Genomic DNA, 72,089 nt, shown 5'->3' on the forward strand with positions numbered 1-72,089 from the left:
AAGATTTTGTAATTGAATTTGAATTACTTTTATTTATTTATCTATCCCCATACATACCCAGTTGTTGACCAGTTAATAATAAGCGACCGCCTTGCGTCGTCTACAGGAACAAATGTTTAATACGGTAGAGTCAAAAAACTACTTGATCACTATCTAATTCAACACAATATATTGTCGGGCAGCCAGATTAAAAATATAACACTTCCAATCTGTGGTACCAACGGAACGGTAGACATTAAGTAGTTGATGTAATTTCCAATACTGTGATAAATATTTCATCTTTGCCCCACCTCATGCCATTTGAAAAAGGATTGTTGCACAGTAAATCTATTTAATTCACTGTGTTGTACGTACGAGGCAAGTGATTGTTATTTTCGTCCAAGGGTATTCCTATCAAGGTAAGAAAAAATTAAAACTCAACTCTTCTTTGATCTCTTTTCCTCAATCTTCCATCATCGTTGGTGTGATGATGAACTTGATGTTGTTTTCATGTCATGCAAGAAATTTTTGACTTCCAGTTGACACTTGACCATTTGTAACTGACATAGGCTCAACTTCCAGGGTAATATTACTGGCCAAAAGGATTAATCCAAACTTCTCTTTGTATTTTGGCATTACTTTCTTCTTACGATCGTCCAATTTTGGATAGAGTGGACACTATTCCTCCTTGTCACAAACACTTTTGTCGCCTCAATGAAGCAAGTTATTGTAGCTCAATTTTTCCATTTAGGCGTAATCGTTTATTACTGCCTAACTTTGGCCTTCCTGCGTAAGTTGATAAAAATGATTTAACTGATCAAGATGGTTCAATGGATAATTAAATTAGATCAGTGGATAGAATTGTCTTTGTTAATTCTAAATTCCTTCATTCCTACCATGACTGCATGATGCATTACATACTCTATTGTACCACCTACTGAATGATGGGGAGCTGGTGGGCCAATAGCCGCAGCACAGTGTTTCCCTTCTTTACTGTATTTTCATGACTATCCATTGAAAGCTATCATTTTTATCTAGGTAGAGTCGGTTCTGTTTCAAGTTTATACACTTGATACTGACTATTTGTGGTGAAATCGATTACTAGTGTCATCGTCGCACATAAAGTAGGCGGCTAATTATGTTGCGGTACTACTACAGTGCATGAGGGCTAGTCCTGACTCACCGTGTTTTATTAATTTGATGGATAGAATTATCACAGGAATGCACTTTTCTATCATCAAGCGCGCGCGGATGACCGACATTAAAATTCTAGTACTGTGAATAAGCGTGCAGTTCTACACTTACGCGGTATTCAACCAGATAATTTAATGCAGCAGATGTAAAAATTGAACATCTTGGCAATGATTAGTGCGTCCTGCTAGTGTAATCGATCGATAAAAGTAAATACTAACTTAACAATGAGGAAACTGAAATTTTGCTACTGTATCAGTAAAATTAATTATTGAACAACCTCGAAGGTAGAAACCGATCGTGATATTGTCCGTAGAAATATTGCTCACTGCGTACGGTGCAATACTGTACTTTGCACTTAGGCTACCTGAGTGGATTTTTTTTGTGCTCATGTATGTTATTGTAACCAGAATTGTAACAAGCTTGCAGTATTAAAAGAACTGTGAAAGTGAGACTTAGGATGGGTATTTGTTTTTACATTAATCGTAACTAAAAATTTTCGATCCTTTACATTCTTCTTCTTTGTTATTTTCACTGTATTAATAGAAATCGTATAGACAGACGTAGTACTGTCTACTATAGTCAAAATATCTGATTTCTGGCATACTGTATTTTACTAACAGTTTAATCAAAGTGATCCACCATAAAACTTCATAGTTAACAGTCATGTGCGTTATTTGGTCAACCAGCATATTCAATACGAGGTAAAAATTAGAATCAAGTCACTTGACAATGTGAGATGAGAACATTTAGGAAGTATTGTGGAGCCGTTTACAGAATCTTCTGTTAACTTGCTTGTCGCCAGCGGAGAATTGACGAAGGACTTATGATAGTTATGATAAGTTATAGTATAGTCGAATGATACAGAAATAGTAAAATTTTTTAAAATGGAGTAATTTACTTAGCCTACTCGCCAACTAAGGCCTTAAGAAGGTCTTGCGTGACTCAAGTTACAGTACACTGGACATATTTAATAATATCTCTTCAGTTAAAAATGTATTCGTATTTGCGATTGCTCCAAGAGCAGGAGCTATTGTTAAAATCATTGACAATTTAAAGTTGCTCAAATATTATATCTAACTTACGAGCTTTAAATTAATGAACCTACTCGAAGATGAACATTCCAGTAAATGTTAAATTATAAATACAATCCACTACTGACGCTAGTAGAGGATAGTACTGTACAATATACTGAGATGGGAGATTGATTTTTGCTACACTCTTTAGTAGTGCTGACTGTGCGTGCAATTATTAACCATGAGTTAAGGTACAGCGCTTATATGGTGCATTCTAATTTCTAAGATACTGCTCACAGATATTGCAGTCACTTATTGAGTATAAGTAATACACCTTTGAACATGCAAATATTATTTTATTTGCTATCCAATATATGCTACACCTAATTTCTACTGAGAATTTGAAATGAAATGCTCTTGTTTGTAAATGCAAAGCACGTCATAACTCGGGAATTATTATTATAAATAAATAAAACTACGTATACTGTATATTATGATACGATCCCGTAATGCTGTAACCGTGTCAATAGTCAGTCAATATTAAAATGCATTTGTTACTTACTTACCTTAGATTGCCAGGCTCAAGAAATGGCTCCACGATTTATTAAGGAATTACCTTCTTCAATGCGTGTAGTTGAAAATTATCATGTAAAGTTGCAATGTGAGGTATCTGGTTCCCCTAAACCGACTTTGGAATGGTATAGGAACCACGTTAAAATTGAAAGATACTGGGATCGATATTCATTTGAAGGCGATTATGTTTTGGTTGTAAATAAAACACAAGTTGGTGATACTGGTATCTATACCTGCATGGCTAAGAATCGCCTTGGCTATATTTTCCATGATTTCGCTGTAAATGTTGTAGGTAAGAAACAGATAATGGTATATATGTAGATACGAGTACTATATATATTGATATACGTATATGCATCTTAGACTGGAGTTTAATAACAAAGTTACAGCAAGCATGGATAGGCTTGTAGAGGATTATACGAGAGATTTCTGTTTGCCCTTATTGTTTTAGAAATGCAATATGTAAGATCTTATAATTTGCATTGCACTTATTTTTGCTTTTGATCTTATTATGAAAGGATTTTCCTCGAAGAGCGATAAAAAAGGTAAGATTACTATCAGGCTGTCTGTAAATCATAGTTTTTTATTAATATTCCTCTTTATACAATTAAATAATGTAAAATGTAATTTTTGCAATAATTCATCAGTACTACAGTATTGCTTGATTAATTAATGGTTGTCCGACACTAAAAGCTGAATATACAGTACTTTGATATTTGTTACATAGTTTGACTACTAGTTACATAACCTTGATAACAATATTGTAAATTGCCTGATATGGTAACCTAATAACAATAGCAACTTATTTTAACGCTATATTACATAACTGAACAAAGCCATTGATCCTTTCAATTGCTCTCCTGCAGGAATTTTATTTTTAATTTTATTTTTGCATATGTGTATAATGAGGAAGGAGAAGTACTTTACAATCGACTTAAGCTAGTTTTGTAAAAATAAGCCTGTGTATTGTATTATGCATGATTACTAACTTGTATCTTTTTGTAACTACGTTTAGTTCCTCCGTCTCTTACGAAAGTCAGCTATAATCATTACACTTTCAAGAGTGGTCAGAAAGTCCGATTGATATGTCCGTTATACGGAATTCCCACACCTACTGTAAAGTGGACATACTATAACGGCAGTCGAATCGTAAACCATAAAGATTTGGATAACCTTAATAGTAACGTTTATAAAACAAGAGCATCCTTGGTTATACGAAGTATTAAACCGAGTGATTCCGGTATCTACGTGTGTAACGCGAAGAATAAAGTTGGTAAATCCAGTTTCAACTTCACCGTCCGTGTTGAAGGTTAGTTTCGTCGTTATAATCCCTCGTTCAATATCGTGCATGTAAACTACTCTACTGCATTAAATATTCCCGTTGAACGCACGGCTATTTACTTTAAAAGCCTGTTCTCGATAGCTTGTACACTGTACAGTTTGATATATGAGATGTTTATGTGTTCTTAATTAAAGATAGTAGCATTTAGTGGGCTTTAAGCGATTAAAACTACGCTTAGCTAACGAAATTGTAAAATTTGTACAGTAAGTTCTCTTGTAGTTACCTCTGATTCTTATAGATGTCGTCTAAGAATTGGTTATTATATTTTTAGTGAGCGATGGCAACCGACCCACTTTCATCGTTAAGCCGCATAATGTTACTGCTACTGTTGGAAATACAGTAAATCTAACGTGCAAAGTTAGACCTAGAAAAGAATGTTTAGTAAAGTGGTTAAAGTCCATTGACGCTAGTAAGGTTAAGCAAGAACAAATTGGTGAAAGTATATTTTACCTTCCAGATCGCCCTGACTTATATTACAAGCTACTTCCGAGAAACAGTAAGTAAAATTTATACATAACCATAAATACGCTGCATTGTAATTTATTAATGCAAACCCAACCATTTGTAGAAATAAATAAGGGTGCGCTATTTTCGATTAAGGATGCGCTTGCTTTCACTGATTGTAAGATAGCGATCATACAAAAAATAGCTAATATTCCCTATTAATAATTACAGATAGTGATCATTTGATCATTAGATCCGTTAGACTTCAAGATCATGGCAAATATTTGTGCGTTGTCACTTGTTCAGGCCATGATAAGATGCTGTCAGCTTTTGTTTATTTAACTGTGAGCTCAAGTAAGTAAAATTGTTCGTATTCTTTTTGTGTTAACGTGGATATTAGATACACTATTTAGCAATTACAGAATTTATACTTCATTGTTTCACTTGCCTTCTAAGATGAAATTTAATAATTAATGATTGCTATCATAGAATTGGTCGGAACTGAATCAGTTCATCAAATGTCATCGATCGATTGGGGCGCTTCTGGGAACGGACAGCCAACTCGATCACAACTACATCAAACTGTAACGAATAATAGCACAAATACCTCTTGCAAAGGTTTAAGTTGCAATCTGCCTGGGCATGTCTATAGTCACTGCATCTTAGGATTGATCATTGGGATTGTGTCTATAGTTTCGGTTATGGTCCTAGTGATAGTTACAGGAACGTGGACTCTTATTAGACACCGCTCTAATAAGATCGAGCGCGATGTGGAAAAGAAATGGGTAAAAGATGTCTGCAAATCGCCTAATAATTCACCTGCGGATGTCTAAGCTATAAATTACTTTGGTTAATAGATAGGCTGTTTATTGGAATACTGGATTTAGATGTAGCATTGGGCATATGGAAAGTTTACGTTATTATGCGATAACTTCCATTACTTATATCTTTACCTCTCTATACTATAAAGACAGTATTGTTATCGATCTATAAATGTATTCAATATTATGCAAAAAGTTACCGTATTATTCGAAGTCATCTTATTTCAAAGAAAATACGCAATGATTCGTTGATGATTTTTTATCTCGCTATCAAGTGGTTTGTATTCGTTGTTTTAATACTACGTACACCCATTCCAGCTCTTTCGTATTAGTGATTTAGTTGGTTTATTACAAGACATTAGCTGAATTACCCATTACTATCAATAACGAATTTATTAGGGTATTTGTTAGAACTCAATCGTTGCTCTCAATATATTTGTAAATATCGCATGTGTACATCATAAATATTGATGTATACGAAAATCTCAAATTTATGTAGATGTATATGAAATATATTCCATTTAACATTTTATAAACGAAAGTTAACAATATACTTTGTCTATACAAAAAGCAAATTACACGCATGTACTACTTTTTTCCAAGCTGTATTGTGGTACTCTAAACTATCTGCAACTTTAAATGACAATGTGTTGGCTTATAAAGATTATTATTATTATTATTATTATGGTACTCATATAAATGAATTAGTCAACTATTGATGCTAACTGGCGGTAGATTTTTAAGGTATTTATGTTTCATGTGCCTACTTCTAAGGAGGCTACTTTGTCGCAGATAAATACAGTATTTTGTTGTCTAAGTACGTACAACAATTGTAATTATCGTGTTATTTTTATTGTATGCAAGTTAGCAATTCTCGGATATTGAGAATGCTATCTCAATGAAGGTTTCAGTGAGCATTTCAATTTGATATATTCTACTCGAGTATGCTGCATTCCAAATCGGCGTTTTGTAGACCAACGTTATTATAAAGTGTATTAGAATTGTATATACCCTGATCTACCGCATCAAACTAGATTGAGCTAATTTAGCCAATTGGCATCGTGTACGTTTTTGACGCACTGCGGTATAAGTAAGAGCGAGCCAGGTCTGATATTTTATCAGGAAAAGTTTGCACACCATTTACTGTACTGTACTTACCATATACTGTAATACAAATACTATAGTTGATAGCAAATTTTGGAAGTTTGTGTTGCCAAGCTACGGCTTTGATAGAGCTATAAGAATTTTACTGAAATGTATCGATCAAGCTAGTGGTTTATTGTTTGCCAATCGTACATAGATAGTAGCAAACAGTTTCATGATTTAATTACATGAACATGTACAACATAGAAAATTTGAATTGATACGACAAATATCGTTCACAGAATAGCATTGTAGTAGTGGTAATAAAAAAGTACAAGTACTGTACTGTATAACCATAATTAATTGACCTCATCAGCCAGCATAAAGTGCATAATATATACTATATAATTATAATTGTTAGAGCGTTATCAGATTTGCACAAGAAATAAATGCATGATGTTGTTGTATTATTGTGGCTCTAAAATGAAGCATAGCACTTTATAGAATACAATTTAGAATGTATTCTTTCAATTTTTATTCTCTATATAAGACATTAGTGATGAGTTTATGCAGTTGTATGGGCAGCAGGCCTACACGTCAATAAATTAATTAATTCATCCACGGGTAGGAGGAATAGCATATCGTAGGAAATCTTTACTCGACATTGAAGGACATTTGCAGTACATCATTAATTCCACAAGTAATATTTTGATTGGCTATAACTGGTCCAATTCCATCTGGAGTACCTGTTAAAATGACATCTCCTGGTTCTAAAGTCATAAATTGACTGATATAACTGATTAATTTGGGAATATTATGGACCATATCGGATGTATTTCCGTCTTGCTTCATAATCCCATCTACTTTGAGCCACAGTCGAGCACTATGAGGATCGCCTAATGCACTTTTAGTAATTAGTTTACTGACTGGGCATGCCGTATCAAATCCTTTACTTATATTCCACGGAAGACCTACTTCAGTTAAATCGCGAGCTGTCATGTCTAAAGCTAGTATATAGCCATACACATAGTCGAGATAATGGTTATAAGGGATATTGCTGCCCCGTTTACCAATGACTATACCTAACTCAACTTCATGAAATAAACGATTGCATCCTGGTGGGATTCGTATAGCCTCTCCTTCTTGAATATACGAGCTTGTCGGTTTAAGAAAGATCATTGGTTCCTCTGGTACAGGATTATTTAATTCAGCAGCATGTTTCCTGTAATTTCTAGCCACAGCAACAATCTTTCTACCTAGTTTAATGAAATTTTCCATGTTGTTGGAAGTCCCCGTTCTTCTCTTTACGTTGTACGGTTGTAGTCTATTCGGTGCTTCAATCGTATGGACATTGAGCACACAACACTGAGCAGAATCCGTCGGACTGTACAGTGTACAGTGCACAATACATCTGGTACATTACACTGTACACTGTACACTGTACGGTACAAGGGTATCAATCCACCCACTCACTACCGTACTGTACTGTACTGTACTCTACGGTATAATGAGTGTACTGGTACAGTACTGTACACTGTACAGTACAGTACTGTATACTGTACATCGGCAGATGACGAGACGAGCTCGACGGGCTGGCCAGCCGCGGTGGTTGACCCGGTTTTAACCTTATGCACCTACAGGAATCATAACAGATGTCTGCCTGCTGCCTGTTACTACAGTACTGGACGTACAGTACTGTACTGCTCGCTACAACAGATGTAGTACTGTAGTCTACAGTAGGCTGAAATCCTGTAATTTATACTACACTGTACCGCAACTTTACCGTGTCATCTCATCTTATTTTCGACCATAGCAAAAATAATGTCGCCTATGGCTTGCCGAGAGTACTGCCTACAGTAGGGCGGTAGAGCTGCCACAGGTGACATCGTCCTTTTTGATATCTCAGCCTATACTGTAGACTGGACAGTGTAGAGGTCTGTACGGACGTACAGACTTTCCTCCACCGACATGAGTCCTGTCCGGCCCGGCACATTGCGCGTGTGTGGGCAAAGGCACAAGAAGCAAGAGGATACGGTGGCAGCAGCAACATGGCTACTCTTCGACTATTGAATAGAGCTGGTAAGCAGTGTTGTGCAAGTAATCTTGCACAGTATGATATTGAAACATGTTCAGAAAATGAAAAAGCGTAATGTTATAAAGAATTGCCTTGATGATACTTTTATCGATACCTCCTACCTTGTTCAATTTATATTGTAGACGGGTAGAACGGAACATACCGTGATGCTGTAGCTAGTATTCCGTATGAGTTACATTGAATTTTTTACTTGACGCTGGTAGAGTAGGAAATTTGATCTTGCTTAACACGTATGGCATCGCGTTTTATCGTTGTTACTGCAATTGGATGATAAAGAGAATTGTAGAACTCTTTAATATCATTACTCTGACTGCTAGTTCTCTATTTCATATCAAATCTTGAGTCTTCATCTGCCTGCTTACTACTGTACAGTACTGTGGAAGAGATGTACACTTGTACAGACGGCGTCGTGAGTAGACGCAACAATATTCATCAGTAATGTATAACACTGTCGAGTTAATAGTAGATTGGGTTATTGAGCGTAAATTACGCCAGAAAATTAACTCTGTTACGAATATAGTCATACTTCATTGTAATCATTGCTCACTGTGTATTTTGAGATCGTAAACCATGACTGCCAACTTCAACATACATAACTGTATAGTACAGTACTAGCTACTTATGATTGATGTAATTGATATGTAATTATTGTAATTAATACAGTTAATTGCAGTTACAGATGACTGTATCTTAGACAGCAAGCTACATGTACTGTACAGATATTTCAACTTACTTTAATAATGGCTACATCCAACCTCAGGAATCTCGGAGTATAGCAAGTACTGTACTGTAGTTGCTTATTATATATATTATTATACAGAAACCATATTCATATTAAAGAATGCATACGATTGCAGGATTGCGAGCATAATATGTATCTAAAACTTAATCATGTAATTTCTTTGCGTTTAGTGCTCCGACGCGTAAGCCAGAACATAAGAAGCCTCAGCACAGAAGCAACAAGAGGCAATATTATGATTGGAAAGGAGACCCGAGTAATTTGTCAAGGTTTCACTGGTCGACAGGTTAGCGATGTAGTCGCATTCTGCTCAGAATGTAATTTGAGTAGGCACTACAACTTCAAGAGAGATCTGGATTAAAAGCCATGCACAATCAAGAAATTACAGTTTTTATGTTCGCGCAATTCACTACCAATTAGTCTCAATTAATTTAAAATACAATTTGCTCAGTCACTTCTACTTCAAGAGAGATAGAGATTAAAAACTTTCCACAATCAAGGAACTACAATTCACTCCTTCTGTTCCATTTACTACTGATAATAGGGTACTTTTCATAGTGAACAAGCAATCGCTTATGGCACCAATATGGTTGGTGGAGTTTCTCCTGGTAAAGGTGGTAAAACCCACTTAGGATTACCTGTTTTTAACTCTGTCCAAGAGGTACGCTATTGACTCCATATATACGTACTTATGATAGTTGTCTATTGCTTATGATAAACGTCAAGATTTCATTCTCTATGATGCTATCTTTGTTCTAAAAGTTATCTAATCATTATAATAAATTATTTATACTCTGTAAAAATTGGATTAGGCGGTGGACTCAACTGGAGCTGAGGCAACGGTGATTTATGTTCCCCCTCAAGGGGCAGCAGCTGCTATCCATGAGGCTGTAGATGCAGGGATAGGTTTAATTGTTTGCATTACTGAAGGAATTCCTCAACAAGACATGGTGAAGGTATAATATTATCTATAGTGTGATACTATTATCTTAGATTCTGGGATAACTTATTATTCATTTTGAGACAACTTCCATTTAATAATCTTAGGTAAAGCATAAGATACTTCGACAAGATAAATCTAGATTGATAGGACCAAATTGCCCTGGTATCATTAGAGTGAGTACATTAATACAAATTTTATGAAATATGCTAAAAATAGTTTATGCCATACCAATATGCTAAGGTCGTTTTACTTGCTAAATCTAACTATTTATTAATCAACCCATAATTAGCCTGGACATTGCAAAATTGGTATTATGCCTGCTCATATACATTTACCTGGTAGAATTGGTAAGCTAAAACGTTGTATTGACGTAATGATATTTGTTGAGACACGAATGAGAAAAACAACTTGTAATGTGTGTATTTATATTTTGTCCTACTTGAGGAATTGTTTCGAGGTCTGGAACTTTAACTTACGAAGCTGTTTTCCAGACCACTAATGTCGGCCTTGGACAGACTTTATGTGTTGGTCAGTATCGATATCATAAGTCATGCAGTTATTATTATTATTGATCTTTCTAATTTAATGTATATAACTTTTATAGGTATTGGTGGAGATCCATTTAATGGTACAGATTTTATTGATTGTCTTGATATATTCTTGAAAGATGACAAGACTGAAGGTGCGTTGTTGACTTACTGACAGTGATTTCTACCTATCATCTCGGTTATCTTTCTTCCTGATAATCCAGAGTATTATATAATAGGTTATATCAATTATATTATTGTTAGGTATTGTCTTAATTGGTGAAATCGGTGGAGAAGCTGAAGAGAAAGCAGCTGAATTTTTAGCCAAACATAACTCTGTTAGTTACCTGTTTGTAGCGCTAAAGCATTTGAGATTTCTATTTTTACTGATTATGTACTGTAATTTCCTACTCTATTTTAAAATAAGGGCCCAAATGCTAAGCCAGTTGTATCATTTATTGCTGGAATTACTGCCCCACCTGGTAGACGTATGGGTAAGCTAACAAAAGAAATTATTTTTTAACCAAACTTTGACCTATCCTAGATATAGCTAGTACTAGACGTATGACCGTAACTGACATTCGTATCATTCTTCAGGGCATGCTGGAGCAATCATCTCAGGAGGCAAAGGTGGCGCCGAAGAAAAGGTTCGATTCTAATTCTCTTTGCCACGAAAATTCAAAATTCGTAATGATATCGTGACTAAGCTTACTTCATGTTTATTTTCTTAAAACTGAAGATTGCAACTCTTGAAGGTGCCGGAGTAGTAGTCACTAAGTCTCCTGCGCGAATTGGTTCAACAATTAAAGAGGTAATTTATATTTAGAAAGTAAAGGTTTTATTAAGAGTTGATTGTATTAAATCAAGGCTCAATTTCTCGGGGCGTTGCTGATGTTTTGTTTTCGTTTTCAACTCCGTTTATAGGCTATGCAAAAAGCTGGGAAGCTGTAGCGGTTTTTTATTATAGTCAATAGTCTGTTTAAATTTGCATTAAGCTCAGGATTGCAATAATTTGGAAGCATTAGTTTGTTTATTGAATTATACCCTCAACAATGAATTAATCTATCAAGCAATAAAGATTATCGCCTTCATGTAAAATTAAATGAAAATACATCGTTATTGCTGATCTTGAAAGTGATAATAGCAGCTCGTACGGTGCTCCACTACTACAGTACTATGATGTAGACAATGTAAAATATTTAATGTAACAGATTAATACTGTACCGTGATCGCAAATGATGCAATTTGTTCGAATAGACCGAGTTAGATTTGACGTGCAATATACAAGATCAACAAATTATATACCATCGTCTGATCATGACAAGATGGATAAGTCACATTTTCTACATAGGACAGTAACTTTTCGCAGGCTTACAGAACTAATCATAGATTTTTCCCCCTTCGCTATTCATAGTAACCGCGATCGAAGACTATGACAATCAGCAATCATACTGATTTACTGCAGCACTTAGAAGCAAATTTATATCTAACTATTTCAATGATTGCATCAGTACTAACAGTGCATCTTGAATAAATTGTATATTTAACAAAAATTGGTAACGATTGGTTCGATTTCTATAATACAGTATACGATTAGCAATTATATTAAGAGAAATTTATAGTACAGTTCCAGAGGATTATTTTACTTTACTTTTTTGTTCTTTTCCAAATATTTTGCCATTGGATCGTCGCTACGTGATTTCATTAACCTATAAGCCTCCATTTCTTCCTCAGTTGGTTCGTGTACACTTATCTCCATCGGATTATATGGTCTCCTACGTTCGTCCAAAGACAGCATCTTTTCGGCATTTTGTTGGTTCTTGATCTCGGCCTCTATAGCACTAGCTAATTTTTCTTTTTTCTTTAGAGTATTATCTGCATCGTCGGCCTCACTCGTTTTACGTTTAATCTTTTTAGTCTTCATGTTTTCTTGATGAATCTAATGTACAATTTACCCCAATGAATAATATATTTTAACGTTACCTTGTAGTAATACTACTATCTCAGTTTTGAACTATAACTAACGATATGTAATAAAGTACATGGCTCTATAGCGGACGTACGCGTGATTTTAAAGTATGGAATTATGTAATTCTTATAGTAGCGAGTTATACCTCTACAAGTGACTTTGGTTGTTCAGCTTCTGTAGGAAGTTCCAACATCTCATTTACAGCCTCCAATCGTGATTGTTGATTAAGTGAGCCCGTGCAATACGACATTTTGATAAAGGAATGGCAGCAAGCATAACCCCATCTTCCATCTTTCCAGTAAGATCCCCAAACAGTCTAAGATTAAGTTATCACAATTAAATAAAAAACTCTTTAATGTATATTTCAATAGCATGCCATCGTATGAATCTAATACTTACTTTGTGATTGTTTATTAAGATATCTTCTTCATACTTTGATCTGATGGTTACTTTTTCTTGTCCTTTAATCATATTACCAAATCGCGAGTATTCAACGTAATTTTCCGTCTGTGATAGAAGCATATCTCTGGGTGGTGCATCCAAGTGTTCTTCACCTCCGTACCTATTAGTAAATGAGTAGTGGTGATAGTCCAATAAGCTACTTGCATAAATTATACAGATCAATTGCTAGAATAAATAGTACTCACTTTTCAAGAATGCGTTTCTGTTTATTATCTTGAAAATCATCTTTGCGAACATTAAATTCTTTTCTCAATAATTCTAATTTAGTTGGTTCAGCTAGAACGTGTACATCTACCCCTTTGTTGTAAGCTTCCCATGCGAATACTAGAATATAATAAAATATTTAAGCACAATCGCTTATGAATACCAATATTAGAATTATATAAAATGCATCAACCAGAGTCAGCACTGGAGATGTTAATCTATCTTACATTGAGATTTTGCCATTGCGACGGTATCGCCAGAATGTCGAATAAAATTATCACCAGCGTATGGCAAGCTATGGTTTATTAGAATTTTCAAAAATGATTTAACAACTTCTATAACGAAATTCAAGCAGAAATAATACTAACACTAACATGGTTTTATTGGGAAGGTTACTTATGTTATGGATATGTTTAATTGAAGAATTCTTACTCTTCAGGATTATCTCCTGTTTGCTTGTAAGGATTATCTCTCATAGAACGAGTTTTCGGATCATAAAAGGCAGAATTTGGATCTAAATTTCGTAAATACTGTAAAAGAGATGGAAGCTGTAGTACATCTGTTTTTGAACTAAAGTCTTTTCACGTCTACGAGTACTTGTATGCTATTTAAGTATCACAGAACTTTGTAAATCATTTCATTTACCTTTGCAGTGTCTTCACGTAAACGTAGATTTCTAACTGTCATACGTCTGTTGGAGAAGGAATATTGATAAAATGATGAATAGATAAGAAGGAGTTGAGTGAGGTAGTTTCATATTTTATACTAACATTTTAGAGTCAAATTTTGTTCCAGGCATATCAGCCTGTTCCGCGTATTTGTCCTCATCTTTATCACTGTCAGCATCGCTGTCACTATCACTCTGGAGTTAATATTTTTCAATTAGTTTAAACCTGTTAGATGTAGTTGACAATAATAGTGTAGCAATTTCACCAAGATCACAAGTAAATTATTTTAATCCTATATTATAACCATAAAGCTTATCCAAATTATGAAAAATATAATATAGCTATGGTCACCTCATCATGTACATTCTTTTCTTGGTTATTTTCTTCATCAGCATTTAATTCTTTACTGAGTTTTTCAGCTTTCATTTGACGTTTTGCCTATTATTGTAAAGAAAATCATGTTATTGTATTAGAATACAAGACTACTTAAGGACAGCTTTAATATCGGTAGATCCGTTTATGATAGTTATTGATCTTTCAAAACTAAACTGACTGATGATACCACTTCGATGATTAATTGGATATAATGCATTTATAAAGATCTTTCCATAACATTTCGTCATACCATGTCAATCTTGGCATATTCTTCAATAACTTGTTTATAATCATCGGGATTGTAACCATTCCATCGATCACGTTTTCCATCATAGTCAAATTGTAGCTTTGGTTGTACGAATTCATCAGGTTTAATATTTTTCTCATTAAATTTTGCACCAATACGGCGTGGTCGCTGTTCAAGAAAGAGATCAGAGAATATTGTTAGGCGATGGAGGCTAGGCAATCATAGGGAATGCATTCCAGTTCAATTTATAGCGTATTAGTATATTTCGGATATGACTTGATAACAACAAGTTTAGAGACATGTTCACTGTCTAAGACTACAAGGGCAATTTTACCTCAGTACATTCTTTTTTAGTGTGTGTTACAGCTCCACAGTTTTCACAGGCTCCTTTACGAAATTTTTTAGCCGCAACCTATGTTAAAGATATGAAATCGAAGATTAATTACTAGAGATGTGATAGACTATGACGCTATATCTTCCAATTAAGGAAAACACTTCTATTTGTAACGATAAAAATATTGACTTGGTCATTGTATCAAAGTATTTATGATTTACAACAGGCAATTAATGTGCTGTATGTTAGATGATAAGTAGGAGTTTTAAAACCTTTTGTGTGCCACGTCGATACCAATCATTCAAGGGAGAGGAATCCTGCTCGATTTCTCCTTGGATTCTCTGATGTTTTAAAGAAGGTCTAATATACAAGATGAACAACTGTTGACGATATCGTAACAATAATGTATCGTATCATCCAGACGCCTTTAACCTCTACTATCAAGATCTACAGTAGTTTTAATTTGGCACTTGATACCTGTTAATGCCATAATACCAAGGAACATCTTTGATATACTTGGGGATATGAGGATTGATATCTCTGTAATAGAAAGAGTCACATCATTCAATCCTATGTAGCAGTGATAATTTTTTCTATTCATCTCATTTTCATCATGATTAATAGCCATAACAGTTCAATGAATATGTCTGGATGAGGCCAAAAGTGAATTATTACTATCAATCTATGCTGTACAGATTCTTCCATTAACACTCTTCTTGTACTGTGTGATTGTAGGATCTGTACAGTACATGCACGATGCGTCTATTCGCTCTATTGGAGACTGTCGCTATCGAATCAAACTTATGATGGAGACAGTTGGCCATGTTACAACACTAGTCTGTGGGCTAATATTTATACACAACGATCTTATGCATTGGTAATTTACTGTACACATTAGTGATTACCTTATTAGATAAGATTACTGACATTAGTACAATGATTTAAGATAGGGTCTTTGTACTCATATAAATCCTTCTGCACTGATGCTAGTAACTATTCTGATCAATTAATGTTACAAAGAAGCCAAAAAGTGAATTATTACTATCAATCTATGCTGTACAGATTATTCTATCGACGGTCTTCCTGTACAGTGTCGTTGTAGAATCTGTACTTGCACGACACGTCTATTCGCTCTATTAGAGACTGTGGCTATCGAATCAAGTTTACGATGGAGACACAGTTGGGCATATTACAACACTAGTCTGTGGGCTAATATTGAGCATATACTATAGACTTGTTTAGTCAATTAACTTTCTACATCCTGGATGGATCTATTCCAATGGATTATTTGGATATGAAATTGAAGGCTGACTTGACTAATACTATCATTCATGCTTACCTTCCTTCTTCATCTACCTCAGCTGGAGCTGTACCCGCTTTTCTAGCTTCTTCTAATTCTTTTTGTTTTTTCCAATTTTCCCTTGTAACACGATTATTATTATTAGCAGTTTCTGCGGCAGCGGCTGTTAAAGACATTTTCCTGCTTTCTTCCTTTATTTCTCCTTTTTCTGGATTAAATTAGCATCAAAGTATGAAAGTTGTGAAAGCAATTCCTCTCCCACAATTCACGTCGAAACGTTTGAAGGACGTGAGTGACTGTCCCGTTTAGTACACATCTGTAGTTGTACGATAGTATAATGTATCGTACCTACTGCTACCTACTGTATGGTACGTAATACTATGGTACTGAAACGAGCAGAATGTTGCGGTATTGAAAAAGGAACGGTAGAGTACAGTATACAATACTGTAAAGTACAGTACTGTGTACTGTACTCTTCTTGAGTAGTACTGTACGGTATGGTACCGTACAGTACGGTGCAGTATCCACAATACACAGCTACAGTACATAGTACCGTACTCCTTGACTGTAGCAGTACAGTACTGGACTGGACTGGACTGGACCGTACAGTGTACTGTACAGTACAGTACACTGTATAGTACTACTTACAGAACAGTACTGTACACTGTACAGTGTACACTGATCACGACAGTCAGCTGAAGTGCGCATCCGCGTTCCGTTCCATTCCGTAGTTTACTCGCCACCGTACTGTACAGTACAGTACTGTACTGTACACTGTAGCGTACTCCGCGACTGTAGCAGTACGGGACAGTACTGGACTGTACCGTACCGTACAGTGTACAGTGTACAGTACTACTGTACTGTACTGTACAGTACACAGTACTGTACACTGGTCACGACAGTCCGAGATTAATCAACTTTTTTTCATAGTTTCATACTCAATGTGGCCCAAATTCTTTCTCCAGTGGCAGTTTTTTCCTTCTCTTCACCAATATAGTAACAAGATGGACAGTTCAATTTTAACATACAGTATAGACATGTTTTATTAGTAAGAAAAATAGAGGGAAAATAGACTAAAGACTCGGGTAAATACTTCTATTAAATACACATACAGTACTGTATGTACTTATTTAGAACGAAAATGAAAGGGAATCGAAATGATCCTTCACTTTTCTGGTCATTTCAAGTGTATTGTATATCTGCATGGTACACTATCCTGTCGACGATTGACAGTTAAATAACAAAATGCGCTGCTCTCGTGTGACATGCGCAGTAATACGCATAGGTTACGTACCGGTTCGATCCTGTAGGGCGTGTTTGCAATAAAATCTTTAAAATCTTCCATCTTCAATCCTGAAACATCTACATATCGTGTTTGATAGTCTTAGATCTACTATAGGACCACGCACACTACATACTAAACAAGTGCATATTACACAATTTACATCATAAGCCTCGATCTTATACGGCCATGTTATAAAAAAAGTAAAGGATCTTGACTATTTATCCAGTAAAGTAGTGGGCGACCAGCTGATGGAAGTCTGCAGATACGAAGAGTGATTGATTGCGACTTCTTGAAGGCCACAAGTGCAATCAAAACAGAATAGGTAAATTGTTTTAAAAGTATTGATCATGGCATCGAATCTTCCTATTCGAGAAAAGCTTACCAGCAAGATGCAAAGTGCCATTTTAGAGACTGGAAAGTTAGCTAGACATGTACAGCCAGGATGGAAAACTAACGAAGTTAGTATAAAAATGGATGATTATCCATTTATTAAACCTAAAGAATGATGAATGGAGGATACTAACAACTAATAAAATCAATACACTCATGTTAATGTTATATAAGTAAATGCAAAATAACATGTGCTCGCTTACCAGATTACCTAGTCAACAGGATCTATTGCATACCAGATTGACATTTGACATGCAATGATAGCGACCACAATGTCTACCATTACTATCCATATCTTACGGAGCCAGTCATTATATTAATTATTATACGCAATTTCTAATAGATGCGTACTGATGTGATAAGCTCGGACCTAAGATGATTTCCACGGCATAGTGTTATGCTACTGTAATTGCATGATACTGTTAGTAAATGTAGTAATAAAAAATAAGACAACTGATTGTGAATGTGGTAAAATATACGTCATCATAACGATGACCACTTATCATAACACGTTATAACATGGTGAAATTATAATCTACGATCTCAAGGGCATCACTCAAGCTGTTAAATATACTTGTATGCAAGAAATACATTTGAAAAATGCAGTGGATGTGAGTATTCAATAGGCCTTAAACGATTCAACTTTTAGCAATTGTAATAGCATAACAAATTAGGGGAAGAAGTGATAGAACGTAGAAATTGATCATACGCGTATTATGCTTTCTCAACTACGATGTATAATGTTATACACGATTACTGAAATATTATCTAGAATTCCCAAAAATTAAAAGATCAAATTGAAAAGATGAGAATACAGTAAGTATTAACTCACAAATGAAGACTAACTTATATCACTGTACTTGTACAGAATCCATCATTTGCTACAATTTTTGAATCTAATCAGTGGTATCATTCCTATTCTAGGTCCAATGACATTGAATGCAAGTACGACTTAGGATCGATAGAATAATAATAAATTATACTTTTTAACTCTTTCATCAATTGCTGCTATTATTGTAACACAAAGTGCCAATACTGTACTCGTCTATTAGCTATTAGCTAACGTACATGAAGTGATCTAGTATAGACATCAACGAAGCAGTCTTTAAATTGCATCAACATTATTTCAATAGAATTTATTGAAATTTGTATCTTTATAATTTTAAGGTAGTTCTACTAATCTGCTCAATTACATTTAATATTTCAGTTTGGAACGCTTAAACGCCATCACAGACTGCCTAGCGACTATCCCTCATATCGCTGATGATACCTCTATCAATAATTAATAGTTAATGAATTACTGATTAAAAAATATTTAAGACATTAGCAAATACCAATTTACTTCGTACCTTCCTCAGTCATATTCAAACTGGAAAAATTAAGACAACATTTACATAAATACGTACGAATACTATATCAATTGATTGTCATAGATGCCTACAAAGATTCTCGAAAAAAATCGTTGCAGTACAGTATATAAAATAATAAAACTTTAACGGATCTTTATTCTCACTATAAAAATAGAACGGCAATGTAAAAAACAAACTGAACATTTTACGTATTACCTATTAAATTGTATAAATATTAGCGATATAGATATAGCTAAAAAAGTAATTAATTTCTTATAATCTCTGTTTATCTCTTGATGATGCCTAACAAATTATTAGCCTGTGTCTTGTATCAAATTGTACATTTTAAAATTCGTAATTCTTAAATGTTATCGCAATCTTATAAATACTGTAGTGGCGATTTTTTATATTTACAATTGTCTTACTACACCTGATATCACGCAAGTCTTATTCACAGCTTATTTTAAAGCGCTTACAATATGTATTGACAGTAAACGTGTCACATGCAAGTAAATATTTCAATCACTTGTGATTTCATATAAAGCGACACAGTATTCTGGAGAATAAAGCATCTATCTTGAAGTTTCGAGTTACAGGTTTAATATTGTCCACTATAAGTGAAAGAAGTCTAAACCTTCAGTATACAGTATATACGCGTATAGGTTAAGATAACTAATCTTGAATATGCTGACGTCGAATAATAGATTATGACTATTTTTAAAATTCGCTCTGAAGCACTTTATTAATTAATGGATTAATTAATTACATTTAGCAACACTGTTCGCTTATATTGGAATGTTACGTACAGTATACTCATGAAAGGAAAAGCTGCTGTCTCATGAAAGCATAATACATCTATAATTCTTATACACTTTATAGATTCCAATCAATAAACAGGGTATCTGAATAAAAAATAATATTTACGAGTAAACAAACAAATTTCAAGAGAGGTTTTGACATATAAATACGCACTAGAAATTTGTAATAACGTTTACATATATATATCCTCATTTATCTTGTAGTAGTTTAATACTACTATTTAAATTCGTAAAAATCTGTCTCTAAATCCACAGGTATAAAAATCTACTATAAAATGAAATACATGACATATATAGGATAATTAAATTTTAACCGAAATATCTTTATTGATCAAAACATACCGCGTAAAATTCATCAGATCATGATTCTCAGTATTATTATATTAATCTTAATCTAAATATACCATTTAGGTATCTAATTTATTGAGCAAAAAATTTTTATGCTATATAATTGACAAAAGTATTACCGTATAAATTCACGAACTTTATAGAGTATTCCGTTTGATAGCGCAGAAATATATTATATGGATCCAATTAGCATAAACATCTACTAAGGCTAGGTGAAGAGTTTTATCGATTTTAAGTCTCCTCGACCTCATTTTCAGAGATAGTAGTAATCAACTTTTGGTAATATTCCGCTGCTGCTTCGTTACCAACTTGCCTACAATGTCTGGCATATTCTTCGTACATTACGTCAACCATTTTTGCTAAAAGATAGAATTAATTGCAAGGGCAAATTTTCTTAAACTGAGTTGAAAACATTATAGATAGCCAACTATTGGAAGATTGTAATCTATATAAACAGGTGACTAATTTAAAATTTTTTCATATCTAGATACCAAGAGGTTTGTATTCCATGTCTAAAACTTTAAATTCTGTACAGGCTTCTAGGAATAATATCGCCCTGTCGAAAAGGCGTAGACTGGAAAAGGAAAAACAAAGATTTTATACACTATATCAAAATCCTAAATTAAAAAAAATGATAGGACAATACTCCTTACCTATAAAGTAATTCCAAAACTTTAGTAAAATCGCATAAAGAAAGTGCTACTAAGATTGCTTGATCCTAAAATAAATGAAAAATAAATTTTTATGATGAAACACTTTCCATTCTATCAAATCAATGTAGCAATTGAGTTTTTCTGACCTCTTGCGTAGAATTTAGTAAACTATCTATCCATTGTCTATACATATCAAAACATTCATTGGAGCTTAATGTAGCCTACATGATGAAAAAATGTACAGATATAGGTTTACGTATGAGATTTTATATTTTTATAGTAATATTATATAGATTCGTAGTATAAACCAAAGACATTCCATATACCTTGGCTAACCAAGCTGCTTTATCCCATTCACCATAAGTTTGCAAATAACGACATGCATCTACATTTTTTCCAATAAGACATAGTAGCTGTACTCCCTCATATAGCCGACCGTTTGCTATTAAATTCGTGGCAACTAACTTAACAGTACTTTGAGCAGCACCCGATGTACATATTGTAGCTGTAAGACATGCTCTATGATTTAAAGCATAAAAATTAATAAGTATCGGTCAAGAGTTGCAAACAAACTTAAAATGTGTACAACACCGTAAAGTATAAATTGTAGCTGACCGTAAAGAATCGGCGTAATAATTTTCATCACTGGGATTAGTTTCAAGCAATAGCTTAATCGCACGATCCACCTTTACAAGTGCGTACAAAAAAAGATAGAGTTAGTTATCACTTATCTGTCAGTAATTAACTGCATCGAAATCAACATTCACTTTGATAATTTGAAAGTACATCTGTTCAAAGAATTTATAGATTCATGAATTACAGTATATAATATACCTGCCCAAGTAGAATAAGGTTACATTCACATTTGTTTGTTTGCGCATAAGAAGTACGTTTGGCATCATGTAAAAATGCTCTTTCCAATTGATCTTTCTAAAATAAAAGACGTAAAAAATTTAATTAACTTCGTTAGATTTCACCAAGCCAACTTGATATAACCTCTCTCAATATTTCGTTTAATTACGTATCAAACAGATTATAAACTTATCTGCTTCATAAACAATTACTGTTATTTTACCCGAAAGATTTTACGATTGCGCAGTAAATCGTAACAGGTATCCAGCGAAGCATCTATTTACAGCAAAGTACATTTATAGATTGATTTCTAATAAAAAATTTTACAATTTTTCAAAAACTTAGCTTACCTAGACTGCAATTGGATGAATCACTTAATTTAGCACTAGTGTCGACATCATCATTTACGTGCGCTTTTCGTAGATAATGTAGAGCTAGCGTCCAAAATTCAATTTCGCTTTGATCTCCAAAAAGTCTAATTATTACACATGATTACAGCAAATAACATTAAGTTGTGATATTAGAAGCTGCATACTTAATTATTTTAAGAATGTACTGCAGCCGTATATTTATTTCTTGACTAACTTGGCAGTAATTAAGCATCTTTGAGCGGTGCCAAAAGGTGCATTTTCTACATAGTCTGTCAATCCACTGAAAGTAAAAAATGAAAAATATATTTGTTTTAATTTCAGTTAAAGTTTCACATATGTGCAATAATTTTCGGTTAATGAATGTTGTGTATCATTGTAAACCTTACTTTGGTAATAGCGACAGTTGTTGCATTACTACATCGGCTAAGTCATTATCATTCGTTTCAATAGCCCTAGAAAATATAAATTTCATCGTATCTAAATAAAACTTTAATAGTATGTAATTACTGTGTTTCTTAACTCACTCAATTGGAGATTTAAATCCGTAAGTTTTATTCCAAGGCTGATGTTGAAGTAGTTGTTTAATTAAAAAGGAAACTTTCGGCGCTATGAGGTACGCATTGAATGATGTATCTAATAAAATTTAGCAGATATAAATGAAACATGATCGAATCGGAATAGACATGAATTACTGTAATCTAATTAGATATTTTACAGGGTAAGATTTCATTTGATGGTATCGGAGAAGTGGCCGTATTTAATGTAGCATCTAGAATTCTTAAACATCCGTCTTCATACAGAGCGACAACTTTGTCTGATGCAGCCCAATCAACATCAATAATCTGCAGTCCACCTTTACTAATCTTTAAACTGTGCAGACATTCTCTCTAAAATTATTACAAAATAGCTAGATGTAATTGTTGATAATATACTAACAGATGTAAAATAAGAGTAAAATTCTAATGATTTTTCGTACACGTAATGCATCCCATATATCTACACCATCGTTAAATAAGAGAACCACTTTAAGATTGCCCTTTCCGGGAGATATTCGTAGTCGACGAATGCTGCCACGATGTGATTGGACTACCCTATAATATTTCAATTAAGTTGTTTATAGCCATATGTTTACTATCAATAATTTATAATTTACGTATTATTAGCTAATAGTAGAAAAACCTTGACAATCTTGCTTTAAGATCCCAAACAATTAAGGAGCCATCAGTATCTCCCATAATTATCAAATCGTTCTTCCATACCATATCGTTAACTGTACTAACTCCTCCCTATTAGATAATGTACATCAGAAATACAGTATAAATACGATATTACTTCATACCAATATGTTGAGGAAGCGGTAGTGTTACATAAACCGATAACGTTACGTACACCACCGGGGATTTTCGATCCGTCTTTAATTGTATTTCCATTAATCATAAAATGATACAAGACACCCTCTCCACTAATGTAAACGAAATGCTCTACTGTCGATCCTTGCTATAATAAAAGTATTTTTAGAAAAGGTAACGAATTAAATGAAGTCGCTAAATTAATCACTATAATTGAAATCTTATTATCGTACTTGATTAGATGTGTTAGTCTCAATTGTAATAGAACTTTCTGAATCTATTGATGACGAGGTATCGGAACTTTGAGGCTTTTTTTTATTGCTAGATGAGTGCCATACCTTAACATTTACAAATAAAATAATTTAGACATAGAAGTTTATATGCAACATTTAATAATGTTCATTTCTGGCTTACTAGTGACGTAGGATAAGGAAAATTTTTGGGCATATCTCTAATTAGACTTCCATTTTGTAAGTCCCAAATTTCAAGCGGGCGATCTTTAAAAGAAACGATGAAGTATTGCCTGCAAGTATGATGCTATTAACTAGTGCATTGTAAACGCATTAATCAATTTTATTATAATTGCACTTTATGTTTCGCAACGAATAATACCTCAAATGAGATACTCTAACTGATTCTAGAGACGATGAGTCATTAGCATAGTTTCGAATTTTATTAATATAACCTTAGAATAACGTAAAAAATTCGAAACATTAATATCTAATAATGGTTGTACAATCTTAAAAATGTAGTATATTTAAAAGTTATAGCTAACGGAATCGATTTTTAGTGAATAACACATCTACAATACTAACCATTTCTTAAGTCGAGAATAACTATTTCGTTTCTGTAAGTATTTGAATTCAAGGAAGTGTTACTATGACCATAAAGCAGTAGTCTACACTCACCAATCCACTCAATTCCCCTAGGGTCATACAACATAATTAACGTTATGCTACATCAAATTGACGTTTAAATTGTAACTATCCCTACATAAAATTAACTTTGCTAAAATAAATATCATACTTTATAGACACGGTTAAAACAGAGAATTCTTTAGTAAGGAATCCATTAGATAAGTCAAAAATATGTACATAGCCTGAATTGTTACCTGAATGAGGTTAAGATGGATTTTAAAAAATACAATTTTCCCGTGCTAGCAGGCTACACGTTAGTAACCAAATAGAAAAATACTAGTCTTACCAACAGCTAATAGCGGCTTATAATATGATAGGTTTTTCGTTGTTAGCGGAGGGCACATTCGAAGACAGGTGGGTTTAACAGAATTTCCGCAATAAAGAGCAGTCATAATCATTTTTACATCGATAACATATTGCTGGATTTTTTCTATATCGTCAGAGGCATAATGCTGATGGAATAGTAGATCAAAGAGAGTTGTCATATTTTCTCATATAGCCAATTAATTCTAGTATAAAATGATAACTTACACGAATGGGAAAATGGGGTGCAATCATGTCCGATAAGCAACACCACAGGGTATCTTTGATGTTGACCATTTCATTAGTTACTCCTAAACGGAAAACAAATCTGTTAGCAACTTCTAATAAAAACTAATTCCAATTACAATGCAGGATTATACAAGTCTAACCATTAATTTTTGGCAACGCTAGGTTGTACATTGATTTGTCGTTGGCGAATATCGCACTCTCAACAATGGAAGCGTCAAATAGATTCGATTTAGTGGATGTTTCAGAGGTTATCATTAGCCTCCATTTCAGCAGGCGTCCATCGCTTAAGAGTAATATGACATCATTTTCAGTGATGGGAGAACAGCCGAATCCAACTACTCGACAGCTTTTAGTAATGCGAATAGAATCCGTCTGATAGTGTGAATCGTATATGATATCTTCTGGGCTAGCCCATGAATTTACACTTTCATCTGGGTTTGCGCTAACATTATCGGCAAGACCAGAATTGCTATAATCAGCACTTAAGCGAGGAGATAATGAAACTGAATCTAAAAAGTGAAATTTCGAATCTTGAGAGTTGCAACTAATCCATGATGAAACTCGACGTATCCTTGTAGATATACTTCCGTTTTCATGGAGGCAAAATAAGACATTCCTCTGACGGCATGAATATATCTACATAATTAGAGATTTTAGTCACTAACTGGAATAAAATTAAACTAATACAAATGAAATAAATTTCATAAAATATCAGTTCAATGAGTTTGCATACCTGCATAAAAGGGGAAAGATTTCTTTCTAGATTTATTTGTCCAATTACCAGTTTCATTTCGAGATCAAATACTAATATCAAACGGGCAAATACGATGAAAACATGATGACGGCAAGCAGAAGTAAATTGCATTTGTATACAATCCAATAGTGACGGTTCATCTTGCCTAATGAATAATCAAGAGAGGCAATATGTATTTACGAAAAAAAGTTATATCCGAACTTTAATACCAGTTTGAAGAGTACATACTTCGATGTGGGGTCAGGAAGAGAAGGACGCTTTGTATTATCAGATCTGTTGGAATTTTTGTTTTTGCCAGAAACATTCGATACCTTCATTAAGAATCTTCGAGACTTGGTAGTTGTAGTTGTTTCTGAGGTATTAACATTATCCGGTAGAGGATCTTCTATAGTATAAACGGTATCATTTGTTTGAATTCCAAATGCTATTAAAGGATTAACTTGACCAGGAGAATGTGTTGTGTTAAAGTCAGTAATGTGGATGAAATGATCCGGTGCTAGAACTATTGAATACATGAATAGTCAAAATTAAAAATTGCATCATGTTTATAGTACATCATAAGAGTCACGAAGTTTAAATTGAGCATTGTACAGATATTACGTCTTGCCATATCAAAGAGTAAAATTGAATGTAAGTAATTAATTCAACTATATCCCAATCAGTTAAGCAAGTTGTTATACAAATTTTGAAAGGTATAAACTATTACCTAATACGTTGGATAGATTAAACGGATCGAAAGCAAAGTATTTTAGTGTTTCATGAAATGTTTTTTGCCATAGCGACGTGCCAGTGTTCCCATTCCACAAAATAATAGTTGACGGTAAATGCAAAACAGCTAACAGATCACGTGAAGCTTGCTGAGAAGGAAACCATTCCAAATGACCAACGGCGGATGTCCCCGGTTTAAAAAAACGTGCAATTACGCTACCGTCATGCACATTCCACACAATAACATTTCCAGCTTGATCTGCTGACGCTAAACGCAAGGTATACGGTGATCCAAGACTATGATGATAATTTTCTAATGACCATTTAACCTATGAAATATCCATTATAAAATTAGGTATTACAGGAGATGAAGTAGAATCATAGTTAGTGTATTATAACAAATTGTGTTGCATGTAGAATTAAAACAATCAATAGGAATATTGATAGATACTGTGGCTTAATTTAATAATAGTTTATGTTGATATCTAATGATGGCACTATAATGTTAATGATCCTATAAACAGAAATGGGAAGCGATGGCTAGTGATAAGATTACAAGCTAAGATTTCTTATTTTTGTAGTATCGAATAGAGTATCTATTTCAAGATTTGTAACTTTTCAAAAAAAGTGTTGATCGCCTCTATCGCTACGACTAACTAAATACAAGTACAAGTTGCATCATACACAGGCCAACAATTTTACCTTGACTACACAAGCCGGATGTCCTACAAGTGTTTGAAGAGCCTGCAGGATTAGAGAGAAGAATACTTAGAATTGCGCAATATAGTATACTTACATCGCAGTTTATGTATTGATATTGTCATCCAATCATCAAAGAATTGACTTTTATATGCTACATGATGGAATGCGGTGTAGGTACAGAAAGAAAATATTACTTAAATACTGGGTATAGTAGTGTCTTGAAGGGTGATGTTAGTAAATATGTAATAATACGCTGAGTATGAATAACCAACATGTCTATTTTCGCATCTATAAAATATCTACGATCCATGTATAATCGGATAGTAATAATTGCCTCATTAGTATAAATGTTATCATTCAATTGCTTGACACATATATCTTGTCATTGTACACAAAATTATTGGGTTTATTTCTTCCTTCCAATTCATCATGATTTTGAATAGTAAGTCATTTCATTCATAACAAGATGATTCGATATGTATCGTACCATATGTTGGAGATATTCTGCTCGTCAAATTACGCTAAGAGATTTCTTCATTACCTCTATGATGTAGTTCAATCACTAAAGTATAAATTGATACAAAGTCTATTTTGCGTCTAAATTACGGGTACACTACATCTAGACATGTACATATATAAGTCTATATTGCAACTCAAATTGAGACTAGCAGTTTGTGAGAGTTTCCTTTCAATTGATCAAGAGTTCAAACGAACATCTACTTTATGGTATCAAGGTTAGGCTATAAAAATATAATCAAGCAAGATTAAAGTGATCCGCTGCAACTTACCCTAAATGAGACAATATCGATGACAATTACGTTCTTATCACATCCGTAGGCGAAGAGAGACTGCCATCCCCTGTCAATTCATTAAAAATTGATGAGATTGTAGAAAACTAGAAGCAGATTTATTTATTTACGCTAACTCGTGACTGTCATTCCTTATCCATTATTTAAAGACGTGAATGTCTACTGGGTAGAACATTTTGCATTGGTATGACTTGTCAATTGAGCCCTACTGGAAAAGATGATTCTGTCATATCATGATCGACCCTCAAATGAACCCTAATAATTACTGTAAGTCATTGAGTCGCTTGGATCTATTTTTCATACCCTATCCGTGATTAAAATGATGATGAAACAGTCAGTCATTTATCATTGATGTGTGTCTATTATAACTATAGAAATGGGAGAGAATTTTACTATCAAAGCGTCCGCTCTTACGATAGCTGGCGTACAGTATGATATGTTACAGCCCTGATGGCGACTTTGAAAAATAACAACATCTGATATGTCCAAGTTTACTTTGGTATTTTTCATCTTGGACAGATGAGCTTTTAATGACTACTGCGGCAACTCTAGACTATTGAACGATATGATTATCCTAGCATGAATAGCTCGATTGACAAGACAATCATGACGAAGAATTGAATACTAATAGCATGGACAGTGAAAGAGAGAGAGAGAGTGGATTGCATAAGCATTTACCAATCGCAAGCTCCACGATTGCCTTCATTGATAGCACCGGGTAGAGTTCTTGGAGGCACTTTGATGACTGTATTCCAAGTTTCATTGGCCACAGGAGTAGCTTTACCTTTATCGGACATTGCACTGGATTGATACCAATCTATGCTATATCAACTAATTTTAATGGAATTTCCTGTAGAAAGATTTCTTGAGCGAAATGAGCTTTCAATTGGCTTCTTCAATGCTTTCAAAAGTTCAAAACAAGCTTGGCTTTGGCATCCAAGACGTGCTGTTCTCTTGAGCGCTTTAGCGGAGGAATACAGTGTCGTGTCGTACAGTACGACTTTCTACTTTACAGTACAGTATGACGATCTGGTACAGACGACCGATATCAGTACAGTACGGTAGTCCGCCGTATTGTATCGTAAAATACAGTACAGTACGAACTGTCTTGCTACAGTGTACAGTACTGTAGAGTACGGTATACTGTACAGTACAGTAGTACGTACAGTACTGTACTGTACAGTACATCTCTTAGGTAAAGTACTGTACGGTACTGTACTGTACTGTACTGTACTGTACTGTACAGTACTTGATATCAAGGACTAGTTTGCCGTATCGTATCGTACAAGTTCTGTACCGTACTGTACAGTACGAACTGTCTTGCGTCTACAGTACTGTGTACTGTACAAGACGAGTCAAACTACTGTACTGTACTGTACAGTACTGTGACAATACAGGGATCTACCATAGTACAGTACAGTACTGTACAGTACGCGTAGCGTAACTGCGTAAGTACAGTACATTGTACTGCACTTAGCCTACTGTACACTGTATCGGAATTTCAAACGAACGGAGGGAGACTTGAAAATTTTGAAAAGTTGCTCCAGTTTGCTGCGTATCCCAAGTACGAATATTGACTGCCAATGATTCCACTCGCCTACTCTTGATGCTTTTCGTCTGAAAGCCTGCCACAGAACTATCCTCAGCCAAAGCCACAACAATCTCATCCCAGAGGAGCAACTAAGTATTACTGTAAAGCATCGCCTTTCTATCTGGTGTTGATTCAATTTGTACACTACAGTCAGATAGACGTGGAATAGTGAAGCACCAAAGTCGAGCAACGAAAGGCAAATATTTTTCAACCAATGGTTGATAGCAACAGTAAGCGACAAGATGGAGGAAAAATTAACCCAAGCCATAGAATCAATCAGTCTTAGTGAAGCAGACAGCGAAACAAAAGTATTAATAGATATAAGTAATCAAGTCATTAGCCTAAAAATGCAATATGAGAAAGAAATGATTTCCATTCGGAAGCAAATTGAAACGTTGAAGGCTAAAGCAGCTCAAGAGAAACAACAAGCAGAAAATCAAGCGGAGAATGATCACTTTTATTCGAAAGCTATTGAAAATTTACAAAAGAAATATCAGGAATTAGAACAATCATCACGGTCGGCTAACTTGAGAAATGATAATGACGCCACCAAGTTAAATCAACTCATTCAGCAAAAGGAATCGACAAGCAAAGATCGTAAAACTGTTGAAACTCAAGTCATGGAAAAAACCAAATGTAAGCAATTCTTCGATCTGTACACAAACATCTCTGGAATTGAATGGAATTACCATTGTTCCGCAGATCAAATCAAAGGTGTTATAATGTACGAAAATGACTGCAAACCCTTCGCTTTAAATGTATCTGAAAATACTGACTTTGAAATGACCAATAAACTATGGCAATTGTTATGAAGAAGGATCATTCTACGTATCATGACGCTATTTTGTAATAAAGACTTGAACATCGAAATACTGTACGCACAAACTTATCATGACTGTCTATCATAGACTATCATAGTCAGTTCATAGCGTAGATAGCACTGTATAAATGATGATACAGCGAGCGGCTCATTCTTTTCTATCTATGATAATCTTATGACAGACATGTCGATATATGTAGTGTTCTCGTTCCAGTTTTAATTTAGAAGTCAATGTTTATCTTATAAAAATGCAAGTAGAAGTACTGTAGAATTTTTGCCCTCAAGCAGCCATTTACCAGAGCGACCAACTTGCTTACGCGTATTTCTAAAGTGGTCAGCTATTTGCCCACTTGATAGCCTTTTACTATGTTTCCAATACTACAGTATATGTCCTTTTTGTACGTAAATATCGGACAAAATTTTGCATTGATAAAACTTAATGTATTAATAGTACCACGCTACTGTTATTTTTACATTTCAATCCTGCCTCATGTTTGCTAATATTCTATATATCGAATAAAAAAACAATTTTATTCCAGATTATCATGAATCCCTTATTCTGTCATAATGCAGTATACCTTATATTTACGGTACACATCATGCATCATACAGCATCAATGAATTATACATTTGTTAGAAGATACAGAATAAGGGTGTAAAACTTTACTGTCCAGTATTTATTACTCAATCTCAGTATTGTAACGTTAACTGGATGACTGAATCTAGCTATTGGTAAACATCGACATAGAAATAAATTGTAGGAAAAAATAGAGTGCAATCATTAAATTATAAATGCATCAAACTACGACTAAAATATTGTTCTATTTAACATTTTCAATAAAATAATAAAGTACCGTTAATACATAACTCGTAGCAGTTGAATGTATACAAATAAATCATGATACCGTGTATTGCATAATTAAATCAAATTATCTATTGTATAAGAATTTCAAAAGCGTATTATATTATACGGCAAAATTGAACGTTGTAGACATTCCAATGGAAATGTCATGGCGCGATATGTATATCGAAGCAATCGATAATACCATTAATGCGAACACTAACTACACCAAATTGAACTAAATTTAATCTGTTAGACAGCAATTCTACATGCGAGCACAACGCGTGTTTTAGTGATAGTGCATTAATTTTACTACTACAAGTAGCAGTTTCTAACATGTTATCTAATCTTATTCATTCCCGTAAGAGCAATCTTTGCAGATTACTTATCGGGGATAGCTTTGAATAAAAATTGAATTCCTACAGCATAGATACAATCTTTACGGACGACTTCCAAAAATAGCACTTCCTACTCTTACGCTGGTACTACCCATTTCAATCTACAATTTTCGTAGTAAATATCAAGTTATAGCCAATCAGAAATAATGGGATATTTCCCAACTGTACATATCATGCTTTGCTATTTATGCATAGGTATAAAGTTAGAATTGTCTAGCATATGTAACCACATACCGCGTGTTCAAAGTCTTGCGACATCCCCATGCTTAGCTCCAAAGCATCAATGGGGATACCCATTTTATCAGATACAGTCTTCCGACACTCGCTTAATAACTATAAGATTATTAAATTGAAACTATGAATTAGCATGAGGCAACTACTACTGTACCCAAAAATTAATTTGAAATATTAAAGAAGTTTAAGATAGATTGCACCTATACTATTATGTAAACCAAGACTCGTATATAACGGAAAAATAACAGCTATGATCATTTTAATTAGATACGCACTCTGAAGTCCGGGTTGCTATCCGCATCATGACGGCCTAATTGTCCAATAGTCATAAGGCCAACAAAATTTAACTTTTTACATCGTTTCAATACATGATCAACGATTGTTACACAATCATCTGGCGGACATCCACTTTTATCTAGCAAGAGAGAAAACACTAAAGTAAGAATCGTTCATTTTCTAAATTAAGTTCATATTAAACATTCAAATTAACATTAATGCAATTCTAAATAAAAATAAAACTGATGGCTTCCACATTAAGCTCTATGACGTACTTTTAGCGCAAGTACAGTATTGTAAAATGTAACCTTTCGAGAATAAATTTTAAGACTCATTTTCTAATAATGCTAATATAACTTTCAATCAAAACACTAACCAAAAATAACAACTTCTAAAGTAGCCCAGCATAATATCATTTATAAACATTTTTAGTGCACACACATATCTTTTCTATGAGCGTAAGCGAATAATTTATAATAAACGTTTACGTATGTTAAGCCTCAAAAGAATTATGAATACAAGATGTTACTATCGCTACTATACGAATTTGAAGCGTAATTTAATTATGCATGCTATCTCACTATCACTAAACCGATAAAAGAATAATAACTAACATTGACAGTTGCAGTAACAAGAGCAAATAGTATAATGCCACTGATAGCCAGTGTATGATCAGACGCATACGCGTATACAAGCCTTCGACATGGTCAAGCTGCAAAATCAGTGCTCAGGTTAATAGCTCAATAATTACAAATCTATAACATAGATAACTTGAAGCAGTTAATTAATGCCATCAATGCAGTATAGCACAGCATACAGTTTAGGTTATTATATACAAGTTGAACTTTATTATTATACTATCGACGTGATGACTACATATATTGAAATGATCATCAAGATGTTGTACAGTATGCGTGCATAGACTTTCGTTAAAAAACTGATTTACATCGTATTGCCATTCTTTAGATGATTCATTGCTAATAATAGCGGTGGCTAAAGTTCGGTTAAATTTCAAATTTTTTTAATTAAAAGTAATGCAAGTTCGGTAAAATTGCCAGTAACGTACGCACTAAACGTGTTTGTTTTGGCGTCCCTATACTTCTCGTTCATTCTGTACGAAATATGTTTAGGAGCCAATTGCAATAGAATATGGTACATTTACTTTTAGCCATTATCAACATAGAATAGCCGCTGTACGAATAGATAGTATCTTAAATAGCCAAATTATTTATGATACAATCTGATTTTAAGCGCATTGCAAACTAGTGATATAAACTACTTGAACTTGTCTCTGTCGCACGTTTCTTCGCGTACAATCATGTTAAAATTACTAGTAATCTACTGTACTAGAAATATTTGACATCAATGTACTACAGCATATAAGCCTGTTATACCACTTAAAACATAAAACTGCTTTGACTTACTTTCTTCTTGGCTAGTATTTACTTGCACCATGATGTTAAGTTGTTCCAACTTTCCAGCACTTTCCCAAGCCTTATTTAAACAATCTGCCAATTTCTTTGAATCAACTGTTTCTACCGTATCCAGATTCGGAATAGCTATTGGTATCAGACCACAACAAACAACTATTAACAAATCGTAGTCCATTTTTTTAGCAATCGTAAGAATGTAAACGTACCGGCAAGCTTTTTACATTTGTTACTTTGTAAATGGCCGATAAAATGCCACTTGATTTGTCCTTTGGTTGCTTTCAAAAGCTATATGATTGAATAAAATGGATCATCATTAATACTGCAACAATTTTTTCCAACACGGATGAGAGGTGCCATATATGGCCAAATAAGCTTGTTACATGAATCCAAAAGAAGAGACTACTTTATAAATACAAGAGTTCAAAAGAGATAAATGGATGAATTTCTAAATTCATTATTACTGATAAACTCTGTAGTAGCTGGAGTCATAAGATTGTTCAGCATATCACGACTGGTGGTACAAATGCTTATTCTATCGTTCTGAAAACTATGATAAACTACCATACTGTATATACGTACAATGATAAAAGGTGTAACGATTGTTTTATGGGAATGATTAATGATGCAGCAACTGTTATCAATTTGAGAGTTAAAGTATTCAATGGATCTGCTATGTTGTCATCGGAAATAGGAAAAGAATATTAAAGTTTTCTTCGTACAGTAAAGGCTGTATTTATTGAAAATCCAACATAATTTGGGAATCACGACAAGTTGATAATCTATACTGCTGTAAGTTTATCCTAGCTTACCTCTTCGTCGTTCGCTTTACGCTCTAACTCTTGAACCTACGAGCAGTATAGTATTAGAGATAAAAAAAATGTTGTACGATTAGGATAACGAATATTCTAAATGCAATCCATAGTAAAATAACTTCTATATCAGTATATATAGAGAGATACGTAAAATTGTCTTTTGTTATCGAAGCTACCATTAATCTCCAATTCCTATCGCCAAGTTTACAATTTTTAAACGATAAGGAGCAGTCAAGTACAATTATCACAAGGTTTTATGGTGCTGTTTTAAAATGATATTTTCCAAAGGGACAGTATAAAACGACATCACGACATCGTTCAATGCATGCAGTACAAGTAATCCGCACTATCAAAATAAAGGCATCAAATTCTTAACTGTATTCCAACCTTACTATCAACTTCAAAATCAAATGTTTATTTTACGATTATACCTTACTGTCGTGACTTAAGAGCAACGATATTCTACAGACTCTAGTTAAGGATTGATTAATTAATTACTATTTCGATAAGTGGATTTTAGTTATCGTACTAGTAACTTTAGCCTTCTCTAGAATCGACACAATACTACAAATTGATGAGAAATAAAATAATTACTGGAAAAAATTTTGAGCCACTAAGGAGGCAGTGTTACTGTTCAAGTTTTCCTTTTAAGTTCTCAATAGCAAAAATTGCAAATGATACATCTTGTATTTCATAAACTTACATAGTTTTCACCAAAATGAGTTTGACCACTTTCAAATGCATCAATTATAAGATTAACAGGCTTTGTTTTGCTGACGGCAACTAAACGAGGCTCTATATTAGGTAATTCCTATTTGAAATAGCAATAGAGCATATTTGTATCGAGTTTCATTGGAGGGATTATTTATATGTCTATTCTTGAAGATAATTATCGTGTGATTGATATTGGAGTAACAATATCACATCCAATTCGCTTAATTCCGCTTCAACTGATACGTAGTGCATCTGGTAGATTAGCATGATTCAAGCAAGAATTATAGGTCATAAAAAATAAATAAATAATTATAATGCTGTAAAAAACAGTTTATGATTGTAATGTATATTGAAAATTTTCAAAGTCGATGGACATTTTCTCTCCAGCGCTTAGTGTCAAGTTTATTTACAGTATTTCTACATGTTTTACAGCTGCAGACTGATCATTTCTCATATTACTGTACAACATAGTATGATTGTCATTCACTTGAAATTCATTTTTAAAACTACAGTACAGTAATATTACGATGAAGAGCTTCAACAAGTGCTGAGGTCAAATAAGACGGCCTTTCCAAGGGCAGGAACAAGAGATTTTTGCTTTTTGGATATTGCCATCGTATAGTATCTTAAGCTATCAGGGTCAATCTTATTTAAAAGAATAATATTCATGTTGTAGTGCAACCGCTGAAAGTATAAATCAAGTAGAACAGAATGAGGCACAGTTACACGATGAGAAGAACAAAGTGTTGAGCTTGTAAAGTGGAATAAAACTACCGTGGTTTTAATTTCTTTATAAAAGCATAGTTAGTGACTCTTTGATGTAATTATTACTGTATATTTTGGATAGCAATAATCATCCTTGTAAAACCGTGATATAGAACGGTTAGATGATGTTTTTCGATCCGTCAGAAACGATGAGATTGGATCTGTCCAATGTATGAAAATTGTGTTGTCCTGGAATGAGTTGTAATTTATTTTATTTATATTGATTTAAGCCAGTGATGACAGATTGTTCTGATCTAGGTCAAAGTGTCTTTCCTACTGATGATCGAGCATTTTAACATTTTTATTATTACAAAGTCGTTGGGTTTTAATACAGACGATCGTCATGTAGGGCCAAAATAAAATGAATTTGCCATCATATTGCATGCTGGTGATGCAATTAGCCAATTTCCCGGTATGATTATTATTGGGGTGGACGGCGAGCTACTGCATGTACTACTATACTGTATCTATTGTTGGAGTTGTTCATCATGTTGTTGTAATAGAGCCAACAGTTTGCTACTATTGATGGTAACTCATTGCAAAGGGATTTCCTATCCAAGCTCAATGTATAACAATTAATGGATTGGATCTACGGATAAGAAGACAATTTTCATCATCAAGACTACGACATGAATGAAACGATGGCGTCCATGCCGCTGGGAACTACGCTTTGACTTCTGGGAGTGCTGGTAAAGTGGCAACATATTGCAATCAAAGTCCATTACTGTTGCAGCAAGTACTTACAGCAGATCGACGCAATTTAGCAGCTTCAATTCGCTGTAGGATATTCTCTCTTGCTCGACCAACCTCCGTTAAAGCAATCATGATACGACGAGCGCTGGCTATCGACATGGTAGAGATGGAAACGGCAATGGAAAAGGAGATATAAAAGGAGAAAGTAGACGAGGATTAATGGCCAATCAACGCACGTTCTCCAAAGCTATTGTCGCTGCTGGCTGTATGGTAGTGCTCACTGGCTACAGTATCCAATGGTGGAACCAACCAGCCAGGTCACGACCAATGACTTATAGTGTACAGTATTACTGTACTGAGAGATATCGTTACCCTATGGGTGGCACTAGGGCCTCTACGTTCAAAAGGCCATTATTTAGAGAGATAATGATCTGAGCTATGGACAATGATCACGTGATACAAAAGGAGGAGCTTCTTTTGTTTCCTTTGAAGGGGCATTGTACTGTACTGTACCTCTTTTTAGAGGTGAGAGATATCGTCACCCCTATGGGTGACACTACGTTATACCTACACCTAAATGGCCATTATTTGGAGAGATAATGACCTGGGCTATGGAGAATGATCACGTGGTGCAAGAGGAGGAGCTTCTTTTGTTTCCTTCGAGGGGCATTGTACTGTACTAGAGGTATTTAGAAGTCCGTCAATACAGTAAGGTCATCGGTCACACAGGTCAATTTCGACATTGTTTCACGGTTAAAATAAAATGAAAACTGTATCAGTACAATAACAAAAGAATGCTACAGTACAGTACAGTATCTATTCACTCAACCATCCTACTGTACACTGTACAGTTGTACTGTACAGTATAGTACTGGATGGGGGACCACTTCTTCTTGCGGTCCCAGGACTCCATTTGGCTACCGAAAAGGCTTGATTAGGTTCGAATATTGATTTTGAGGTAGCGATTTGGTGATTTGCAGCACTCTGACTCTGCCAGCTAGTATCAAACGCATCGTCATCTGGCTGAGGACTGCGGATACAATCACCTAGCCTACAGTGTACATAGGGTAATGGACTACATAAAGTACGGTACTCTATAATAATTAGAATTGTCAGTTAAAAGTTGGAGAGAAATCCAGAAACTCTGGTCTGGTTCATACGGTCATGGACTACAAAAGAAATACACTACAAGTGTACACTGTATAGTACTGTAGAGTCGACTAAAAATTGGAGAGAAATCCAGAAACTTTGGTCTGGTTCATACCGCCATGGACTACGACAGAAATACACAGTTCAAGGGGGAAATAGAAACTGTACGCATCATGTACTACGCAATACTGTACAGTACTGTACAATGTACATTATGCTATACCTTGGATCACTAGAACACCGCTGGTTCCGCATTGATGAAACTCGACTTCTGCAATACTGCATATTCAGATCTGCAGAACCAGGTATCGCAGAAGTAGTTTCATCAACGTCATAGAAATATGACAGATCATTTTAATTGAATGATGTTAGAATTTTATAGCGTATAATGAGTCTATGGTAGCTAAAGTGAATTCACTCTGAGGCATGCCATATCATGTTTGCTGCAGGTTGTCACTTGTCAGCCAGCATTATAAGCAGTGGATTACAATTCAGTGAACCATTTCTATTGTAGTGTACAGGATGCTTGCTGCGGTATTATGCACTATTCACCGTGCACAATAGAGTAGACTCTTCAGATTTTAATTTGATGTTCACAACTCTATATACAGTACTGTACTGTACAAGTGCTATACTGTATGTTCAAGGCGAGTAGACAGCAGCATTCTGATCATTTCCGCACTGTGGTAGTTGTAATGATATCTTCTTTAAGTAGCGTAAAGTATTTTAAGGTAGACGATGATAAAAGGTATAAAGGATTTTATTGAGATACAAGCTATAGGCTAACAATGATATGGTTGTTATAGATAAGGTATTTGAGATAGCAGGAACGTAGGAACTGACTAACGAGTTAGCTTACAAGGGTATTTATAGGTTTTAGATGAGGTTGAGATAATGTCTTTATATGTACAGTATAGCATGTCGTCTATATGTCGTCATGATGTCGTACATTATGAATACTAGTGCAAACTCCCGTCGCTTTACTGACGGTTTACGATAATGTGCTCATTTAACAGAGGTTCAGTAACTTTATATCGTGTACTGTGTACAGTACTGTACTGTACTGTATATAAGATCATAATGTTACAGTAGTGATTTCAAATGCTTGGAGACGTTCAGCATCCAATAATTCTGAGCATCAAGTTAACATCCGAAAGGGTTTACAGTGTACATTCTATAGTACAGTACTGTACAAGGATAGGGCGATCAGCATTTTGTATGGATTGTTGCAAGTACAACGAAAGCAAAATTAATCCTACCATCTTCTTCCAGCCATAGGTAGCAGACTGGCATAGGGATATTATTAACTAAAAAAGACATGCAAAATATTTTTTCATCTCCTTGCAGTTGTGATTTTCCAGTCTACTGTACTGTACTCCAGGGTTTGAGATCATGTTGGTGATAATACTCATAATAGTACTGTACTCTACATACTGTACTGTAGGTGTATAGTACAGTGTACAGTACTGGGTGTTACAGTACAAAGAACGGTACCGCACTGTATTGTACTGTACTGTACAGTACTGTACTGTACTGTACCCTATAACGAATTATCTATTGTCCTGTCTGCCTGCTCAATCTTGTCCTATTGTTCAACTAGCTTGAAACAAAGACTTTCTTTTTAATCTATCTTACAGTATTTTGATGTTATTGTTTTCAATAATTTATTTAAAAAAATTTTTAACCGTAATGTATTGACTATCAAATTCAAAAACGAGAAAGTCATTGATGACGGCATGACACAATCTTAATTTTTTTTTTCTTTTTGTTGTCTGGTCTCATCGTTGCCAACGATCTGCTCGAATTGGATTCTTTCACTTGGATAGAATTCTACGGTCGAGAAAGACGAGGTCGATCTTTCAATTTGTCGACTACTTTATTCTACTGGACACGTATCTTGTAGCCGGTCAACAGGCTCGTTGCTCGACAACACGACGTGGTCTTACTGTCCGATCCGATTGTTGTCTCTGGATCAAGTTGATGGATTATCTTGCCCCTTTATTTTGACTTGAAAAGTGGAAATCAAACGGAAGAAATTGACGTTAGGATACAGCCTTGAATTACTTCGATCTTATTCACACCTTTTCAATATTGCATTGTACAATCCTTGCACTACTACGGATAACTCGGGCTGATTTCTCAATCGACGAGCATTAGCAAAAGAAAAAAAAAGGACTCTTGTCAATCACTTGCTTGATGTTTGGAATGGTTGCTCATGAGCTGCAAGAGTAGTATCGAAGGGATAACATTCTACTTGATGACAATATCGAATTTATCAATTAAAGTACTTTCTTGGCCTCTTTGGTAGTGTAATGGCCAAAAGAACATAGCGACATCACTGTGTGATCATTATTTCCTTTCACACTTGGATATTACTACGTTTTGCTATTACTATCATAAACAATAATAAAAGACAACAAACAGATTCAGCTTTTGCAGGGTACATCGAAGACATTTTGGCTAGCATTATAGCTTGCCCCTTGCATAACAGAATTATAGGTCGAAAATTATTGGTGGTTCTCCAAATATAATTCCTTCCACTATTACAGTCCATCACAATTTGGCCTCTTGCAATTTATCCAAGATATTTGGGTGATAAAAAAAGAAAGTTTTACAAACAATCATGAAGATTAACACACGCCAATGGACCGTTTCCGGCTTAAACAAAAACTTGACTTTCGTCATATGCCAATTTTATATAGTCATTTCTATCCTTCCATCAACGATGGCCTTCACTAATAATAAGGAAAATTTGGTATCGTCTGCTAAACTATCATTAAAAAGCCAAGCTATCATACCCTTAGACACATTACTATCTAAGAATAGCGCTGGAGACCGATTTCTGGTCGTCGCTAACATATCTTGCTATCAGGTACGTCTTTCAACAATACGCATATTACAAAAATTTTTCCAACTAAACTGTTACACCTGGACGTTTAACGGATTGCAACATTATTCTATCCTCATCAATTCTGCCTCAATCTTTCTATCATGTAGTGATAGATTGCTCAAGAGTAGAGCATTTTAAACTAATTAGTCCTGATTGAAAAATGTATTTAATTAATGCATTCACCAGTAAATTATAATGATTACTCTTTGAGCCTGCAAACAAGAGTACGTTCAATCCAGTTTACGCCATGTCTAAATTGTATGATTCTATTTAATTACTAAACTCAAAGGTCATAAATATAAAATGATGCTTTACTGCTCTCTATTTTGCAAGATCATCTCCTCTATGTCATTACATAGATAGTTATTATGCACAGACTACCAAATCAGTATGAACCATAGCATTCATTTTTAATATGGCTTGTTCAATATTAATTAATTAATTATTTAATTACCAATATTGACTTGAAAACAGCTTGCATCCAAAAATGGATTCAGCCGACAACAAGTAATATCATTTTCTTCAGTATTGCAATCAACTCTAATATTTTTCAGCTACCATCGTTGCAAATTACAACTTATTATACCGTAGTCTACGTCGGCATTTCTTTTTCTTTATTTCCTCCATATCTCTTTTCAATTTCTACCCTGTAAAACGTCAATAGTCACAATCGATGACAAATGCAATGGAAAAAATATATCGTTAATGTCTCTCTATTAGTATTATTTATTTATTGTTAGTGTATTAAACTCAACCAGTCAAAACTTAGAATTAAATATGTTTTTCTCCTTGAGAATAGCTATAGGCCTGAATAATTAATTACCCTACATAATAAATGCTTAGCTTATAACCGCTAATTCCTATAGTGGTATGATTGAATAAAATCTAAGAGGCAAACCCGGTACTCTGTATTGCAAAACCTTAGACATTAGTCTATCATAAAAAGTCAACTATTTTCTACTGTATGTAGAAGGAAATGCTTTCAGAGTTTTTGTTCGCATTCATTTACAAAACTGCAAGAGTACGGTGCCTCAGACGTATTTTTACCTATCATATTGAAGATTGAAAAAAGTGACATTAACTGAAACACGAGTATGATCATCGTTACAAGATTGCAAAACTTTTACATAATGCATATATAACCTGTGCTACCTTATAAATTATTTTATCAAACAATCATAGATGATTAATTTTACGATCGCGTACAATAACTTAATAGTTCGATTAATTATATTATCTTTTAGCTTATCAGACTTTACCAATTTTTACCAATTTCTCTTCATATTTCTCAAATTCTATATTTAACCAAGCAGATTAGACCTTCCTTTTCCATATTATCCTGCGAATTTTCGAATGACCGCGATGAAAACGTAAGTTCTTTCTACCCTCATATGATAACAGCAGAATATTAACGCCATTCTTTTTTAATTTATACACTTAAAGTGTAATGTTCCCAAATTAACGAAATAGACATGATCATTTCTATTTTCATAAAGCTGAAGTAGAATCTAAAACTTGTTCATTTAAAATCCCTTTTCTATGTTCAGAAATTACTGAATAAACCATGCGACACATTTCTTATTAATCAATACTGCCAGCGGAAAGTTACAGCTGATAAATATAAAAATGATCAGATTACTTTGCTATATGAAATCAACAATGGTAACCTTTCCAAATTATATATCCAAAGTTGTCAAAGTAAAGATGCCATCAAAAAAAGTAGATGGCTCGATATTAAACGAAACGCAAGCTACTGCAAGGTTAGAATCTTAGGTCATTAATTATGGAATTGCATCCTATACGGGTATACTGCCTATCCTGTATTAAAAATGGCAATTGATAAATCGGCCATAATAGTGTCCAAGCATTGTGATTTAAAATTAATTATCACTCTTTTATTATGTTTTATAGGCTGACCTAACCTTCATCAACAAAAATGCCGAATATGCCTTTAACATTTACGTTGTAATGTTGTTATTTTGGTGTATTTTAACTGTTTTTTGGATATTAAATTGGATTATGTACTGGAAGGTAAATTTTTATACACAATGAACATTCAATATATGTATGACATAAAAGTTGCCTTAGCAATGTGTTAGTAAGAAAACACGAAATGATAGCCAGCGGATGAAATCTTTTCCATCACTAATAGATTAATTTACTATATTTTACAGTATTCAAACAATCTCCACAAAATTATCACAGTTTATCCTATCATCAAGGTCACGGCACTGCTTTTTACTACTATACGACTTCAAATTCTATCAACATCAGGTACTATAATTGATTTATATATCCTTACTAGCGTACCATAGATCACAACGATACCTGAATTAATGCAATTTATACCTAAATATAACGGTATTCGTATTTTCAAAAAATCACCAATATTAAAGTCATAGTATTATCAATTTTAATAGGAAAATCCTTCACCATACTAGATACAACAGTAACGGTTTTTGATAGCATAGAAAATCCATTCTTATTTGCTATCGTCATGTTAATTTCTGAGGGCTATTGTATTATTAAAGACTCTGTTAGCAGACACAAGATTTTCGAATTAGCAGGTAACAGTGTATTATTAGAACATAAATATAGTATTATTTTTGTTTAAGTTGGGTTATACTCTCTTCCTTTTTATTAGTGTATTCTATACTCTTCTCGATATCGACTATGTGCATGCTCTTGATCCACAAATATTTCTTGGTAAGAACAATTTACAATTTTTTTTATGTTCCCGGCGAGACATTTTATTTATGTATTACTAAACTAATCATATTATCTTTCATTTGTTGTTATAACATCTCTATAGAGCGTGATGGTATTTTGTGCTGTCGTTATGATGTATAAAGCTTTAAAATGGTGTACGTATAATATAATGTTACTTCGACAATTCTCTGAAAGATTAAAGTGTATGGTTTCGGAAGTAAAATTAGTACATATGACACACGTAACCCCACAAGATCAAATTGCTGCAAAATTAAATATTTTGTTGCGTCTTAGACATATATGCGCAATATTCTCTGTTATGTTTGCTGCAGCTATTACATTAACATCTCTACTGTATCAACTCCTGTGGATTCAAGCTCTATTCTTTGAAATTCCCAAGACTTTTTTGTACACATGTATAGCATACCTTTGTAGATTGCGAAATTTTGCCCCCTATAATGAGATTACGTTAGCCATTCCTTCTATGGATTATAATATTATTTATACACCTCGATCATCTGGCGAGGATAAACTTGGCATTTACTTAGCAATACCATTAGAAAATGGAGAAAATCTTGTTGATAATGATGAATTAAATAGAAATACAAATAACATTTCTGAATAAAAACGTTTTCAAGACTGTAAGCATGAGTATAGCATAGCTTATATCCTTAGAAGCATAATCTATTTATTGCTATTTAGCTAACATATCCATTAAACGAATATGAAACTAAATTTTACCTTTTTATTACAATTCTTTCATTGATCGACTTTGCTTTATTTTATTATATTCGTTTATTATTACTATTCACATTTTAATTTTCGTTCGTATTATATATATATATTTATAACTTTCATTTGTATCGAGTAATGAATGACCTTTATAAAGTAAAATGAAAACCAGTTCATCATTACTATTATTTTACGTTTTATAACAATTAATATTTCATAAAATAAAAATTCATTATTATTCAACAGCGTAATGTATAATTGTGGAAGCCTTACGGTTATTAAGTTCTTTTCTTGATGGTTATGAGCTATTAATTAAGTGTGAAATCTACTAGCTAATTACATAAAAATCCTTATAAATACTGTGTAAAACGAAACTGCCTTAAGAAGATTTCCTGCATAACTTTTACTTCTAGTATTGTAGCATTTTGGTTCACCTTGTCTATTTGGAAATATGAATTAATTATACAAGATTATGAGCTTACTTTGGATCGTAATTATAAGCAATGGCTCACAAGCAAACTTAAAATCATACAATAACTTTAATCGGAACCGTACTAGTTAGTTGTCAAAGAAAGTGAAATTTGATAGTGAAATATTCTGCATTAATGCGATATGCGTAATATATCTGTAAGCAAAGATAACATATGTGTATCTACTAATTTTTTAAAGGTTAGTGGCTTAGTAATTTAGAAAATAACTTTATCATTTTTAGCTAAAACTAAATTTTACCTTAGCTTCGAATGTTTATACTATGAAAGAATTTAATATTGTAAGCATATTTATTTACCACCAGAAAATTTTTTGCCTAAACAGTAATGCAGTAACAAAATTATGAGCATTTACTACGGACAGCAAAATTGATAGTACTCGCATGTGCATAGCTAGCTGCTGGGGCACTGTATCAATATTTGAGAGACATTCAGTGCTTCCGGCGATTACAGTACCTTACGTTCTAACTGACAAGCTAGCGATTAATCTACTGTGATTTTCACATTCCTTGCTATTACTATGGTTTAGCTATTATTTACCCGGCCTACACTTTACTACATGCCAATCACTAAAGGCAAGTCAAGATTGCCTATAGGATAGCTATATCATAAACTGTACAATACAGGCAATATGTTCTCATCATCACTTGAGAATTGTAGTGTCCTGCATCAAATTAATTATAGGACAAAGAAGATGTAGAAATGTTTCTCGTGCAAAAAATAGTGGAATAGATAGTATCTTCTTGTGCCTTTGCTTATACAGTACTGCAGTTTAACGGCCTTGTATGCAGATTTTTCCTTAATTATATATTTATAATAGTAATTAACTATCAACTACCTCAAGTGCTTTACAGTTTATACGGAGTAGCACAATAGCACTTCCAATTAGTTTCACAGATGATAATGAGAATTCACAAATAAGTAGAACCGACACGAGTACATTATCAAGGACAACATTTTTTATTCGCAGAACTAAATTCTTATAAATATGTAATTTAATTATCAAGTTGGATCAAATCTGCAGTGTACTATGCTTACAGACTACAAAGAAACCCTACGCAACAATAATGCATAGTATTATTGGACATCGTAGTGCTTTTAAGTATGTAAAGTTTAAATTTCTTTAATGTCATTAATGCAGTTTTAATTAACCCGTTAAATTGTAAAGCCTACTGTAACATTTTAGTTTAATCCATACTTTAAGTAATTTAGTGATTTTCGTCAGACTTAAAAAAATCGCTTAAATACAGACTATGAAACATGAAACCGATGTACTGTAAAGTTGTAGTAAGAAATTGATATTATGATATACCAAAAACAAAATATCACACTATTGCGGAGATACAAAACAGGAAATCAATCCATATCACCACAAGAATAATATGTTAGTTTCAAAGGAAGAATTATCAACCTTTAGAAATATGTTTGATCATGGAAATTGTTAACATGACGCTTAATTTTCATCCTTAGTACCATGTTTTAAAATTCGGGTGAATGCAATGTAATCAAAATTTCCAGACGAATCGATTGGCGCACCATGAAACATATCGTTTACCTATAATAAAAACCGTCATTTATCTCATTCCTCGAAATCATTAATTATACGAAATTTAAAAATTGAGGCATATTCTCAATCTTAATAACATCGTTATACCTCATCTTCTGTCATTCTATCACCCATGGTCATTAATAACTCGCGAAGACTGAAGAAAGGTTATAAGTTAATAAGTTAAGTTTTTGCATTACTCACATTACTATGTAATCATCGTAGCGTAAGGGCATTAGTTAAGAAATTAAAACAACGAAATTACTCCTAAGTTGATACTTACTGTTCTTCATGAATTCTTCCTTTTCCATCTTCATCAAACAGCGCAAAGGCATTCCGTATTACGTCCTCCGGATCCGTCCCTAGCATTAGTGTACACCAAAGCAAATGTTTTTAGTTATCGTATCATTGTAACCTTTACCAGTAGTGAAGCGCCACAGCTATAAATACCATTTAATTTGTCTCCAAACAAAGTCAGAAACATAGTAAAATTGATAGGGCCTGGAGATTCATTGATCATATCTTCCAAATACTGGTCAGTTGGATCTTTTCCTATTGTAATGAATTTCAATTTCAAATTAAGCACAGATGAATCTATAACAGTAGCTTAGGCTTGTTAGTTGCTGGTACAGTAATACATGATGATTGATATCTGCTATTAATCATACTTCTAAGGAAAGCTGTTACTAAAATGTAGCCCGAATGTAAGGCAAGGATAATATGGTGGAATCCCCTCTTATAAATTGCAGTTTTGACTGACTTGCAGAAATAAAATAAACATGATGATAACATATCACATACCTAATGATGCTAACATATCGTGCAAATCTTCTTTGTCGACAAATCCGTCATGGTTTTGATCGATCATGTTGAAAGCCTAATATAGCAAAGCAAGAGGACTATTAATACAATGGAGATTAAGAAATAGAAACAAATTAAGGTAATGGTTCACAAATCCTAATTATAATCTACAGAATATATCGTACATTATTCTTGCATATACTGTATGTCAGTAATAATGCAAAAGGTAGACCTTTAGCTTTTGTAATGCTAGCGCATTAATGAGTCATTTTGCATCATAAAGCCAGAAAGTTTTGACTGAACGCAATACTACTTTAGTACAGAGATCATTTATTAGTATGCTTCAATGGAATCCAATGATTTGTGCGAGTCGTCCCTACTAAAAGATACTTAAGGTAGTTTTTTGACTGGAAAGGAATTATCTTGGTGATTGGTACTTTCAGTCTTATACTATAAATGTTTCTACTTTGATAATAGTAATAGTTAGAATTTATTACAAAATATAGTCGTCATTTTTTTTAAGGAGACCCTGGTCAATGAAGGATATCGATATAACTACAGTATTTATTTTGGCATCCTTCACATAAGCAAACTGCAATGAAGTCATTGGTTAACATTGAACTTTGAGAAATAAACTTTATTGATATTAGTTCGATTGCTGAAAGAAACTGTAGCCTAATTTTGTCTTCATATTTGTACATTTCTAGTGGTGTATCATGCAAACTTGGGTATCATAGAACATTACTGTAGAACTATTTCAAGTCACGTAGCAAACTGAATCCAAAGGCACCAAGACGCGATGAGCACATACAGAGTTACCTGACTAAATTAGGTATAGGCGTAAACTGTAGCACTGTCACATATGACTGCGCACGGATGACTTGATACTACTAGTACGTGAGAGTACAAAAGTAAAATGTGATGCCAAGTTAGCATGATCAGATAAACTATTGGGATAAATAATACCAGGAACTGTAGAATTGCTGCTATTGAATGCTATATCTATTTTTATTCTATATGATCAAGTATCTTAAGCTATTCCAAGTTGTACGGCACTCCATGTCAAGCAGATAATCGCCATGCAAAACAAACTAATTTTTACGGTCTATTGATTTGTAAGCAGTTTATTCTATTTGTATATTTGTCGATATATTGAATTTTATTGGTTGTAGATAATACATACCTCCTTAAATTCTTGGATTTGTGTCTGATCGAACATAGCAAAGACGTTAGAAGTGGCCCTTACGGCTCGCTTCTTCGGTACTTTTCTACCGGCACGACGAGCAGCCTGTAAGAGAAGGCCATTTTAGCATTTTGAATAGAATAAGAATAGGATATTCTACATGGAAGTTGTATACTTTAAATCTTTCTCGCATTATTTTCATACAAGCTGAAAGTATTATACAGTACGATACTACATTAACTGATTGGAGCATAGAGTCGATCGCAGACTGCCATCATCGCCAATGCCAACATAATTAATTAACATGGCGTCGAGGGTGCGGTCCTCGTCAACCAACAACACTTCCCTATTGATAATTTGCAACATCTTGTCGCAAGTGATGTTCCGTCCATGCTTTCTATCCTCTAATACTACTCTGTTACAACTTATCACTGCTAAAATGATACTCCAACTTACCATTTTCCTAATAACACTGGAATTTTCCAAAGAACAAGGAGTAAAAAAGGCGTCTGCTTCAGTAAATCTGCCAAGCGTAAAAATGGATTGCGTCTAGCGTGTCCAAGTTGTATGGTACGGCGCCGTGCCCGTGGAATGATACACTAGTTTGCCCATATATTGTAGAGAAGACTATGAGTGAAAGCAGGTAGTTCAGTACTGTAGGTGCCAAGAAGAAGTCATGTCGGCTCATGACTTCCGTCCGTAGCCACCACCATCAAACTGAAGGCAGGGACTACTGTGAAGTCCTGAATCACACTGGTAGTACCGTGTATGGTCATAGACTTCTAGATACAGTACGCTGTATGAAAACTGGACAGTACTATACCAGGAAAGTTCAGATTTTTTTTCTCTATCCATTAAGGGACCGCATTTGACTGAGACTGCGCAATATACTGAGTATTCAGAAGAGAGTACTGTATCGTATTGTGCTGATCATTCTTGGACGGACAGACATTCCGACCTCTTTTCGTCCAAATATTGTTCTAAACATTTCGTTATGACCGTACTTGAGTATGCGGACGGTCTATACTGAACGGACTGATTTTTTCTCTAAATTAAGTCATATTACGTTGAATCTTATTATCGATTACTAAAGCTCTGCTTAGGAATACTGTAGTTACATAAGATCGTAAATGTTATTTTAATTAGTACCAGTGATTTAGAAAACAGATTGAGAAGGTCCATACTAAGTAGCCATTTTTCGATATTTCTAGCCTGATTGGGTGAGAAGGGTCCGCCTGTCCGAGGCAGTGATCAGTCCAGGTTTTCTTCTACAGTACTGTACTGTACACTGTACTGTACACTGTACAGTACAGTAGTGTTCAATACAGTATGCATCAGGAACAGCTACAGTACAGTACCGCTACATACTGTACTGTACACTGTACAGTACAGTACTGCACCGTACCGACCATCAGGCGGCAGCAGGGATGGGACTGGGAGGAGTGACCGTGTTGTACTGTACTGTAGTGTACATGCGCAGTGATTTCTCTACTATGCAGTATGCGTTTGCAGAAATCTCCAGGTTACAGTATACAGTACTGTACAGTGTACACTAGAACACAGAAAAACGTGGTAGCAAGGTACAGTATGGCTACAAAAAAGTCTTTTTGCTGCCCTTGCTACAAATTGATACTAAAAGTTCGTTTGACTATTTTACCCTGCAGCCATCCCTGGCTCCTTGCTACCGTACTCGTATTTAGTGTCGTGTTATAATACTGCAGTGGCACCATGTACAAATGTACATTGTACTGTAGTAGTAGTAGCTATTATGCCGTGACATTGTGTCACGGCTCACCATACATGAATCATCCAATCAGAATCGGGTTCGCTACCTGCTGCCCTTTTTTATCTGTTTACCTCTGCGAGGTTGAACCCAGGACAGGGTTCACGTCTGATGAGCCGTACAGTACTGGAGTGTACGTTGCGCTGTCATTCACTGTATTGTACAGTATTACTACTACAGCGTCCATTCATGACATGGTACAACTATGATGATGACGACGACACAGTACACATGCTCACGTTAGCCACTCCTACGGCGCATTTCAGTGAAAGTCATCTGACGTAAAACGGCGAGTCACCCCGAGTAGGTTGTAAGACATTGTTCCAAATCCACTACCGTACTTGACACAGCGTAGAGTACAAAACCAAGCAAAAAGTTCTATTATCCCTAAACAAGATACACCCAAGATACACCACAGCAAAGATGGCTTCTAGCATGGTACGTCTAATTGATGACTATTTTATTAGGCTACTTTCATTTTTTCTCACTAATCATGCAAGTTGACGCATTTTAAGCCTTCCTTTTCTTTCCTACTTGCCAAGATTACTCCAACTGATGCAAGCACTGCACCGATCAACACCGAGCAAAGTCTATCCAATTCCACAGATTTGAATGGCAAGCACATGTCGAAACGATCAAGAAAATTGGACAAGTTAGGTATGATAATCAAGTTAATAGAAGATGGCAAATAATACTGTTCTAGTTTGATAGATTAGTTCACTTTTCCATCTTGAATTTGTAATGGTAACTTGGATGGAAAGAAATCATTAGTGACGGAAATTGGTCGAAATTCCATTACAATGTGATTTAGTGAACACTGGGTGTCGTGTCGATCATTTGGACGCTTACTATTTCAAAAAGTTTGATAGGCCAGTAGATACTGTACAGTACACACTACAGTAGTCAGTGTCTACAGACAGTACTGTACAGTCGAGGATGGGACAATGCGTTTTTACTTACATGGTACAGTAGACAGTGCTACTATGCCAAAATGCATTCAGCCCAGTGATTGTAGACGATAGTGGGATAGTCCACTCAATGGGCCACATGTTATGATAGTCCGTTTTGGCCTCCTCATTTTAACCTTAATAATGCTAACTCAGAACTTTAGTGCTGATGCCATTCAACGACCGATTGAAAATTATTTTGCTATACAATAACTACAAATCGACAACATACTCTCCAATTAAATAGTAATCACTATGGCAGACTAAAATGCACCGCGCCCATAGTAGTACCTTGTGATCATCGCCATCATAGCCCATGCCAGTGGAGTCGTTTTATTGCCGTCATCCATCGTAGTGAAGTGTGTGTGTGTGTCACACAGCAGTCGGTTGACGCTACTCCTAAACTGAACTGCATCACCTAGAGTGCTATGCAAATCTACTGTAGCTTAGCCTGGTAGAAACTGATGGCAAGCACGGAACATGGGCTGCAATTCCACAGTACTGTAACTGGATGCAACGTCGGTCGATCTCACCTTGCAAAACATCTTCAGCTCTGCGGTGGCCTACCGTACAGATATTCAGTTCATTCAGTCCAATAGCGAGCTAGCATACAGCACCAGTTTGAACAAAATTGTAGAATATCATCCCGCTAGCTGTACCTAGCTGATGCATGTCTTGGATCGGAAGTTGTCATTGGTGTACATTGCATCTGCAGATGCAATGTACACTTGGAGTCAATCTGTGCTGTAGTAAGATACAGGACTACAGTTCTAAATTCCGTCATGATGGGTGAAAGAGCGTTGGAATCATTTTTGCACTGATTAATAAAGTAAACTTGTAGTTTTACTAGGTCAAGAAACATTGCCGTCCCAATCTAAATTTCAGTATTTGCCCTACTGTGATATAATAAAATAAATAAATAAACAAAAATGCTCTTGAAAAATGGATCGATACTGAATATCCAGCAGTACTGTACAATACTATGATACTGCAACATAAGGAAGTGTGATAGCAATGACTCTTTGGAGGGGTTCAATCTGTTGATTTTCATACTTGTACATACCGTGGCATATGAATAAGGTATTGATAAATACGATTACTTGCTGTACAGCACAATCTACAGGTCGTATAATTAATCAATTAATCTCCTTAATACACCTATTGTCATGCAACGCCACTGGATCACAACGTCGTTAAAAGGAAGACTGTCCTTGGTGAATCAGGATCAGACTAAACAAGTCTTGCCCTTCCCAAATACATATCATCATAATCTATTTACGGTTCTATTTGTTTACATTGTGTACTTTAACTGAACGATCATATGTAGCCTTGATCCAGTGCCTCAAAGACACGCTTTTTACGCATATGTCACTACGTACTGTGCTGCATTAAATTACAATCAAATATTGATGATGTTTAGCTATAACACCTAAAATGATGATTGCCAATTTAAATTCTCTACTAACATTCAAGAGAAATTAATTTCGTCTATAGATATGATCCTTATACTACTGCGCAAGTACACATATTCAAATTTCCACTGATTGGGCAACAGTCAGCCTAAATTATACTGTACAGTACAGTACTATGATTGCAGATAAAATGAATCTACTATTATTTATAATATGTATATAGAATTGCAAGTTGTGACAAGTCATGTGATATCAATTTATTTAGCGTTTGCATCATTCCATATAGTATATATAGCACACTACTCAATTATTCAATATTTATTCAAAGACACGTCTACGTACATAGACACTGACAAGCGCTTAAGTCTAGGATATATAGAATAATGCTTATTATATAGATTAAGTTAATGTAAAATGTTCACAATCATTGTCATATTCGTAGCGATGGTTTTAAATAGTGGATAACAACTAAGGCACCATGTAGTTACTCATATTAACCAACAATTTTACCTTCTCCAATATGCAGCACCATACTTATTTGGCATGGATATTGGAGGATCTCTCGCTAAGGTTGTATTTTTTGAACCAAATAGTAAAGCGGACGGTGCGGAGAAAAAAAAGAGGATAGTAACCAAGCACGACTTAACCAGGAATCTCAGCAGCGATTCCGATAACAGTGATGCTGACGATAACTTCGAAATGCTTGCAAACTACGTTTTATCCAATCATTACCTAGGTGACAATGGGATTCGTGACCAACGATTAGAAATGCACGATCAGCAATTCCACGGCCAATCTGGAACACTCCATTTTATTCACTTTCTCACTAGTAGAATGGACGAATGCTTCGAATTTGCCAAAACTTTTCGACTTCCAGATCTATCAGACGTTGTTTGTGCTACTGGAGGTGGTGCATACAAATACGAAGGCAACTGTAAAGAGGTATTGGAATTGGATGAAATGAATTGTATTTTAGTTCTTTGTGAATAGTTGACCGCTATGCATTAAAAATCTCTTAATTCTTGATGGTTGTTATTCATTGGTGTATGTAAAAATCTCTTTTACTATTAGATACTTGGAATGAAGTTGCGAAAGTATGATGAACTTGAATGCCTAATTAAAGGAATTCATTACATTTATGCGCATAATCCATTATCAGAATGCTACTTCTGGGAAGGAGTAACGTCAGATGGAAGTAGTCCCAATGCACGTAAAGTACCGTACGATTTTGGCGATCCTTATCCATACATTGTTGTCAATTTCGGCTCGGGTGTTAGCATATTGGCAGTTCAATCTCCTGATGAATACTATAGAGTTACTGGTTCAAGGTAACTTTATAACTTTCTTAATTTTAAGATGCATTACTATTTCGTGATTAACCTATATTCCAATTTACTAAAGTATCGGAGGAGGAACCTTCTTGGGTTTGTGTTGTTTACTTACTGGTTGTGAAACTTTCGAAGAGGCACTACGAATGGCCGAAAATGGTGATAGCACGAAAGTAGATAAACTAGTTCGCGATATCTATGGCGGTAGCTATGACAAATTTAACTTGCCAGGAAGTACCGTTGCTGCTAGGTAAACAAACAAGCTGTTTAATACTGCAGTAATGTTAAAGAATACCATTTACAGTATCATGTTACTTTAGTGACACTAAAATTTTGCTATATCAGTTTCGGCCATATGATGCATGAAAATAAACGAAAGCAAATGTCTAAGAGCGACTTAGCTCGAGCAGCCTTAGTCACAATCACAAACAACATTGGCTCAATTGCTATGATGACAGCACATGCCCAGGTTAATCTCACCTTAATAGCTTTATTTAAAATAATCTTTTAACTCTTTATCCCCATAATCGCTTTTACACTTACCATCCAATTTCTCTTATTACTTTTACAGAAAATTCAAAGAATCGTATTTGTAGGCAATTTCTTGCGTACAAATGATATAGCCATGAAAATGTTGGCCCATGCTCTAAATTATTGGTCACAAGGAACGATGAAAGCTCTATTCTTGGAACATGAGGTAAAAAAACTTTACAATGTTATTTTGCTATTCATGAAAGAATGTTATAATTACGTTTTTCTTAAAGGGTTACTTTGGAGCTGTTGGTGCTTTGCTAAAACTAAGTGATCAAGTCAATACGGAAAAAAATAATAATAAACAGTAGAAAAATCATCTTGTACTGTAACGATTAATTATCAATTGCTACTCATTTTATTGCATTGTCAGTATATCAATTCGCGTTTAAACTTCCGATTGACTCGTTAAGTAATGATATGAATACTGACTGAAAATAGCCTAATTTAGGTGAATTGTCTACTTCGTTCTATTACAACGTTGTGACTGTTGTAATTTATTCTGGTGTTACAATATACGACTTACTATTTGTAGTACTCTAGTACTGTTCAAGTAACACCTTTTATACTTGTTAGTGAAAATACATAAAACCAACTATATCGCTTATTAATTAATTCATTAAAGAGTGTAATGCTTATTTTACAACAAACCATTTTAAATTTCACGATAAGTACAGATTAATATAGTACTTAATCATCAGTGCTTCGATTAATTAATTATTTAATTATAATCGTCAATAGTGCGGATTGGCGTTTTTGTATGGTGTTACGCTATAAAAGTTTTGATTCACATTTTTGCCCATGAGATGTAATACCCATGAGTTAATTACAACAAGCGAAAAAAATTTTACAAATCCAAACTGAATTTTAAAGCGACCACTTGTGAACATTGCGCTGCAGAGCGATATCCAACAAATGTTCCACATTACCTTAGCCTACATGATTTAATTTTTGGATGCTTATAGATATTGAAATATATGAAATATTCAACTGTAAAGCGAATTTAGCTCTTATTCTTCATTGATTTTATGTAAGTGGTATGGTGAATTATTTTAAATGTGTACGTATGTATACTACAATAATCTACATGTCAAAGTTTTTGATTGTCTGTACAATAAAACATTTCTTGTTGAATATTGTGTCTTTTTATCATGATATCTGATCCGAAATAGTTACATCTACTTTCATTCATCGTTTTGATAACAAAATTAACATTATCATTTCTATAACATCATGAAAGCACGACTGTAAACAGTTCTTTCAATTTTAGACATTATTGGAACGGACTTATCTACTTTAATTTTGATATCACCTGTTAGATGTAAAAATTGATATGGTAGACTGCTTTCATGATTGATGTATGTTGTGCTACTCTTACTCTTAACTAATGCTAACTAATTTAATTCCTTGTGTAACTATGCATAGGTATAATACCGAAACTACTTTATACGTATGTGTATTTCACTTGTATGTACACATTACTTTTCCTTGTTGCAAATACTAATACGTGGCTATTGAGGGCTTACATACTGTACTATGCAATTTCCCTTACTAAATAAATAAAATAATTTTGCTCGTGTATGTGCGTAAATATGTGTTAATGGTTTTATATCTGCTCTATTAATCTCTCTCTATGCGTATATTTTTGAATTTTGCAATATATCTTGTACCTTTAATGACACTATGGCACGTAATTAAATAAACGTGAGATAGGTAGTATATATATTCATATTATTTAATCAATGTGTGTTGGAATATTTAAGGCTAGTCTCGTAAAGTCTGCAACTGCGTGTCTGCAGTACGATTTTACTAAATTGTATCGTCTCTCTAGTGATCAAACAGAGTGATATTTTATCAGTGAATAGTCAAGAATTATTTATAAGATGCATGCAATAAATTTACTAAACTTAACGCACATTTGTGCCTAAGAAAGTCAATAAATTGAATATATCGTCTGATTAAAATTCGAACCATAAATAACTTATCACATCGCAACATAAATCATTATTTGTTTTTTAATAAGACAGTCCTCTGAAGAATCCATAAGATACGTCTGCATATAGTTAATTCTATACTATAGTTTTAGTTTACATACGTTACTCAGACATTCGAATACATAGTTCTCAATCTGTATCTCTATAGAAAGTAAAAAACGTGAAAAGAATGATAAAACTCTTTTATATATTCATAGAAAGATTGTACTGATTAAAATTCATAAGACAGTTGTGAGTTTTATCTAGAATTTGCTGAATCGATTGACCGATATTACGAATACACCTGTAGAACAGAGGTAACTAATTCTACTGCATATATAATTATAATATAATAATCACTGTCCATTGCGGTGGAAATTTATACACTCCGAAATAGATAATCTGATCATTAAATTCATCGAAGCAAATATATAACAGAAATATCACAAATCTATAGGTGATGTCGAGAGATTGCAATAAAATTCGGGGATATGAAAATTGGTAATAAGGTCTAATGGATCATTAGGTATCCCTATTATTAATTATCAATAGAAAATATACAAAGGAAAATATTTAAAAATACTACATCAGAATAATAATTGCTTTTTCAACAACGTTATTTGCTGATCATTAAATTGATATAAACCAGGATAATGTAATCGTTCAATTTCTAATTGTTTCATTAATAATTTTATGGCCAATTGGGCGTCTTCTCCTTGCAAATGGAATCGATCAGCTTTTTCACTTTGGTTTAATTTCTTATAATCGGATAAGTAATATGCAGCTAAATTGAAATGATGGCCTTGCCAGTAACCACTTAAATTTTGATCCTTAGCGCCACATTGAAATCGAAATGAAATTGGCATATAAGCCATCTTACCAGGGAAACATCTCTTTCTAACATTTTCCATTAAATCCAAGGGGAAATTTAAATGTAAGTTATCATATTGCAGTATAATTGAGTTGCCATTACGAATGGATGATAGTACAGTATTGAAAGCAGATCTCCTAGCATACAATAATCTTTCAAGGCTTATTTCCACAAATTGATACCTTTTAAGACTGCTATCGTATAACTGAGTTTGTAATTGTACACTAGCTTTCGATGAACCAACAACCATTAATGTAAATTGGTCGTCATGAGTATGGTTATAATAACGTTCAAGTTGCCTTAAAAAAAATCGAAATGCATTAATATTTTCATTGGCAATCATAATAACAATATAAACGTGAACTTTGTTATTCCACTGTAAATCGACAAGATTACATATTTTATCTGTACTACGATATTTATATAAATATTCCGAGATGCGATAGAGCGGCTTTCTAAATTTTTCTTTAATGATAATATCGACTAGATAACGACTTCCACGCGCACGATCTGATTTCTGTTCAACACCATGGACATGAACTAATTCAAATTTCCCTTTATTTTTTTTATTAATATGATATAGAAGTGATTCAACTATGCGGTAAGCTTCTTCTTTCTCGAATTCATGAATGGAATTGCTGACATCATTTCTACTGGCGACAGGATTAAATCTTCCATAGATCTGATGCTGAATAGTGGATAAATAATACATAATGTTCACTACGTTAACACTCCGTTCAGGTGGTACTACATAGCTTGGACGACCATAAGAGCAGAATTTTAATGCTTCATCCAGATAACGTCGATTTAATCGTGGTAATAAATGGAAACTTTGATTGAATTTAGCAAGTTGTTCTAGCGACTTAATTGCAATCGTTGGTGTTCGAGGAGAAGTTGAATTGACTGTTGGACTATGATGGCGTGAAATTTTGATATAATTGGAAGGTAATGAGATAGATCGTCGCGATATAGTATGATATGTATTGGATGGATCAGTTCGAGACATTTTCCAACCGACCTTGATAAATCCTCGACCAGTGGCACGTGTATGTATAGCTTCGATCCAATATTTTCTTCTACTATCTAAACGGATAAAATTGGAAATTTGTTGATGTTGTTGCTTATTTTGCTTAGATTGGAATAATCGATAGTCGACTTGAGCAATTTTTTTAGCATTATCAGGATTAGTATCGTGACTAAGCCATAGCTCAGCACCATCATCAGCAACGATAGCAAATTGATAATAGGATGTCACTTCAGGATGGATATAGCCGAAAATTCTTTGGCCATGACTACCGCCATCAAATTGCGATTGGAATTGATCAATGGCTTGACAAACGGTTGGATTATGAGGGAAAGTCGATAGTTTTCTTAAATCGCCTATATGATTAAGACAGTTATCGCTACTTTCCCAACGATACAAGCATAAATTGCCTCTTGTATTAACTTCTTGAACGTTTCCTTCATGGCATTGACAATAAGGCATTGAAATTAGATCTTGAGCTCGATTAAATTCTCGCGTGTAGAGTACTATTAAATATAAAATGCCAATCGATAATAGGATAACCAATTTACTCTTACTAATCTTGGTCATGACGACTGTTTGGCTTGATGCTTTGATGATCTCGGTAAGAATAAGTTTAAAATTGAATAATTATCCTTTCACATACGTCGTTTATGAAATGGACAAGCTGAAGGATTCAATTTAATTCATGGTTACTACCACTTTGTCATTCTTGCTAAATCCAAGCGATCATAACGTAAGATCTACTGCAATCTACTCAAAAATTGAAGAAATAAAAAATAGAGCCAATCAGTCACAGTTATACTGTTGTAATGTAACTTAGTATTGTGATTGTAGACTGTTAGCCATGTTTAGTATAATATACGGTAGATATTTATCCTAAGAGATATTTGGTAGCCATAACTATAGACTGTAGTAGTATAAACTCTATGCTAGAGTACAAATGACTATATACAGTAAGGTGTTGAGTTATTAATAAGGTTCTAGGTAAAAATAGAATCGTAAATCATATATTAGGATATGGTTAATTTATTATACTTTGGTCGGTGTGAATAATGTCTACATAAATACTGTATTCGTATCCATATCAAATTAATGATAGTCCGCAGTAGAATAGTGTTACTAAGAATAATTTAACCATGTGTAAAATAAGGTAAAAGGTTGCCATACGGATTGTAGCTGCCAATGTTACGAAAAGTATAAAAGCATGCAACTTTCGATTATTCTATTCGTTCGTTGTAGAAGTCTTTAGTAGTAGTATTCGGCTAGAGTAGAGCTGTGTGTAGTTAATCTTTGTATACGATTCAATAAAGCCCTAATTTTTCTAAAATTGGGAATTTCGTGATCGGTATATATCACAACTGTACTAGTATGTACACAGAGAAATAATAGCAGCAATTCTACAGATATTTTTTAACTACATTATTGAAGTCATGTATAGAATAGAAAAGGGAAGAAAAATGCTATAGTTAGAGTAGGATAATTCATTGGAAAAAGAACAAGGTCATTAATGTTTGATCTGGTTGAACAATAAAAATCAAAACAAAAACTAGTAATTCTGCTGATTCTCTAATACAAGAAATGAAAGAAAGGAAATAAAAAGAATAAATATCTTTAATTCTACTGAACTTTACCTACAATTACGACATAACATGGCCTAAATCGAGTTGTTCTATTCAATTTTGTATGACTGAATAATGATTATCTGACTTGAATAGATTTAGCTATCCAAAACAAATTGAATTATCAAGGGTATTTTTCCATATAAAGTTTTCAATGTCTTTTGCTTTTCTTCCCTACTATTTTAACGTAAATCAGGATAAATTAATCATCAACGGCGTTTACTGTATTTGACATTCGACCCAACTATCACAAGACTACAAGAAGCATTTCAAATAGGATTAATTGTAGCTTATTTCCTCTTCATCAGATAGCAATCGGGTAAGAGAAACGGACAAGAATCATTGTTGAACAGAGAGTACAGTAGTAGTCAATTTTTCTTTCATTCGCTTTCTCTCTCTCTCGTGGTAAAAGGTTTTTAAACGCTATAACATTGAAACAGGGTGTAACTTATACTTTATTTAGTCGATCCATTAGGCATGAAATAATGCTAACCGATTGATTGGCTGTGCATAAGATGTCATTGAAATTCTTGGAATTTTACGAGAACAATTTTGTAATTCAATTAGTGAATAACATTTAGCAATACGAAAGAGATGGCTGTAGTTTAGCGTTGGTCTTCGCCAATAACCAGATTGATACTGTAACGAATTTGATGATAGTTTTATCATTTTGATACTATCCTAATGTAGATTAAATAACAGCAAAGGTTATTTTCATTGATCTATCTACTAAAATTTTCGGTTAGTCTAAAATGTATCGATGTTAACCTATACCCAAAGAATGACATTTGGCAATAGATTTAAATATTTTTTTCAATGAAAATAAATTACTTTAGATGGACAACAACTTTTGCTAACGATACTTTATGTTGACGATATTGGGTGTTAATTTAGTTGGGGGTGATTCAATTGGGAAAGGTATGATGATCGATACCATAAAATACAAAAAAAGAAAGATGCCCTGTCGGTCGATTAGCATTGATATAAGGCCTATCGTATTTGCCAACATGGTTAGAACTCCAAACAAAATTACATCAAAACGGCCAACATCAAAGAAAAAGTGCTGAGCCTTTAACAACTACCGATTGTTCATGGCCACTTCGTCACGTAGACTGATAGTATAGCGGTTTTCAAGTTCTTTATGGGATTTTAATGACTGTTGAAGCTATCGATTTCCACGATGAAAATCACAATTAGAATGTTTCAAAATAGAAACGGGAGACATTTATCGAGCGAAAAATTCAATGATAAATGATGGTGATAAAGTCGATAATAATAAAGTTATAAAATGACTACCGTTATTCTAGCAAGATTTTTTTAGGTAGACAATATGACTAGTTTTGCTGACTGAGATTGTTGCAGTCTTTAAAGTAAAATAATTCTATATCGCTATCCCATTAAGGCTATGGTAGCGGAAACGGGATAGGCTATAAGTGTGACATCGATTAATGTATATCAGGGATAGCGTAGGATAATTGACTGCCTATCGATGTTGTCAAGTGAATAAGAACTCATTTTATCGTTAGGAAAACTTTGGCCAGAGACTTTAAGAGAAAAGGTTATTTAACGGTTATCTATCGCTATGATAGAACGCAAAAGGATAGTACTTAAAGTATTTTTCTTACTTACATGTAATATTGAATATTGTATAAAATGTTCAAGCAGAAAAATTGAAGAATTCAAGACAAGCGAGATGGGGCAAAACGGACGACCGGTAAACCCTTGGCGTACGACTATCTTTTCCACTGTTAATTTTTCTTTGAAGTCTTTTTTTCTCCTTTTCTTCCTTTCTTTAATACGCTAGAGTAGCCTAACGCAAGTGATTGAAAAGTATTTAGTCGTTATACTACCATTAATTATATATTAGTGTTGGCTAACAGTAGGTGAAGAAGACAATCAAAGTTATTACGATAACAAGGGCGTTCAGATTAAAAGAAAAGAATACAGTTATTTTTTTCCTGCTCTTTTTTAACTCAGTAAAATAACATTAGGGTAATATCCTTATTATAATGTTAATGCATAAAACTAACAAAGGTATTATCCATTTTTCTACTCTTCTAATTGTATTGTTGTATCCAATTTTATTTGCATAAATAATGCCAAGCAAAACGATCCAAATGAATAGATGATTATTGACAACTTTTTTACTAGCACAGTGGACAGATGACTCACAACTTGGTCAATAAACTGCAGTTGTTCTTATTAATATCAATTGCTGGCATTAAAGCCTATCAAGGTATAATTCATCGCTAACGTCAATAAAAACCATATGCCACTGACAATGATGTTCTAGCAGTAATTTATACCACTACAAGTCCATCATGATCTCAGCGTGCCTTCTTGGAGCTCTTTGATGATATCAAGAATATTTTCTCACCCCATCGACGAAAATAATATTCAAAATGGTTGATTGCTACTGTTAACCCATTTCATCCCAGATGATAGAACCCATTCTACATCTTGGCCTCGCTAAACTACCTTACGAAATAATGAGTATATTCTTTCTTCAATCACTTCCTTACCAATCCATGATCCATAAACCGTTATCGAGTTCATTTACGGAAATGAAATTGCGCTTTCCCTACATTGGAATTTACACGTAGAACTATCAATTCCGTCATTAGACGTGTACGGAAATGATCACTATACAGTATAATTAATGCTTCTTTATCGACCATGTCCTTGTCAATCTAGGATCATCATACTAGATCACTAATGCTTCTTTTAATAATTCATTAGACTGTTGGCGAGTTTATTTACAGAAATGAAATTACTTCCTTCCTACGTTGTATTTTATGCGTATGTAGAACTGTAAATTTCATCTCTGAATGTGTCAGAAAATCCTACTGTATCATTTATGCTCCTTGTTCATCCCCTGTCTTACCAATAAATAATCCAAAAGTAGTTATCGAGTCTATTTACGGAAAGAGAATTTCTTTCTTACTACACATTAGAACGATAACTTATACTACTAGATGTGTATAGAAATAGTCATGATAGAATCCACCATACTCCTTCATCCATCTCTTCTTTGCCAGTAAACAATCCATAAGACTGTTATGAAATTGACTTCTTCCTCTATTACAAGGCGTCATACTTCAGTTTATGATTATAAATTCTATCCGTATATGTATAATTTATATGCCCCTTCTTCAATCGCTTATTAGCCAATACATAATATAGAAGACCGTTATCAAGTATGGAAATGAAATTGGTTTCCTGCCATGTTGTAGTTTATGTAGATTATAGCGTATGGATAGAAATGGTGATCATCAAACTCACGCTCTCTTTTTAATTACATCCTTGTTAATGAGCGTATAGGATCCATAACGCTGCTATCGAGTCCATTGATGAATACGAAATGGCTTCTTTTAGAACCTAAAGCTTATTCCCACCCCGCTGAGCTAGAGGAACAGATTATATATAACAATCATTTCTATCACAATACGACATACGTATTCGCATGTCTGGAAATGATGATCATAACGCGCTGTCTTCCATAAATTCTTTACCAATAACTAATCGATAACACTACTATAAAGTGGCTTTATGGCAATCAAGTTGCTTTCTTCTAATCCGCTAATCCAATCGATTACTTTATAAACCACTTTACCACTTTGTGCACGTGAAAATAATAATTAACATACAACACTCTTTCTTTCAAAGCACTTTCTTGGCAATAAACTTATCAATGCTATCGAGTTTGTTTACAGCTGTGAAATTGCTTCTTTCTCTTCAATTGATCCAATGACATTGTAAGCTACTATAGCACGATACTCTTTCTTCCAAGCTACTATCCCAGCAATAAATGACCAACGACTTGCTATCGTATTCATTCACGGCAATAAAACTGCCTCTTTCTGTCCTGTGATCCAATAGATTATAAACTATTCTACCACTTTATGTGAATGAAAAGAATGAACAAGTAACACTTTCTTTCAAGCAACTATCCTGATAAAAAAAGTTACCAGCAACATTGCTATCGAGTTCATTGACGACAGTGAAATTGCTTCTTTCTATCCTCTTGATAGATTATAAACTAATCTACCACTCTATATGCGTATGAAAAGTAAGAACAAACAAACTCTTTCTTTCAAGCTACTATCCTGGCAATAAATTGCCAATAACCCTGCTATCTCTTAACGACATTAAAAATTGCTTCTTACTATTCTGTTGATCCGATAGGCTATAAACTACTATATCTTGAATGCCTATGAAAATAATAACCACTCTTTCTCCCAAATCACTAATCATGGCAATAAATTGTCAACAACCCTGGAATCAAGTCCGTGTACAGAATTAAAAATGGCCCACTTCATTTTCGTTGATCCAACTGACGACTCTAGATACCATCTAATGAGTGTGTAGTGTAGGCGAAGAGAAATGACAGAGGAACAGACTAAATACCTTATTCCTTCCTCAATTGATTCAGTCTATTACCTTACAAGTAGCTACTCGCATAACATGAAAATAATCATCACTAAAAACGTATTGAACTTACAACGTATACGGAAATTCAGCAGGCAATTGCTGTTTAATGGATCCAATGAATCCTTTCCACACAATTTTAGCTACCACACGCAATCGATCTTCGCACAATGCTTTTCTCCTAACTAAATCTTGACAATAAAATGTCAATAATACGATCATAGAGTTCATAGGCCGGAACAAAAAATTGGCCTAGGACGACGATAACTTCTGCTTTAGTTGATATAATTGAACGTACTTCTTGTTTTAACACTTAAAATTTATCCACTGTCAAGTGTAATAATAAGCTGGCCTCAATGTAAAAATATCATTGGACAACATAATATAAATATACTCATCCTACATGACAATGACTTAATTGGATTCTACTTTATTTTTCTTCTATACTCAAGTTCAATATTAGGATTAAGATTCACAATATAACTTATTCTTAATCATGAGTTCTTTCAGTCGTGAATGATAATAAACACCTCGTTGATCAAATTTTAAATAGGTCGAAAAATGATATCATGAATGGTACATTAATTTCCAACAGCTTATGATGTCGTTGGAATGGAATCAATTTCATCGCTACTCAGGTTCAATATTAGGATTGAAACTCCTAACATAAATCTTTTGCCAATCAACCAAATTGGTCAACGATAAAATCATGAGGATAAACAATTGATTGACTCACTGTTGAACAGTGTAGATTATCCTTCATTCACTTGGATAATTTACAATGTTTCAATAGCATTTTTTTTTTCTACGTTAATAATCAAGTTCAATGTTGGATTTAAAATTCTTCGCGTGCGTTAATTTATAATCGGCATAATCTGCCTGGGATAGCTATAAGAATAGAGCTAACAATTCATGAATTTATTGTACCGATATTTCTATCCTTCTGCGGTATTAATTCGGATCGTTTACAACAATTTCATTTGGCTCTACTCTCCATTTCTTCAAAGTTAACAAGTTTAATCCCTAGAATGTTATTATATACCATTATTTATGAACTGGCTACAGTACCGGTATTTAACGGTATATCATTTTCTCATCTACTCCGATATTTTACAAGGATTTTCTCATAGTTGATTTTGTCCAGTTTTCTTTAATGCTAAAGTTGAATATTAACATCAAGATTTATAGGCCGTAATTTATTAACTCCCTATTTAATGATCTATCTTCCCTCATCTACTCTGATGGTTTACAATGATTTAATAGATTCTACCCTCTCTTTCCTCAATGCTAAAATTGAATATTAGGATCAAGGTTCATAGTATTTATCGTCTTGCTATTTAATGGTATATCGTCCTCATTAACCGTGATGGTTTACAATGATTTAATTACTTTTACCCTCTTTTTCTCAATGCTAAAATTCAATATTAGTATTAAAATTCGTGCAATTCATCAATTTGCTGCTTTGTGGTATAGTCCTTTTTCATCCACTGCAGTGCTTACAATAATTTAATTGTTTCCAACCTTATTTTCTTCAATAGTAAAGTTCAACACTAGGGTTAAGATTGATGGGATAATAATATGTTTCTAATCGACATGATTTAGAAAGGACAAGTGATGGGAACTCGTAAACAATTCGTGAATTTAATGAACGTTTAACCTTATATTTATCCCCTTCCATTCGAATAGTTTATACAGATTTTAATTGGATTCCATTCTATTTTTTATTACTCAAGTTCAATATTAGGATTGCGAATCATAGCATAATTTATTTCCAAAGGAAGTAATTTGTCAGGAATTACTCATAAGTAAATAATAAACAGTTCATTAACTTACGTTTAAACAGCCTTCCTTCTGCTCTATTTGCACGCGTTGTTTACAATTTTAAAATGATTTCCATGAAATCCATTTTATTTTCTTTAATATCTCGATACAATATCAGAATTAAATGCTTATAGTATCATTTATTTCTAGAATAGGCCAACTTGCCAAGGGAGAACTTATATGAGCATTTACTCGTTTAAGTTACTGCTTAACGGTATATCTTAATCCTAGATGCACTTGAAGGGTTTATAATGATTCAGTTGGATTTTACTCCATTTTCTTCAATTTGAATATAAGAGTTAAAACCCTTGGTATAATTCATTTTGAATTAATGTGGCCCGATAAGGACAAGTCAAATGACCACCTTTGATGCTTTACGAACTCCGTGTTAATAGCCTATTTTACGCCTAGATTTATTTGCAGAAAAATGACAATGACTTAAATGGACACTACTCTCTTGGCATTCATATTCTAGTTCTATATTAGGGTTATGATTTATGACCTAATTAATTTTGCGTGATACAAACTGACATAACTGAATAAGTCATAAAAACATCATTAGTGATTCATTGATTAATAAGACTATTTATTAGTGGCTTATGACTCACTGATTACTAAGATCACCCATTAACAGTTTACTACAGATAGTTTAATATTTTAGCTTAGATCTACTTGCAGAATTGACAACAATTTAATTTGATTCTACTCTGTTGACTTTGATTTCCAAGGACTAATAAGATTCAAGGCCTGATTGAATTTTAATCGATACAAAATGACAAGTCATAATAAGATCATTACCGATTTACTGAATCTGTGTTTCATTAATGGCTTACTTTAATTTACACGTACTTGTAGTATATGAGTGTGTAACAATAATTTCATCGGGCTCTACTCATTGACTTTAATGTTGAAGTTCTTTAGTAGGGTTAAGACTTATGATGTAATTGATTTTTAATCGAAACAAGGATATGTCATCCGAATATGCTTGCTAAATATTTTTATCTCATGGCCTATTTTAACTGAAGATACGCGTACACTCATATTATTTACAACAGTTTATTAATAAGAGTCTACTCTACTGACTTAATTATTCAAGTTCTACCTTGAACGCGCTAGTATTAGGTTTCATGACATGGCTGATTAGCAATAGATATAAACGAACAATGTATAATAGACTTTTTTAGCCTAGATTTACTAGTAGAATTGACAAGGATTTTAATGGATTGTACTCTATTGACTTTAATATTCAAGTTCTATATTACGGTTAAAATTTATGCCCTAATTGATTTTAATTAACGTAATCCAATAAAAATAAATCAGAAGAACATTATCAACAGCTCATTAATTTAATGCTTAGTTATATGTACTATAGCGTATATAAATATTACCGCGAGTAGTTGACAACGATTTTAATTGGATTCTACTCTATTTCAATTAATGCTAAGTTAAATATTAGCATTAATGCTCATAGCGTTGTTCATTAGCAATCAATATTGTTCTATCAGATTCATTAGAAGCCCACTTATTTTTTAACAGCTTAAGTCAAATATTAGGATTATTACGCAGCTCATTATTAATCAATATCATCTGATAACCTTAAATCATAGGTATATTCGCGTACTAAGCATAACACGATCTAATAGTTTCATACTACGCTAAACAAATTTGCATACATTATGGCATTATGCCTAATTGGGTTCTACTATTATTTTCTTAATACTACAATTTCAATATTAAGATAAAGACTCATAGTGCAATTAATTTCTAATCGGCACCTTCCGATAAGTTATAAGAACGTTATAAATAATTCAATGACGGACTCTTTCATGATACTGTTTGTACTGAACAGTATATTAATGCTTTCCGAACACCATTCTTGATGATCGCATAGCCCGTACTATCAAAGGAGTATAAGAAACTTGCAAACGTGTATTGAAAATAACTGATCATGACCGCAAACCATAAGGATAATTGCATAGCCGTAATGTACTATCAAAAGAGTATAAGAAACCTGTAAACATGCATTGAAATAACTGATCATGGTCGTAAACCATGATTGGAGACTACATAGTCGCAGTGTACTTTCAAAGGACCACAAGTTAGCCTGCAAACATGCATTAAAAATAACATAACTGATCATGGCCGTAAACCATAATTGATGATTGCATAGCCACAGTGTACTTTCAAAGGAGCATAAGAAACCTGCAAACATGTATTGAAAAATAACATAACTGATCATGACCGTGTACCGTAATTGATGATTGCATAGCCACAGTATACTTTCAAAGGAACATAAGAAACCTGCATACATGTATTGAAAATAATGGATCAAGGCCGCAAATTATAACTGACGATCGCATAGCCACAATACACTATCGAAGGAGCATAAGAAATCTGCAAACATGTATTGAAAATAACTACTTTACAAGTAATCAACTACTAAGGTTTTCTTTCTCGTGATTGACTATCGTATGGTACCAGCTAGCTATTCTCTGATTGATCATTTTCCAGGCAATCGGTAGGTTAGCTAAAGCATCAAATTGTAAAACATAATGGATGAAAGCAAAGGATTTAACTGTTCAGTAGGTGTCAAAACTGTATTACTGTATTTCCTTCTCATCATTGATTATAAATTAAGTAAAATATTCAATTGCATCATCAGAATTATACAACGACTGAAATTTAATAGGATCTTTTTAATCATTTCTATCAAAAATGATATTGTATTGGCTTTGCTATTTCTTGCTTATCATTTACTGTATAGTTAGTAGAACAGCTAAAATATCAGATTGTTCTTACATAATGGACGGAAAGCGAAGGATTTAACTACTCATTAAGTAACGAAACCGTCATTTCTTTCTCATGGAGTATAAATTAAGCAGAATGTTCAATTACTGTATCAGAATTATACATTAGCTGAAATAATTCGGTAATAGAACAGACTCACAAACTAAGAACGATTCTCAAGATATCATTGAGTTTACTATTAAGGTTAATAAGTATAATAAATCGTGATACTTTCATACTATTTATTTATCATAAGATATATTATAGCCCAAGCACTATAATCGATAACATTTTAGCCTTATCTAAAATTTTATACCTCTAATTCTTTTTATCTATCTTCGAATAGCATCTAAACTGATTAATACTTTACTCGAAAGAGTGAATTTACAACATATGTTAACGCAGTATATCCAAATTAGAGCAATAAACACGACAATTTCTTTTAATCTCAATATTTAATTATAAAATGTAATTTTTATTAATCAAGTTAGTGTTATAAGCGATATTAATGTTATAAAGTATTCAAGTATTGCCAATTAATACCGTCAGGAATAAAGTAAAGTTAATAAATATTCAATGGAGTACTATTTACTTAAATTTTAAAAGTGGTATAAAAACTATGTAACTACAGCAAATTACATTATTTAATCTAGTTTTACGCGTAGATTTAAGCTATAATTGAATAAGATTTTATAAATAGAATAGAAATCAAAGCTTTAGTCTACTATAGATTAACCACATAAATCAAGTAGTATCATATAGTTGGTCAGTTTTAGATTCTAGTAACGTATTTAACCCGGTTGATTTGCAGAACAGTAATAGCTGTTCTAGTTAAGGCTTTTTCATGATTCATTGCACACAACAGCTATACCAAATATTTGAAATAATCAATCTTTCTGAATTTGTTTCATTTCTACCGATTTTAGTTAAATTACTATTCTAGTTAGAGCTTAAGATAGGCGGTCATTGGGATAAGTAAAATCATACCATACTGTCGGTATGGACCACAATTACTCTAATCTATATCTGCTTGAACTTTTACAAGTATTTTAATTCGTCTTCATGAAATCATACAGCCTGCGTTAATCATAACTGCTTTTCATTCTATTTATACAATGCATCAAGAATAAATTATATAAATATATATCCTTTCGTCATTTTGATATTAATATGGGAAGCAAATAAAAATGTTATTACTTTACTACTAAGATGGAAATATGAAAATAATGTTTTTACTTTTATACCCAATAGAAAAGATAATTGTCCAGAATTTTACTAATACGGAGTGTGCATAACTTACTGTTGGAAGGGATTTTTAATGACTAACAAAATTGATAGCAATTGCACCTTAATTAATCACGATGATTAACCACGTAAAATATCAGATCAGCATTGTCCTATATGGACATGAAGTTCTACTTGGACACAAGCTAATTTAAAATAGTGTAATCTTCCTTATTTGTTCTGTAGAACCTCAACAGCGATTGTATCATAATCACTGTTATTAATTAATGCTATTAACTGCATAGGATATCGAATTGGCAATGACCTAGTCCATTTCGTTGTCATTAAACGTAAGTTAATTTAAGATGGTGTAATCTTTCTTGTTCCAATAGTCCATTGAGGGAATCTGCAACGATTGCATGATCATTGCTATCATTAACCGCCCGAGATATCCAATTAGTGCGGCCTATACCCGGATAGACTGATATTTAGTTATACTTGCACATAAGTCAGTTTTGGATGGCATAATCTTTCTTGCTCCAGTGGTTCATTAATGAAATCTGCCACGATTGCACCAGAATCTCTATGATCAACAGCACGAGATATCGAATAAGCATTGCCCTCATTAATTATCTTAAGTAAATCACTCGAGTAATAAGCAATAGCATCAAACTGATTCATTTTCCATATGCCGTTTGGTGCGGCAGAGTTGTGCCTACATCGTTCCTGGAAAGGAATAGGTAAATAAAATGATTTTCTCCTTATGGATCTTTTTCTAACATTATCCAATAAATCGTCTGGTAATTGTAATTTGATATCATAATGTAAAACTATTGATTCAAGGTCAACGATACGTGATATAACACCTTCTAATCCAGCTAACAAGGTATAATTGCAATAAGGACTAAGTTGGATGATCTCATGTCGGATGAATAAGCTTCGTTTTAGAATCTCTTTAATCGCTGGATGGATTATTTTGCAATCAATTATGTACAATTTAAAGAAACTATCACGGCTGCTGTTGTAATATTGATTCAGTCGATGGACAAAGTTGGTAAATAACAAATTAAAAGTCGGACCATAATGTCGATGGTCAAGCATTAAGACTATATTAACATTAGTTGTTGGATCCCATTGTAGATCACTCAATTGACATAATGTTTGTAAATGCGAAGAGTAAAATAAGTACTCAGAGACTCGCCAAATTCGTTGATTTACTTTCGATTGGATGACTAAGTCAACCAAGTAACGTTTCCCTCTTTGTTGATCAATTTTTTCTTCTATCCCGACAATTTTGAGCAACTTATATTGATGCTCTGCTTCATGTTGATTCAATTTATACATAAACTGATTGGCAATTTGATGAGCTAATCCTGGATCGAGTAATCGATTACAATGAATAATATGGTCGCCATATTGAGTCATGACAGTAAATTTTCCATAAATGCTGTACGGCACTGTAAGTAGAAATTGCATTAGTTGACGATATCGACCGCGAAATCTTTTGCTAGCGATGACATAGCTAGGATTGCCATAAGTTGACGCAGGTAATGCACCAGTAAGAAAATGTCGTGGCAAAAATGGCAAGGTATGATATCGACTTGAATAGCTGGCAGGATCGTTATTGCTTGCAAAATCAATCGATTTCTGCTTAGCTGGTTCTTGTTTCTGTGGTAAATATTTCGAGGAAGATTTATCTATCGTAGACGGTAAAAGGTAATTGTTTGGATCTGGCATAGAGATAGAATTTCCCTGGATAGGTAGGTAACTACTCTCAGTTTTATTACGAAATTGATATTTCCAACGGAGTTGAATTAATCCTTCAGGTGCAATCATGGTATATAAGACTTGAATATAATATTTACCAGGTGCAGTTAGCTTCATTTTTTGAGATTCTATCGATGGATAATGATTAATAGAGTGCTTTTCCTGTTGCTTAGCTGATTCTTTCGATTGATCATGGTATAGAATTCTAGCTGCATTGGAAGGATTTTTGTTTGTGCTAATCCATAATTCTGCTTTGCCATCGGTTGTCAGTGAAAAAGTATAATCACTAGTCACAGGTGGATGAATAAATCCAATAATCTTCTGACC

General features: G+C 33.9%; 12 protein-coding genes across 12 annotated transcripts in view; 5 read left to right on the forward strand and 7 right to left on the reverse strand.

Moving 5' to 3' along the window:
• Nucleotides 1-2,774: 2,774 nt before the first annotated feature.
• TRIADDRAFT_61512 (uncharacterized protein) lies at nt 2,775-5,378 on the forward strand (the record flags this gene model as incomplete). The annotated part of the gene is made up of 6 exons (XM_002117404.1): nt 2,775-3,051; nt 3,278-3,304; nt 3,775-4,068; nt 4,373-4,597; nt 4,777-4,899; nt 5,035-5,378. 6 exons carry the CDS (start codon nt 2,775-2,777, stop codon nt 5,376-5,378), a joined length of 1,290 nt encoding a protein of 429 aa, XP_002117440.1.
• Nucleotides 5,379-7,103: 1,725 nt separating this feature from the next.
• TRIADDRAFT_51068 (uncharacterized protein) lies at nt 7,104-7,727 on the reverse strand (the record flags this gene model as incomplete). The annotated part of the gene is made up of 1 exon (XM_002117461.1): nt 7,104-7,727. One exon carries the CDS (start codon nt 7,725-7,727, stop codon nt 7,104-7,106), a length of 624 nt encoding a protein of 207 aa, XP_002117497.1.
• A 770-nt stretch (nt 7,728-8,497) lies between these two features.
• Nucleotides 8,498-11,704, forward strand: TRIADDRAFT_61514 (uncharacterized protein; the record flags this gene model as incomplete). Its single annotated transcript, XM_002117405.1, has 13 exons — nt 8,498-8,528; nt 9,457-9,569; nt 9,828-9,944; nt 10,096-10,239; nt 10,331-10,399; nt 10,516-10,573; nt 10,671-10,754; nt 10,831-10,908; nt 11,018-11,091; nt 11,181-11,247; nt 11,351-11,400; nt 11,493-11,564; nt 11,678-11,704. 13 exons carry the CDS (start codon nt 8,498-8,500, stop codon nt 11,702-11,704), a joined length of 984 nt encoding a protein of 327 aa, XP_002117441.1.
• A 691-nt stretch (nt 11,705-12,395) lies between these two features.
• Nucleotides 12,396-16,488, reverse strand: TRIADDRAFT_32543 (uncharacterized protein; the record flags this gene model as incomplete). Its single annotated transcript, XM_002117462.1, has 14 exons — nt 12,396-12,692; nt 12,868-13,038; nt 13,122-13,284; nt 13,370-13,508; nt 13,616-13,683; nt 13,821-13,918; nt 14,034-14,079; nt 14,159-14,250; nt 14,408-14,494; nt 14,682-14,846; nt 15,013-15,090; nt 15,285-15,372; nt 15,490-15,552; nt 16,352-16,488. 14 exons carry the CDS (start codon nt 16,486-16,488, stop codon nt 12,396-12,398), a joined length of 1,692 nt encoding a protein of 563 aa, XP_002117498.1.
• A 4,536-nt stretch (nt 16,489-21,024) lies between these two features.
• Nucleotides 21,025-28,912, reverse strand: TRIADDRAFT_10380 (uncharacterized protein; the record flags this gene model as incomplete). Its single annotated transcript, XM_002117463.1, has 29 exons — nt 21,025-21,076; nt 21,156-21,220; nt 21,302-21,376; nt 21,482-21,674; nt 21,771-21,841; nt 21,990-22,085; nt 22,231-22,283; nt 22,358-22,482; nt 22,593-22,658; nt 22,765-22,830; nt 22,903-23,011; nt 23,094-23,265; nt 23,355-23,469; nt 23,558-23,664; nt 23,768-23,875; nt 23,961-24,065; nt 24,142-24,250; nt 24,340-24,412; nt 24,543-24,652; nt 24,754-24,838; nt 24,931-25,134; nt 25,337-25,594; nt 25,679-25,832; nt 25,930-26,095; nt 26,284-26,452; nt 26,657-26,987; nt 27,361-27,402; nt 28,149-28,218; nt 28,848-28,912. Coding segments are annotated over 29 exons (3,414 nt in total), but the record flags the coding sequence as incomplete, so codon positions are not given.
• Nucleotides 28,913-30,002: 1,090 nt separating this feature from the next.
• On the forward strand, nt 30,003-30,572 carry TRIADDRAFT_61517 (uncharacterized protein; the record flags this gene model as incomplete). Its single annotated transcript, XM_002117406.1, has 1 exon — nt 30,003-30,572. One exon carries the CDS (start codon nt 30,003-30,005, stop codon nt 30,570-30,572), a length of 570 nt encoding a protein of 189 aa, XP_002117442.1.
• A 1,288-nt stretch (nt 30,573-31,860) lies between these two features.
• On the reverse strand, nt 31,861-36,905 carry TRIADDRAFT_61518 (uncharacterized protein; the record flags this gene model as incomplete). The annotated part of the gene is made up of 8 exons (XM_002117464.1): nt 31,861-31,920; nt 32,054-32,152; nt 32,329-32,468; nt 33,754-33,888; nt 33,969-34,047; nt 34,572-34,607; nt 35,278-35,385; nt 36,798-36,905. The coding sequence occupies 8 exons, from the start codon at nt 36,903-36,905 to the stop codon at nt 31,861-31,863; spliced, it is 765 nt and encodes a 254-aa protein (XP_002117500.1).
• Nucleotides 36,906-40,620: 3,715 nt separating this feature from the next.
• On the forward strand, nt 40,621-44,119 carry TRIADDRAFT_61519 (uncharacterized protein; the record flags this gene model as incomplete). Its single annotated transcript, XM_002117407.1, has 8 exons — nt 40,621-40,767; nt 42,030-42,155; nt 42,333-42,545; nt 42,697-42,816; nt 42,960-43,059; nt 43,227-43,352; nt 43,430-43,491; nt 43,598-44,119. 8 exons carry the CDS (start codon nt 40,621-40,623, stop codon nt 44,117-44,119), a joined length of 1,416 nt encoding a protein of 471 aa, XP_002117443.1.
• Nucleotides 44,120-46,118: 1,999 nt separating this feature from the next.
• On the reverse strand, nt 46,119-48,763 carry TRIADDRAFT_38442 (expressed hypothetical protein). Its single transcript, XM_002117465.1, has 7 exons — nt 48,701-48,763; nt 48,245-48,349; nt 47,062-47,137; nt 46,711-46,812; nt 46,544-46,622; nt 46,369-46,417; nt 46,119-46,269 (listed from the first exon to the last, which is right to left on the reverse strand). The coding sequence occupies exons 1-7, from the start codon at nt 48,701-48,703 to the stop codon at nt 46,168-46,170; spliced, it is 516 nt and encodes a 171-aa protein (XP_002117501.1). The 5' UTR covers nt 48,704-48,763; the 3' UTR covers nt 46,119-46,167.
• Nucleotides 48,764-52,929: 4,166 nt separating this feature from the next.
• Nucleotides 52,930-54,556, forward strand: TRIADDRAFT_61521 (uncharacterized protein; the record flags this gene model as incomplete). The annotated part of the gene is made up of 6 exons (XM_002117408.1): nt 52,930-53,328; nt 53,458-53,714; nt 53,788-53,964; nt 54,060-54,183; nt 54,286-54,411; nt 54,479-54,556. 6 exons carry the CDS (start codon nt 52,930-52,932, stop codon nt 54,554-54,556), a joined length of 1,161 nt encoding a protein of 386 aa, XP_002117444.1.
• Nucleotides 54,557-56,805: 2,249 nt separating this feature from the next.
• TRIADDRAFT_61522 (uncharacterized protein) lies at nt 56,806-58,683 on the reverse strand (the record flags this gene model as incomplete). Its single annotated transcript, XM_002117466.1, has 1 exon — nt 56,806-58,683. The coding sequence occupies one exon, from the start codon at nt 58,681-58,683 to the stop codon at nt 56,806-56,808; it is 1,878 nt and encodes a 625-aa protein (XP_002117502.1).
• Nucleotides 58,684-70,487: 11,804 nt separating this feature from the next.
• TRIADDRAFT_61523 (uncharacterized protein) overlaps nt 70,488-72,089 on the reverse strand; it is a gene marked incomplete at both ends in the record, with an annotated part of 4,691 nt that continues 3,089 nt past the window's right edge. Inside the window, one exon of the mRNA XM_002117467.1 lies at nt 70,488-72,089. This exon is cut by the window's right edge and continues 91 nt beyond it. Within this exon, the coding sequence (XP_002117503.1) occupies nt 70,488-72,089 (1,602 nt within the window).

The sequence above is a fragment of the Trichoplax adhaerens genome, genomic scaffold (genome assembly GCF_000150275.1).
Source record: "Trichoplax adhaerens TRIADscaffold_24 genomic scaffold, whole genome shotgun sequence".
Taxonomy (NCBI): Eukaryota; Metazoa; Placozoa; class Uniplacotomia; order Trichoplacea; family Trichoplacidae; genus Trichoplax; species Trichoplax adhaerens.

What these genes read in the sequence shown, in the direction of transcription:
- TRIADDRAFT_38442 (XM_002117465.1), bottom strand. An exon ending in GTTTGGAGACAAATTAAATG is followed by an intron (nt 46,623 to 46,710) that starts GTATTTATAGCT and finishes CACTAATGCTAG; the next exon opens with GGACGGATCCGGAGGACGTA. An exon ending in GGAAGAATTCATGAAGAACA is followed by an intron (nt 46,418 to 46,543) that starts GTAAGTATCAAC and finishes ACCTTTCTTCAG; the next exon opens with TCTTCGCGAGTTATTAATGA.